General features: G+C 33.0%; 1 protein-coding gene and 1 non-coding gene across 2 annotated transcripts; one reads left to right on the top strand and one right to left on the bottom strand.

Annotated features, from left to right (window-relative positions):
• Window positions 1–20,538: 20,538 nt before the first annotated feature.
• Window positions 20,539–20,661, bottom strand: LOC129225321 (U6atac minor spliceosomal RNA). The gene has a single exon (XR_008580734.1). It is a non-coding gene; the product is annotated as a U6atac minor spliceosomal RNA (small nuclear RNA).
• A 3,553-nt stretch (window positions 20,662–24,214) lies between these two features.
• On the top strand, window positions 24,215–47,095 carry LOC129224752 (dynein regulatory complex subunit 3-like). Its single transcript, XM_054859301.1, has 7 exons — window positions 24,215–24,342; window positions 29,201–29,381; window positions 32,641–32,757; window positions 36,876–37,042; window positions 45,066–45,212; window positions 46,131–46,259; window positions 47,090–47,095. Exons 2-7 carry the CDS (start codon window positions 29,201–29,203, stop codon window positions 47,093–47,095), a joined length of 747 nt encoding a protein of 248 aa, XP_054715276.1. The 5' UTR covers window positions 24,215–24,342.
• The last annotated feature ends 24,994 nt before the right edge of the window (window positions 47,096–72,089 follow it).

Genomic DNA, 72,089 nt, shown 5'->3' with positions numbered 1-72,089 from the left:
ACACCCTAATGCTACAAACTAATTCTGTGCCAAATTTCATGAAAATCAGCAGAAACGGTCTAAGCGCTATGCGCGTCACAGAGATCCAGACATCCTGACAGAGAGAGATCCCGACATCCAGACAGAGAACTTTCAGCTTTATTATTAGTGGTGATAAAAATTAAATAGAAACTGGTGACAGATAAAAATTTTAAATCATTGCGTTTTATTTCTTTGTCGGCAAACAATGAATTCGGTTATCAATAGCGTAAATAAAGGATTAGCCGTTATTAAAATCTGCTTTAAAAAAACGTTATAATTCGAATTCTATGAAACATGGAAGTTTCAAACACATTCTATCAGACGCGGGAAAAAATTCTCTTTATTTTGGTATTAAATTTAAAATTTTTTAACTATGTTTTCACTGCAAAAATCCCAAAAAATCTTTTAGAGACTTTTAATTAATATCTTCGTTAATTAATGTCATCCAAAGATGCAACCTAGCTGAGAACTCTCTCGAATAATTTTTTTTTTCCTTCAAACTCAGTCCATCCGTTTAGGTGCTAGAATGCCACAGACAGACACACAGATACAGACACGTCAAACTTATAGCCCCCTTCCTTTGTGTGTCGGAGGTTAAAAACATGCGGAAAATATACTTTTCTGCATTTAAAAGTTTTAAGCACTTATAACTTAAAAAAAGAGGGGGAGAGGGAAGGGAGAAAAAGGATTTACGGATGACATGATTGATGGTGGTAGAAAGAAGTGGGAAATGTGGTTTCAGGGCCAGATTAATACTTCGTTCGTCCGTGCCCCCGCACGGAGTAAAAGGTTTGAGGGGCGCAAAATTACCAAATACAAAGTGAAAGTAATATATTGCAACCAAATTTCAGAAGAAAAAACCCCTAGAAATTTCTCTTGGAAAAATTCTAGAGATCATAACAATTCAGTTACAATTATGACCAAACATTTTATCACAGCACTTCTCCAGTTTTGGAAACGAGGGAAGAAGGGGGAGGAGGCATTTTTTTTTTTTTTTTTTTATATTTTTTTAATATAGCAAGGCGTTTCATGAAGCAATTTAAGAAACACCTTTTTTGAAAAGTTATTAACCAAAACTACTCTTTCTATCCACAAAAGTTGCCTCTACATCTCTAAAACATTACTTTAACACAGGAATGAATACAAAGACTTGAAAACCATTTTAAAAGAAGAACAATCATCGATAGGATCGTTAGGATGGGGGTAGGGGGGACACCACACCTTTTCAGAAAACTGGCCTCCCAAACACTATTTAACGGAAGAAAAAAATATCAGTGTGTTAAAGAAACCCATGGCAAACTTCAGTTCAAAAAATATTCAAAAATATAATAAACAGGACCGCTTCCGAGGAACTGCTGACAAACTTCTATTTTTCTTTTTCTTTTTTCTGGTTTTTTAATCAAAATATCATTATGAAAATATCACAGCTAAATGACGAAAAATCTGTGAGCCTCCGAAATATGTTCCAAACATAGGAAAAGTTCAAATGAAGAGAGAGATAGGAAGAGTATAAGGTTGAAGGTAATACTCGAAAGCTGAAACAAGAATTCTTCATGAGATTCAGGAGGCGCGATATTTAAATAAAACGAAGTCGAAAAAATGACAATAGGTATTACAGCAAAAAAAAAAAAACTCAGCTCGAAACGATGAAATTTCTTGCTGAGGCGGCAAACGTTTGAATTCAAACAAAAAAAAATGTAAGGTAAAAATTTAAAATGTCAATATTGAAAACTGGACGAGGGTTTACCACAACCTTTTTCATAAGAATAAATAGTAATAGGAGATAGGAATGTAGTCAAAAGGGGAGGAGGGAAAAATTCCGCTATCCATTCCTCTTAAGTCACCTAAGAAAGCATAAAATTGCGCATTTAAAACTTTAGTTTAAGAGAAACCCCGTGGAAAATCCCTGGCCCCCTCTTAACATAATCAAAATTTGTCTAAATTTGAGCTTCTAAACCTCAATTTCGGAAAAATTCCAGAGGAGATCATGGACCTCCTTTCTCTCCTACAGGGCCGACGAGAGATCATGTCAGCCTAGTCGGAAACAAGGGGGCCTTGAGGGGCCTGGCTTGTAATCGGAACTGCGTAATTTTTATATATTTTATGTGGAGAGGGGTGGGCGATGACCTAGCAGCTAAAGGTCCAGCCTAGGCTCTCGACGGCCCTGCTCTCCTAATATCATCAAGAGTAGCCAACAATTTCGTTTTTAGAACAGATTTCGAAAAAGGTGTTCGGAGGAAGACCTGAAAACCTGCTCTCTTTGACATTATTGAAGATTATCTAAAATTGTATGCGTAAAACTTCAATTTTGAAAATTTTCCTGGGGAGCAAGGGCGTATATAAGGGAGGAGCTGAGGGGGTCCGGGCCCCTCCAAAATCTGGGGAAATTTTTTTAGTTATTTTTGGTTTTAGTTGCTCACAAATAATTTCCAAACTTTTAGCTACAAAAAAAAAGAATAGATAAATATGGTAGTGATAATAATAATTATAATACGTTAGGTCAGAGATTTCCGAACTGGGTGCCTCAGGAAGAGGTGAGATGTGCCGCGAAGTCCCCATAGTAACAATAAAATGCATATGAAACTAGACTAGGATGCCGTGAGAAAATTCTAATTCTTCAAAGGGTGCCGAGAATCTTTAAAGTTTCGGAACCCTGCGTTAAGATGGCACTAGGCAATGGTGTTCAGAAGGGGTCAGGGGATCTGTACGTCCCTTACTCATGAAAAGAACGGTATCTTGGGAAAGCGAAGTTATTTTAACAAAAAGAAAAGCAAATAATATTGGGGGGGGGGGGATCTTAATTCTTTCAAAAAAAATTCTTTAAATTAGAAATTTTTTTAACCAATATGCAGCTTATTGCATAGCAAATTAAGTTTCCATCTTTTTCTCCCCCCCCCCCACTTTTTTTTTCTTTCTTCCTAGTTAGTCTGATAAGAAAGATCTTCAAAATGTTTCTCTTCTTCTCTCGTCCCCTGCATGAAATTTAAAATAACTTTTAGTTGTTCGGTTGGAGTAATAATGGAAGTTGTCCTAAAAACGCATTTATATAGTCGTTTTTCGGACATTAATTTCAAAACATTTCTAGAGGAGGATCAACGAACCAACAACCTATTTCACTAAGGTTACTATCAAAAATAGTCTGAAATTGTGCCTTTAAGATTTCATTTTTGAAAGGTTTCGGAAGAAGATCCCTAAAACCGCTACTTACCTCTAAACGTCTAAAAAGATGAACTGAAATTGCGTTTTATCTTTCAGGGGAGGGTTTTTGAACTCTTCCTTTCCAAAGATTGCCTAATGTTGGGAAAAAATCTGAATTGATTTTGAAAAGAACCTTTAAATGAACAATTTGAAAAGTTACTGACTGTTTGTTGATCAGGCAATTACGACCAAGACATCCTATTTCTTTCACCCCCTCCAGCCCCCCCCCCCTTTTTTCTTCTTTTTCCTAGCGGTCTAAAAGTAAGAAAGTCTTAAAAATGCTACACTTCGGAAGCCCCCTCCCCCCACTAAAACCATTAGAGGGCTTCTCCAACCTCGTTTTCAGGACTTCATTGTCGAAAAATTTCCAGGGGACAATAACCAAACGCCATGCCATCGGAAAGCATCGAAAATCGTTTAAGATTTTATGGGATGTTATGGAGCTTCCATTTTGAAAAATGGCTCAAACCCTGAAAAGTTACCAAACACGGTCCGCAGTCGTGCTTTTTAGACTTCAATTACGAAAACATTTCGGACGAAGGTCCGTTTGCTTCCGTATGAAATCTGAAAATTAAAAAACTACAATTTCGAAAATTTAAGGTGGAAAGTATTTAAATCTCTCCACATAGTATCACCAAATGGCTCTTTAAAAATTCGTTTTTTAGGACTTGAATTTCAAAATAGTTTTTGAGCAGAGCACCAGAACTACCCTGCCCGTAACATTTTCATCGAAGTTAGTCTGAAACTGCGTTCTTAGAACTTTAATTTCGAAAAATTGGGCGGAAGGGTGATGAATTTCATTCAACAAATATAGCTTTTAAAATTTCAATTTCTAAAAATTTCTGCAGAAGGCTCCCCGAATTTTTTCCTCCCCGTAGCATCACCAAGCCCGTCTAAAACTGCGTTCATGGGACTCCAATTTCAAAGAATTTCCGGGGGAGAACCACCCTGACCCCCCCCCCCCCTCCTCCACCTACCAAAAGCGGGAATTTTATAAGAGTATCATTCTAAAACTATTTTTTGGATGCGTCTTTGCCCCACGTCGAAAACAACGAGCAGATAAGGGCACTGTTGCTCCCCTTCAAAAATTGATACATAATAAAAAGTGGGGCGGGGGGTGCTAATCTTGGTTGTAAGGGCCCCCTCCAAAATAAAAACATGTATACGCCACTGCTAGGGAGAGTTCCTGAACCTCACCTTTTCCCCCTAACGTTAGGAAAGATGGCTTGCAAACGTGTGGTAATGATTTCAGTTTTAACCCGGGACAACTCGCGGGGGCTCCGTAGGCCCAGAGTGGTTATTTCAGTAAATTGTGTTTGCAAAAATAGAAAAAAAAATGTGTTTTCAACACTGAATTATGAATAGATAAATAAGTTTTTAAAAGTAAGGTTTAAGAAAGTTTTATGATACATGAATCTAAATCTTCTGAGCATGACTGATGATCGCTATACTGTTCTGTGTCAACTTTTTCTTCATAAAGGGAGTCCTCATCAGTTGAAAACTCAACTAACAAGGTCTGCAACCTCTTCATTTCATCTTTGTAGCTTAAATAGCGATGCCTTCCTTTACATTCACAACACAATCTGAAATGAAAAGCTTGAGCGCTTGCTCCGGGCCTCTGAGGCCCGAACCGGAATTTTCTGGGGAAAAGGTGGAATGTACATTCTTGAAAAGCATGTGGTCAATATGTAGGTCACCTTGAACGCAATTACTGTTGACCTCATTCATTTCCGTTGAAGGGATGATTTTTGGCAGCGTAGTTTTGTAATGAAAAAAGGGCTTGAGAGAGCCGATGCGAGTTCTCCCGGGTTAAAAAGTTTCTGGAAGAGCACTTTTGGATCTCCTCATAAAAGATCAACTTTTGTTTCAAGGACATCAATTTTGAAAAATTCTGAGGAAGAGTCCCCAAACTTCCCTTAACATCGTCTTTTCTTTCTTAACATTATTGAAAATCCTCTGCAAATACGTTTTTCAGAATTAAAAATTTCGAAGAATTTCCAGTGAAGAGTTCCGAAATTCCACCGTTTCTCCTCACGTAATCAAAGATGGCCTACAATTACGTATTTAAGGCAAAATTTTTCCATGGGATGGTCCCGAACCCGATCTTTGGCGTTGACGAAGATGGCTTGCAATTGCGTTTTATTTTAATTTTTATTTGTTTAACTTTGTGTTTTTTTTTTTGGGGGGGGGGGAGATTTTACTGGCTAGACTCTTTTTTCTTCTCCATTCAGTTTTTCGTTTTTAGGACTAAAATTCTATTTCGAGCCTTCAATTTCCAAAATGTTTTAAAGAAATGCTCCCTAACACACTTTCTTTTCCTAACATCATCAAAGATGGTCTAAAAAAGCGTTTTTGGAACTACAATTTCGAAAAATTTTCTCGGTTGAGAAAACCCTAAACTCTATCATTAAAACAATCTCTGAACGAAGAATTTGTAGAAAAAATCACCCGAAATATTTTTTCTGATAACCGTATTACAAAATCAAGTATTATAAATCAAACAGTATTATTAATGTTTAATTACCGAGTTTTTACCTTAACATATTTTGTGCTATTGCTAAAGCATGTAAAAGAGCAATTATTTATTTATTAGGGGGGAGGGTGCCTTTATGATATCGTTCAAAAAGGGCGCAATATTTTTTACTTTAGCACTGAATGGTACGAAAGCTAAATCTGGCACTGGTGGTTTCGTTTACTTTTTACCGCGACGAGCCTTGATCGTTTTCCAAAAAAACAACGGTACCCACAAGGGGGGGGGGGAGAATGGCGCAGATTGCACCATTGATATTTTTAGGAGTTTTTATTTTATGAGATATTTGCTCATTTCGAGAGAGTGGAGGGGGTATCTAGTTCTTGAGGGAGGGAAGGGAGCTCTCTGTAGAATCACAATATGTGTTTGCGATCATATACATAATATGTCATAATATGAACATTTTTGGAGCTTGAGGGTATACGCTACGTGTTTAAAAAAAAGTCTGAGAGTATACGACGTATATGGGGTATATATACATTATGGGAACACCAAAGGTTACCGGTAGCAATCGTACACTATATAACCAAAAGTATTGGAAACAGTGGTTGGAAGTAGCTACATTTATTAGTAGTTTGTAGTGTAGCGCACTACTTTTTAAAAAAAATAGTGTAGTGAGTAGCTCGATACAAAAAATAGTAGTTTGTAGCGATTTCTAAAAACTACTTTCAAATAAACTAAAAAGAAACGAGCTGATGTGTGCATCACATGACTTCCTTTTACTCCAATTTAATGTCATTTCCCCATTATTCGCTATTTTAATGTGATTCAATATTTATTCTCTAAATATCACCAACAATGGCCAAATTGAAACCAAAAAACTCCGCCAAATTTGTCGCCAAGTTGGCGACAAAACTTGGCGACCAAAAGATCTGATATATCGCCAAGTGTCCGGCAAATTATAACGCCACTTGAGTTTACATCGAAATTAACAATGATTTCCAAAAGGTGCAAAAGACCCCTTAGGAACATATGAAAGCAACCAAAAGGAGGTGCACAACTAGACCCCACTACGAGTCTATGTACCAAATTTCAACTTTCTAGGACATACCATTTTGAGTTATGGAGATACATACGCACACATACGCACATACGCACATACACACATACGCACATACATACAGACGTCACGAGAAAAGTCGTTGTAATTACCTCGGTGATGGTCAAAATGGATATTTCGCGTGTCTATACATTCTTAGGGACTTTTCCGCATGTGGTCGAATCGAAAAAAAAACTCAACATTCATTTGGGGGTGAGCAAAATGGAAATTAAGGGCGATTTTTGAGTGAAAATTTTTTCGCGAATACAATACTTCCTTTTTTGTAAAAGGAAGTAAAAAAGAGAATCAAGGATCAAACGAATTTGACGGGTGCAAATATTACACAAGTACATCAGCGGGAGCAATAAGACTCATAAAAAACGAGCTGACCTCAGGCATATCATTTTGACGCCATATGTTCTATCTGTGACGCCATTAGTTAGCTTACCATCGTAATTTTCATATTTCGCCAATATTTTTATTGAATAGAGCTTCACTTAAAAAGGAAATAAAATAAATTAGAGATTACCGCCAATTTAGTTTGTTTTTTCTGGCTTCCGAGAATGTCCCGGATTTCAAAGAGATTCTTGTTCAATACAATAAAAGCACTTATTTTTGTTAAAATGAAGATACCGGCGATTTCTCGAGTTGAAAATTCGTGAATTTTATGAAAATCGAACGTTGAAAAAAAAAAATTCCGGAAGTCTAAATTTTCGTGATTACAACGGGCACGCAAAAATCGCGAAACTTAAAAGTCTCGTGAAAATAATTGCTTTTACAGTATTCACCTCATAAAGAAGCTACTGTTATAGAACATGATGATATGAACTGCTATGTTTATTGTAAGCTGGCCGTAGGCCATGGCCAACTTACAATAAATACGAGTATTACAGTGTTATATAAGAGTGTGATAAGGGGCCATTCATTAATTATGAATGGATCCCTAGGGGAAGGGTGAGTTGGAAAACTTTTTACATACCCTTACTTTGGGTGGGGGGGGGAGGTCAATATTATTCTTAAGCAATAATTTCCAAGTCGACATTTTATAGTATCAGAAATCGCGCGGTCAAGTAGTTTGGCGGGGATCATATACGTATTTTATTTGCGTCTGGAAGAATGAGTAGTGTTAAATATAATTAAAGAATAGCACTATGTATGACATGTTATATTTTAAATTAGTATCGCATCATATACAAAAAAAAAAAAAAGTCGGAAAAACATTCAATCTTAATTCCAACTTTTTAATGAATATTTCTTTACACAAAAAGGTTTAATTTAATAATAGTGAATTTAGTAATGAGATTCCAGTGATGTGTCATTCTGATTCCACGATTCCAGTGACCAAAAGTGACCAGTCCAGTGATCAGTCCATCACGATTCCAGTGATTCGTTACTTTATTATTTTGAAGAACGAAATGAAATCTTACATAAGAATGGGGGATGGGGTTTGAAAAATCTTACGTACCCTTACATGGGGGAGGGGGGTCATAAACTGCCAAAATCATCTTTGTAAATGGCCCCTAACGGAAATTTTGGGGAGAAAAAAAGGAAAAAGAAATAATAGAGAATTCTTAGTAATATTCCATGTTCAGATGGTAATTTATCGATCTAAACCTTTTTCCGTTCAATCCTCCTGCGGTGTGTGTGTGTATTAGAGTGTTTCAAAAAAATCGAAAATTGAATTTTGAAGTCGCAAACAATCTAATATTTTTCCTTTACATCAAAACAATTGTAAAAAAAGTTTCATATAATTTGAACAACGGCAACCAGTGCCGACTTCCGTCTGAAAGTGTGACCCAGCAGTTGTAATGCTAGCCCCAAAAAAAAGAAAACTTTTTTTTAGAAACTCGAAATTTCTGTTGATAAAACGTCATCCATAGATCCCACGAAAAAATTTATTCAACATTTAGGTGCCCCACACTTGACCTAAAATTTGTAATTTTCTTCAAAAAAAAAAAAAGATTTTTTTTTTCAATACATATTTAAAAAATGCAAGGTAAATTTTACGAAATTATCAAGCTGAAAAATAAAAACAGTTAAGTAGGAAATTCACGTTAAATAAAAATTTTTGCTCTTCTGCAATATTTCTTCCAACATAGTACTCAAAAATATGGATTTTTTTCAAGGTTAAGTTATATTTTTCATTTTAAATACATTATTTTTTAGTATTCGTTTGCAAATGTTGATTTGAAAATGTGTTCGCTAATAATTTTTGATTTTTATATTTTGTTTATAAATTTTAATTCAATTTTTTAAAAGGCAAACAGAAAAAAATCAATTTTTCGAAGACTTAAGTTTTAGGCCAAGTGTGGGATATCTAAATATTTTTTAATTTGAATAAATGTATTTATGAAACATGTGGGGTATGGGGTGTAGGGGCAACGTTTTATCAACAGAAATTTCGAGTTTCTAAAAAACTTTTCTTTTTGATTTGGCCTAGCATACAAGTGCTCGTTTATACTTTCAGAAGCAAGTCGGTACGGGTTGCCGTTGTTCAAATTATATGAAACTTTTTTTCACAATTGTTTTGACATAATAGGAGAAATATAAGAAGGTACAGTGAAAACCTGTGTAAGTTGACCACTTGCGGTTCACTACTTTAGTGGTCAACTTACAGAAATTGATTTATTTGGTAATGGCTAATTCCGCGTCTAATAAAAGTGGTCAACTTAGACAGGTGGTCAACTTACAAGGGTGGTCAACTTCACAGGTTTTACTGTATGCGACTTGAAGAATCGACTTTCATTTTTTGTGGGACACCCTAGTGTGTATGCTCTTTATTTACTTTTTTTTTTTTTTTTGAAAAGTAGCGAAGTAGCGACTACATTTCAAAAGTAGTTTGTAGTTGCTACATTTTCAAAAAAGTAGTTATAGTTGTAGTTAACTACATTTGTAACAAAGTAATTGTAGTTCGCTACAGATAAAATGTAGTTTTTCCAACCACTGATTGGGAACTTTCAAAAATTCACATTTTTAAAAATTTCTCTAGAAATACGAGACCAATTGTTTGGCAACTTTTGTCACATAAAAGGTATGCTCCAGATGTCGTTTTCCAATAAAAGTTTTTTTTCACCCTTGCGTTTCGGGGTTCAGTAATAAATTGAGGAAAACAAAACTGTTTTTTGATCATCATTCATTGCAAATAGCTGAGAATAAGCTGTAAATTTCAGAAATTAGTAACCTTACTGTGTACAATTATTTTATATACTTTGGAGAAACTATCACTGATATTCGCGAAGAATAAGTATTTCTTTCAAAACGACGAGTTTTATTTGAAGGTTTTTGGCTCCTAATACACAAAGTTTTCCATCCAAGCTTACCAAACTTTCTGAATACGTGACAACATACAAGAGAAGTATAATACTAAAATTTAAAATTAAAATGTTTTGAGACTTTGGTAAAATATGGATAATTAAATCAATTAATTTTCCATTGCGCATACGCAAAAGGTAGCAATTCATAACTTTCATAATCTAAAGCCCAACTAGATTCCTCAACTCATAATAAAATTCCAGTTCAATGTTTGAAATTCGGCTCATTAGATCGCTGATAACTTTCTGAATTTTTAATACATTGAACTGGAATTTTATTTTAAGTTACGGAATCTAGTCGGGTTTTAGATTATGAAATTTATAAATTGCTATCTTTCACGCTTGCGCAGTGAAGATTTAATTGCTCTGCTTAAATGTTTTTATTTTATCAAATCTTCAACATTTTATTTTCAAATTTTAGTATATTACTAGCTGTATTGTCCGACTTTGCACGGTCTACTTCGAAATAAAAGTTATGTCAAGTGATGCGTGTTCAGCAAAACAAAAAATGTTATTCAACTGCGGCAACAAATATTGACAATTCAACTTTTTGCTATTGAAGTGAAGTGAAGCGCTACGTCTTGTCATTGCGTCATGTTACTCGTACCTCACATTTCTACGAATCACGTGTAGATAATCCTTAGAATTTTTACCATTTTCTTTTCCCTTCTTGTATTGTCCAAAAATGTTTGAATAAATGTGTCACTTTTGTGTAACTTCGTTTTCTTCATGAACATAACACGCCAACCTGCCGTAAATTGGTGACCTGAGGACTTATTAAAAAAAAGTGTATGCAGTTAATGTTATCTGGATGCAGCCTTAAGAATGCCGTGTTAATGAAGCATTTGGCGTCATTGTTTTCCTGAGGACTTTGATTAGTAAGTTTTGGCATTTGGAACTGCTACTGTGAATTAGCGATGACTGCTCCCGATCAACAAAATCAGGTTGCGAAAGTTGTTCTTCGCATCCCACCAAGTTTTGCCTCTGGCTCTCAAACTTCTGTTGGACAACCTCATCAATAAATGCCGCAAAGTCAAGCAGTCAGTAGAAATCAACATCATGGGCCTGGTGTTCCACAAAATCTTAGTACAACACCTCACCCTCCTGTTGGTCACTCACCTGGTCCCCAGCAGCAGCAGCAAACAACAACAGCAACAACAGCAGCAACAGCAATCTCCAGTCTCTCAACAAGCTCAACAGCAGCAGGCACAGCAACAGCCCCAGCAACAACAACCACAGGCTCAACAGCAGCAGCAACAAGCATCGCAACAACCACAGCAACAGCCTCAGCAACAACCTGTACCCCAGCAACAAATACAACAGCAGCCGCATCAGCAACAAACCGGGTCCCAGCAGTCTCCCGCTAGCCAACAACAATCGAGCATGCAGTACAACCAGAGTGCTAATCAGCCTCATCAGTCCCAGAGCAATTTCAATATTTCTCAGAGCACCACTCCCCAGCCTCAAGTGTACACTACCCAATCTGCTACATAAACCAAATACCTCACCGAGTGGTTCTTCATTGAAACCTGCAACTCCTTCATCAGAGGATAAAGCAACTGTTCAACCAAGGACTACACGTTCTGGACGTCATGTGCATTTTCCCGCAAGATATCGTTGACACTGGGAGGGGAGTATGCGGCAACAAATATTGACAACTCAACTTTTTGCTATTGAAGTGAAGTGAAGTGCTACGTCTTGTCATTGCGTCATGTTACTCGCGCCTCGCACTTCTACGAATCACGTGTAAATAATCCTTAGAATTTTTACCATTTTCTTTTCCCTTCTTGTATTGTCCAAAAATGTTTGAATAAATGTGTCACTTTTGTGTAACTTCGTTTTCTTCATGAACATAACACGCCAACCTGCCTACAACAAAACGAAATTTTTTTTTGTTTTGTTCAAGCAAAAAGTGTTGCTTGAACAAAACAAAAAATATCAGCAAAATGTCCTGGCAGATTTCGGAAAAATAACCAAAAAAGAAAAATTTTAAATCTCCCAATTACAGGAAAAGCCTCAAATTCGAGAAAAAAAGTGGCAACATATCTTTTTCTCAGTGATTTTTTTCACGCTACAAATTTTAATTCGGAACTCCAGCGCTCGAATACGCTACCTTGCGGTGATTTATAAAACTGCGTCTGAACCTAAAACATTGCCACGTTGCGCATCACGTGTGTCTGTTGACGTAAACACAGGCAGTTTGTTCTGAGTATTTATTAACGCAATCGATGTGTCTTAGTTTGCTTTCAGCTACAGAAATTAATTCGTCCCTTAGTAGTATTCTCGAGCTTCTCAAAATAATGTTAGTTTTTCTTATTTCTTTCAAAAAAGTATTAAATGGTGGAAGCGTAAACAAGAAAAGTCTGGATTAACAAAATTGGATAACGTAATACCAGGTAAAATTTTTTATTGTTTTGTATGAATTTGTAAGAATATGAGTTTTTTTTAATCTTAAATTAATTTAACTAATCATATTTTACAGCAGCATTTAGTTGGAATGGACAGTATGCAAAATATTTTCTTGAATTTATTATCGTAGAACAAAATGAAAAATGTTTAACCGAGAAAGAATTTACTTTATTCCTTTTATTCTCAGCTGAAAGGTTTCGCCAAATTTGTTTAGGGTTATAGTAGTTTTAGTATTGTGCAAGCAAAGTAGCCTTGGCGAGTTTTCGCATTTTTAGTTAAACCATTTTTAATTTTTATCATGAGTGGAATAAAATGATAGTAAGATTACAGAATTCGATAAGCAAAAAGAAATAATGGTCAATCAACTGAAAAGAAAACTACCACCATATATAAACTGTGAGTACACATTTTATTTATTTTGTTCTGAGTGAATTTGAATCAGTTTTTCAATTCGATGGAAAAAAAAACGAACTTAACAACATTGACTGGACACTTTTCCTTAACCTAATTCCACATAAATGATTTAAATAACCTTTGTTACTACAGTATCCTACTGAAATAGACAGTATGCAAATAAATTTTCTTGAAAATATTTATCGCAGAACAGATTGAAAAATCCAGAAAGAACGTTAAGAATTTGAACAATAAAAAATAAAAGTTCGCCAAAAATCTGTTTATAGGCTTATGGTTTTAAAATTATGTGAAAGAATAATGTATCTTGACAAGATTTCGCATATCAGGTAAATCATTTCCATGACGAATGAATTAAATGCATGATTTCTTTAGATATCCAATCATATAGTCATAGAAATAAATTATCTAGTGTTAAACGTTACTCTTGACAGTCTGCCACGTATGTGCACTATGTGACAAAAATGTCAACAAATGCCGGAAATGTCACGAAACTGAACTTAATATGTACTAATGTATAGAAAAACGGTACAAAATGAAAATGCCGTTCGAAGCGAACCAAAAATTTATGAATTCCGAATTCAACATCGTGAAAATGGCTGCTTCAGAACAACTTACTGTGTGTTCTGCATTAATTGTTTACTTTCGTAATACTTTTTGGTTTCTAATCTCTTTCTATATGGGTCAGAATAACCAAAAGACTTTGAAAAATCTTTTCAAATGAATAAAGCGAAAAAATCATACATACGAACAAAAATCACAACACTTTTAGCATTTTCTTCGTTACCACATGCGTTTGTTTTAGTTTTCAATTCCGCCATTAGACAGTGACTGCAGTGCCCCCTATAGTTCGTTGGAGTTGCGAATAAAAGCAGTCGTACGGAAAGTACTGAAATATAAATTAAGCACTAAAAATAATTTTAATAGAGGAGAGCCTTTAAAAAAAAGGGGATTTTATGTCGAAATCCAGGGGTGCCCACCTAGGAAGGGTCATGGCGCAAACTGCGCCATTAAAATTTTTAGCGGGGATGTTTTAATGGGTCTTTTTTTATTTGGGAGGAAAGCTCTTGCTTTAATGGGGTCTTTTTGCTACCTTTAGTTGGGGGGGGGAGAGTGGCTAATTGACACATCCGCTAATTATACTCGGAGGATTATGTTAAATAGCCAAACATAGAGACGGAAAAACTACGAATCTATCGGTACCTGGTTTAATGATCAGTTCACTGCCGTTCGGGAGAAGAAACTCGGACATAGATGCATGCACTCAGTTTTTATTTACATTTAAGATACTTCTCTTGTATGCTGTCAAGTTTTCTGAAAGTTTGGTAAGTACTAATTGGTGCAGTGATTCTCAATCTGTGGTCCACGAGCCATTTTCATGTGATCCGCTAACAGCTAGTAAAAATTCATCTCAATCATTTTATACTTGTATTTATTTATTTATTTAGAAGCTGAACAGCTTCCGCATACATATACGACTTCGTACGAAGCTTTTTACCTCCGGACGCACAGAAAAAGTTAACACAAGGGAGTAAAACAACATCCACGGCACTGTCGAGAATTGAGCCCACGACCTCCGGGTTAAAAGACGAAGGTTCTGCCACAGGAGCCTCATTAAAGTTGTGATTTAGTACATAGCAGATAACTTTTAGATTCATTTCATTATTTCCCCTAACACAATTGTAGAGAAAATATTATTTCTATATGATCCGTTTAAGGTTTGGAAGGAGACCAATAAATGATCCTCAGTAGTGAAAGATTAAGAACCACTACTCTATACAACTCTCCTCGTTAATCTGTGATGAGTCTTATGGAGTCCCTATATAAAAACAGGGATTCTAGTGAGCTCAAGTTAACAGCCCTCGTAGCAAGCAGTGCAGTCCTTTGGTATGAACGAATACAGCACATAAGACTCGCTATAGTTGTAATTTGGTATATAGCTGAGAACTTTTAGATTCATTTCATAGGAGACCAATAAATGATCCTCAGTAGCGAAAGATTGAAAACCACTCCTCTATACAAAGCTTCTCGTTAATCTCTGGTGAGGCTTTGAGTCCTTATATAAAATCAGGGACTCTAGTGTGCGCAAGTTAATTCGTATGTTCGAATACAGCAACCGGCGACTAACACAATGTCCTAAGCACCCAGTTCGTCTACTCGAACATACCTTGGTTGCGTTCGACGAACCTCACCGGTTGACCATTTAAGTTTAAAATTCTAAATCATTTTAATTTTTTCAACAACTGACAACGTGATCCACCGAATATTTGAAGCAATCAACTTTTCTTTTGTGCGTTCTTTTAGAGGAACATATTTGAATACATGTTGAAACTAACGAGATAAAGAGATTTGTTCATCGTGCAGTGATCCTAACAGTAAATGTAGGCACAGAAAATAAAATTTATTTTACTTTTTACACTCGAAGGACTCAGATCTAAGGTAGAATTCAAAGGTGATATACTAGTAAATGTTTTATTTAGCTTGTAACAATGACTGAAAGCTTCGTTATCAACATCATATTTTATGCATGACTGTTTACCCATACATGCCAAAGCTATGCAATGTTACAGTTGATATTTTTGTCAACCCAAAACCACTTCAGATCTGCATTTAAGATTCTGTTGAAATAGTATTTTCAGTGCGTTGGTATTAATGAACAAAATTCAGTTTTATTTGCTTCAAGCTAAATGGAATTTTCATACGTATTTCTTTTTGAATTCTATTCCTTGTACATATTGACAGAAAATTCTGTTTCTTCAACAGTTTCATCAAAGACTACAATGTATTTCCGAATTCCATACTTCAACTGAATAAGTTTTTTATTTTTAAAGTAGCTGTATTTATCCCATGTTGACAAGATATGAAAGTTCTAGCTGTGCTACAGAATACTTTTTAATTTTCATATTTTAATTTAAAATAATTATCTCTTCTTCTCTACAGTTGCCATATAAAAATAAAAAAGGATGTCTTTTAAAGGGGGGAGGGGCTCTACAAAGGTACCGGTAGAAAAGAAGACTGCCTAGATAAATATTACTTTGCACTAATTTTCTGTGTGAAACTTTTCTTAACTTACATATACAAGATAGCAGTATACAATGAGTTCTTAATTTCTACCAGGATAAGTGTGAACATATATTGCACAAGTAGAATGAAAGGGGTATTTTTTGAAGTTGAATACTATTATAGTAGTACCACTTTCCTTCTAGTTGTACGATATAAGTATAAATGCTCTACTGCTTCTCTAGTACACAACAGCTACATTGAAAAAAAGGGGGATATTCTTGTGAATGGGGACACTTCTACTTACCACAGCCTGGGCACCATTTTCGATTGATCGGGCCCTGCCTATTCAACGTTTTTAGGGAAGGGGGTATCAGAGAGATTGACAGCACGGTTGAACTTAGTTAATACAAAGTGTCAAAAATCTGCAATTTTGTTCGTAACAGCTGTGAATGAGTGATACTGTGAAAAAATGAAGAAATGTTTGCATATATTTAAAAAACATTACTACTGACACACACACTGTATTCTAACTATTAGTACATTCAGAAAAAAAAAACCACTTATTTCTTATAAATGAATGTTTTTGAGAAAGAAAAATGATAATCGACAATCGTGGAAAAGGTTTTTAATTCACAAAGGAAGATGAACACTTTCATATCCGAGTTAATTGAAATGTGCACAGGTAAGCAAAAGTACAGGTTTTATTTTCTATGTAAAATATTTAGTATTTTCTTCTCTTTACACAATGGGACTTCTACTATCTAACAAAATGGTAAATACCTAACTTCCAAAAAAGAAAATTACAGAATTGAACAACGAATATTTTAAGTAAAGAGGTCAGGAAATTTTGCTTGCCTTAGCCGAAACCCTCAATTTAATGTATGTATTGTACATGAACTTTTTAGTGTAACTAGATAGCAAACCAAACTTAACGAACAAAATAATCATTTTAGCCATGATTTCTTTATAAACACAGGTCGTGTTAAGAGAGTTTAACTGCATCAAGTATATCTCACACCTAATACAACACTGCCACAAGTAAAAAATTGTCGATTTTGAGTTGTATATACAGTGAAGCACCGTTTATGCGTTTTTGAAGGGACTGTATGAAAAGAGTGTATAAATGAAAAAACGTATAGTAGGAATGCATTAATGTGTATTAGAATCTGCAGGGACCAATTTGAAAAACATATAACTGATAAAAGCGAAACATATAAAATGGTGCTTTACTGTATGTCCTGGTGCATCTTAATTAGTTCTATTAAAATGCAAGACAGTCACAAGTTAAAAACATTTTTAACCTTATTTGTGTCAGTGTGTTACTAAAAGAATTTAAGCTAAGGCGCATTATGTTTAAATTGATTTTTCTCGAAAAGTAGTTTTTGGAAATGTGGCAGTGTTGTACTAGGTGTATAATATATTTATATATGCTAGCATCGTACAGTGCTTATTTAGCAACAAATATCAGCTACTGACAGTTGGTCCAGTTATTCTCATGGTCAAATTTGATTCTATTTTTCATTTTGCCATTACTTAAAGATGAATCTTCGAGCTTTGACAAGTATAATTCTCAAATTAATCCACCCCCCAACCATACATTTACTTATCCTGTCAAAGTATTTTTTGTAGCCCTGCCATAGGCGGCTGGTACGGTGGGGCAACTGCCCCCTCACTTTTAAGATGATTTATTATTTATAGAAAAGTTATTTTTTCGAGGGTGAATAGATTTATTTTGTGAAAGTAAAAACTAAATGCACTAAATGAATGAACTTTTTACATCTTATTTCATAAGAATGGATAAGGGGAAAGTCTGCGTTGGCCATTCGGTTCGATTTTTGATGCCATATTCCACATTTTTGGAAGTTATTAAATCAGTAATATTAAGAGACAGTAATATAGGCCAATTTTCTGGAAGAATAACAACAAATCAGCTTCAGGGACCACGCCCCCTAACACCTCTTCACTTCTTTTGACCCCCACTTTTTTGGTGCAACAGTGGACTATGCAACTTCGGACATTTTCAAAAGAAAGATTTTCGTCACTTAGACGGAGACTGAAGGCTAGCAACCTTAAAAATTTTTTTAGTGTAACGAAGGACACACATCCGTTGGGTAATCAATCCCATAGTTATGCAAGACGCAGTAAACCAATTTCTTCTGTAAAAGTGTACCACCTTTGCATTTTTCAATATTAAATTGAAAACGAGTCATTTTCATTAAAAAAAGATCTGTCTGTTTTGATAATTTGAAACTTTACTGGTAATTAGAAATATGCATCACATAAAATGTTTAATACAAGAATTTAAGGACATATACTTTATTTAGAACAACAAAAAACTTCTAAATTGCACAATTATCCGAATCAACCGGACCCCATTTAAATGGTTAGTTTTTCTGAAAAAGGGGCATATTTTAATCTTTTTACTGCATGAATATGTTGAAGATCAGATAAACTATTTTTAAAGAAAAAGAACTTTGAATTAATCAAGTAGAAAGGTAACGCTTTTCATGCTATGTGTACTAACAAGTGCTGCTGCATAGAGAAGGATAATAGCATGAGTTGACAAAATCAGCATTTTAAAAATCGCAGTAAGTGCAATCGCCTTCATTTTTTTCTCAAATTCTGAAAGCGATTCGGATAGTTGTTGTAGAGTTCTACTGTATGTTTATGTATGGCATAAAAATAAGAAAAGCTTAAACTTTTCAAAAACCATTTTATTAATTCAATTTTTAACAGTACTTATGCCATTTACTTATCATACATATTACAGGTATCTCTTGTATAACATGGTTGTCTAATATGAAACTTTTTTATAAATAGTTTTTTTTACTTATTTTTTGAACTAATTAATTATGTCCTAGATATTATTAACCATGTTATATGAATCTTTAAAATAATGTGAATCAAGAAATGTGTACCGTGTTATATTAAACCATGTCTTAAGGTAAATACAAATACAAATACAAAAGTGACGACCAGCAACAGGCTCTGGGCCCAGCTAGACTGGTCCTAGTCAATTTACAATCCCCAATGAAGATCAATGGCTCTCTTAAAACTATCTACTCCCTTGCTCATTAACACCTCTTCCGGTAAACTGTTCCAAGGTTCCACTACCGTGCTAAAATAATAATTTTTCCTAACATCCATGTTAGCCTGAGATTTAAGTAGCTTAAAATAATGACCCCTTGTCCTGTTTTCAGTGCTAAACTTCAGCCCCGTAACATCTTTCATTTTAATAAATTTAAACAACAGAATCATGTCCCCTCGGTCTCTTCTTTGCTCAAGACTATACATTTTTAGCCTTCTAAGCCTGGAATCGTAGTCTAAATGAGAAAGTCCATTTATTAGCCTTGTAGCTCGCCTTTGCACCCTTTCCAATGCATTAATGTCTTTCTTAAGATAAGGAGACCAAAACTGAACAGCATGCTCCAAATGAGGTCTTACCAAACTTCTATATAAGGGCAGAAGAACTTCTTTAGATTTGTTTGAAATAGATCTATTGATAAACCCAAGCATCTTATTGACCTTGTAACTAGCAATGCTGCATTGTTGGCTAAACTTTAAATCCTGACTTATTAAGACCCCCAGATCAGTAACTTTGTCTGCCTGACTAATGACTGAACCTTGCAAATAATAACTTGTACGCTTATTTCCATGCCCTAAATGTAGCACTTGACATTTCCCAACATTAACAGCCATACCCCATTTATCAGCCCACTCCGTAATATGATCTAGATCCTCTTGCAACTGTTTTGCTTGTACTTCATTTTCTACAGTCCCCATAACTTTGACATCATCAGCAAAACAATTCATGTTCCCAGAAATATTTTTGTGAATATCGTTCATAAAAACAATGAACAAAACAGGCCCTAATACTGATCCTTGAGGAACCCCACTTAAAACCTCACTCCATTTAGAATAATTTCCCCTTAAAAACCCTTTGTTTCCTTCCGGTCAGCCAGTTTTTTACCCAAATGAAAGTTTTCCCTCCTATTCCAATATCAGCTAATTTGCTAAGTAGAGCAACATGCGGTACCTTATCGAAAGCTTTTTGAAAATCAATGTAAACAACATCTACAGGCTTCTTATTGTCCAAAGCCATGGTAACTTTGTCATAGAAATGTAATAAATTAGTTGCACAAGATTTACCTTTCCTGAAACCGTACTGAAAACTAGTCAATAGATTATTAGTCTCTAGAAAATTTACTATCTTAATTTTTATCAATGTTTCAAAAATTTTGCAAATCACCGAAGTTAGACTCACAGGTCTATAATTTCCCGCACTCCCTTTAGAACCTTTCTTGAAGAGCGGTGTAATGTTAGCTAGCTTCCAGTCCTCTGGCACTGTCCCCGAGTTACAAGAAGCATTGAAAATATTTACGATTACATCTGCTAATTCCTCCGCACATTCAACTAAAATTTTTGGATAAATATTATCAGGTCCCGGAGCCTTAGTCTCTTTAATTTTTTTCAAATGAAGTAAAACGTCATCCCTGGAAAATACTAAGTCCTCAAGCTGTACTATAGCTTGTGTCTTGTTGGTGTCAACTGTTGAGATACAGTTATCGTTAAAAACACTCGAAAAAAAGTTATTAAGAACATTAGCAATATCACTATAAAAAATGTGGTTAAGTTGCCGCGAAGTGAGCGGCAGTGCCTTAACCGTATGTGTGTAAGGCCCAGAGGCCGTTCCGTCCTTGTCAAGGGGAGTGCTAAACTTCTCTCCTTTCATATAACACAAATATTTTATGAAAGCTGAAATCTCAACTAAATAGGACATACAAATGAAAACTGGCTGCTAGAACATGTAACAGTTCAAGGAAAAACTTTATCAACTTTCTTTTCTAAGAAAAAACGCATTTTATCAGGAAAAAAAATCGGAGCTTTTCTAGAGCAATAAAGTTTGAGCAGCGACAATGCAGGGGTCGAAGTGGTCCTATATATCCTATATTTCCTATATTTTCAAAAAAAGTATGAAAATCGTCCTATATTTCCTATATTTTTGGAAAATGTCCTATATTTCCTATATTCCTGTTTTTTATCCAATTTATTTCTTTAAAACAACAGTAAACAAACTATCTGACTTCGGATTTTTCGTCGAAAGTACGTGTGCAAACGAATTTCAAATTAAAAAACACAACTCACTAAATCCTGCAACAGGCATCTTCTCTCATTGGCCACAGCAATATGACGTCACTGTAGTGGGTGGAAATTCGAGAACGAATTCTGAAGTTGGTTTTAGAATTTTGCGTTTGGCAACAGCAGTTTGTTTTGTTTTCCAGCGTGGTTTTTTTGGTTTTGTTTTCGTGTTTTTTTTTTTTTTTTTTTTTTTTGGTTTTTGTTTTCGCGGGTATATTTTCGTGTTCAGTGCATTTTCTGATCGGAATGTTATAAGTCTTTTTGCAATCTTTTCTTTTCGTGGAATTTTATAGAACAAAATATCTATGTTTGTGCTACAAAGCATTGGTAATTTCCTGTTAGTTCTCAATACAAAGACGGTTTTTATTTATTTGTATAAGTTATGTTTGAGACACTTCTATCCCTGCAAAAATTGTGAGTTGCTGTGTTAATTATCAATAAATTTCACTTTGTTCTTTTTTTTTTTTTGTCTACAAAGTACACTTTTTTCAAAAATTATTCTTTCAACTACAGGAAAGTCATTTCAGGTGTAAGTTATAATTTTTTTTTTGAAGGTTTTTTTTAAACAAAATCATTGATAAGAATAAATAAATAATATGTATGTATTATTTTATTTTTCATAGCGAAACTATTCATATAATGTGTCCTATATTTGTCCTATATTTTTTGTGGAAAATGTCCTATATGTGACAAGTCGATCACTTCTACCCCTGCGGCGACAACCAAATAAAAGAAAAATTAAAATAAAATTATTCTATTATTTCATTGTACTGTTCATCATAATTACAATACATTTTTTATTTATCGTTTGCAAAATTTAGCTTATGTTTATTCCTAAATGTTATTTTCTTACAATGAATTGGAAACAAAACAATTATTGTGTGTGTGTGTGTTTTTTTTAGAACACCAATGAGAAAATAAAGTATTTAAAAGTTAAAAGTTACTGTTATACGTGGGTTTAGACTAATTGGTATTAAACAAAATGAAATTCTATCTTTTGAAATTCATGTTACATTAAAACTGTGGGGTATTAAATTAAAACTTTGTACCGTGTAATATCAAAACCGTGTTTTAGAAACACCGTGTGATGAAGTATGCCTGCATACAGATATGCTAATCACCACTCAATAAGATTACTTAGACAATAATTTTGATAACTTATTCAATTTTCAGAACATTTTTCAGGAGTCGATCCAAGTTTTATTTTTTGAGTCCCCATTTTGTTAAAAAACAAAATATTTTTCTAAATTTTCTTTATTTTTGAAAATGAAATTATTGTGAACTGCCAGGTTATACATGGGCATGGCAAAATGATGCTTGTGCAACCACAATATGAAGTATAAGAAGGTAATTGTTAATGTCCAAATGATAGAATCACAAAAACCGTTTTTGGGGGTTCGGACTTTGTCACACTGGATCGCCACATGGCAAGGGGAGACCCTAAATCTTGAATTTTATTTCATGATGCGAATTTTTGTGAATGAGCCGCTTTTACGGTGTGGAATTTTGTGAAACGGCCGCATTTACAATGCAGATTTTTGTGAAGGAGCCGCAAAGTGGACCCAATTCAATTCCGAGTCGACCCTATTTTGGCGAGCGCAGGGCCGCATAGAGCTGATGCGGGCCCTTTGTCAGTTTGTTCGCCAGGTCTCCCTCTTCTCATAAAACTTATAATATTTTTATGCTTCAGATTCCAAGCTGGGCCCCTAGTTCCCGAGCAGGGACTAGTCGGGAACTCTCCTCTCGCCCTGACATCGCCTCCGAGCTAGCAACTCATATTGTTCGCTAATTTTGCCAATTAATGCTGAATTAAAGAACAAATGTAATTAAAAAACACATGCTGGTATCATTGTGGTACTCTACTCACCGACATTTTTGCTGTTGGTTTTGATATGACAATCAAGACTCTGGAGAAATACAGTGGTTTTTTGCAGAATTTTTTAAAGATAATTTAACTTCAGTTTTAAATTTCATCAACATCTTGGTTGAGGTTGTACTGCAATGTAAATGTGTAAAGTATTGTTTCTGAATTCAATGAAATCCATCAACTTGAAACAGCAAATCATACGAAAAAAAATCAAGTAACTTCAATTGTTAATGAAGTTTTTTACCATAACAACAAACAATATCAATACATCCTGATTGTTACATTACGCAAGCAAATGAAACGAATGTAAAAATTTGAACATCAAAACACCATAATTGAAATAACATATAATAAGAACTATTCTTACTTACCTGTCAAAAACCAAAAAAACGTAGCATATAGAACAAAAAGTCAGCAATAGAGTATGGTAGATTTTAAAGTATACTAGCACTCTTTTGCTGCCCATTTTGTTATCGATGTTTCCATAATAAAGTTCGTTTGATGTAGTAGCGTATTATATTGACTTCAAAAGAACGATGCGGGAATGACAACAAAAAAGGCTTGTAAACATTTTTTTTTTAACATTCTTTGATTTTAAGCCTATAGTGCACATTCACTAAAGTCAACAATGAAAACTAAATAAAAGACCACAGAATACTTAATACGAATCCGATTGACTTTTTACACGCTTTTTCTTAAGACTATGGATCGAGCAAATGACAGGTATGGAAGCGTCTACATTTTACGCTACAACATGATCTTGATTCACTATTCAGACATTCGAGTGCCAAACAGAAGCGCAGCACAATGTAATCTTTCTCCCAGACCACAAGTATAGCATGAAAACAACAAAAACATAATTTTAATCCTGAATTTTTAAGGCGAACTTTTCCAGTACTTAGCATTGATATTCAAAATGTAAACTCACGGATCACGTGGTTTCTCCTAACCTCGAACCCAAATCGTGAATAGACCCCACTGGACGCTACCGGTCGTATTTGGTTGCGTTCGACGAGCTCGACCGAGAGCGACCGGTTAGTTAATCACGTGACAGCTAACGATCACTAGCTCCAATCAACTGCTTAGAATGGTAACCGCTGTGGTAACCGGTTGAACACAGAGCGCTTCGGTTAGTTACCAGTTACTTGCCGGTAAACCGGTGAGTTTTGTCGAACGCAACCCTTGTATCGTTGCGTATACTCTGCTTGTTATTAATATTAACTTCCACTTTGACTTTTAAAGTTTGTTTATTTTAAATCGAGCTCGTTCTTTTGTAATGTCGTTTTAGAAAACATTTTTCAAATTAGTACTATGTCTTTCACTTCCGTCATGAAACAAATGCGAAGGAACAATGATGAACTCTGTACAACTGTTTAATATTTTGCTCATTTGCAAGTTTTTTACTTTTTAAATCGTAATTCCTACTTTCTCTTCTCTCGGAATCTTCTCTCCTTCCCTAGCTAAAATGCATATTCACATTAAAAAGCTGATATGAAATACAAGTTTAAACTGAGCTTCAACAGTCTTATTTTTTGCGCTTCTGTACAAGATCACATTTCGTTTTATTTACATTAATTTAGATCCGATACCGAGTTGGATGACGGGATTGGATTTTTCATTGATCAATCTAACTTTTTACTCGATAGTCGTACATTAAGCAGCTGTTTTAGACAAATAGAGCTCCTCTGTCATTTTACAGAAAGAAGATGTTAAGACTTAAGATTATTGTACAAAATTTTTATGGTACAAGAAATTTCTACCCCTTGATGTAGTCATGACAAATTAATACCTTATTAACCAGGTTGGGTTTTTAACATCAAAAACCAGTTTTAAACCTGTCCAGGGCCGATCCTAGGGTGTCGGCCACCTGTGTGCAAAGACCTCATGTGCCGCCCCTGAAGAGCAATTTGAATGTTTTGACTAATACTTAACGCCCATATAAATCTTTCTTCAAATTTCTGTATCAAGTTCAAATTTAAAAAAAAAAAAAAACAGAAGAAGGATGAATGGGGGAAGGTTCGTCCCCAGAAAATATTCAAAATTGGCGTATAAAAAATTGATGTAATTAATCTTTGGTTGTGTTTGGTTGCAAGGACAAAAGAGTCGGGAACATTCAAGGTCCATGCAGAAATTTTCAATATTGACGTCAAAAATTGTAATTTTAGGAAATTTTTTGAGACTTGAGGGGAAAGTAATGTTGGAGTTCTTTCCTAAAATTCTTTCAAAATTGATGTCAAACTGCAGCTATTTTTTGTGACCTTAGTTTAAGAAGGATCAGTGCTCTTCCCGAAAATTTTCTGAAACGGTAGTTTTAAACACGCAAACAAAGATAACACAAATTTTGGGTTATCTTTATTGTTGTTGCTGGAGGGAGGGAGATTCAGTCGTCTCCTATCGAAAGTTTTCCAAAATATTAGTTTAAAACTCAGTTAGGCTGCCTTTGGTGACGGTAGAGGTCTGGCATCTTTCCTCCGGGAATTTATCGGTACTATTATTTCAAAAACACATTTTTGGCTAGATTTGGACACGATAGAGGAAATGGGAAAAATTCCGAACTGAAATATTTTTCAGAATTTAAATCAATTTTTAGCTATTTTTGTGAAGGAAGGGTATTGGGGCTATAAAAAGCACAATTCTGTACTATCTTTGGTGATGTTAAGGAAACCAGAAAGCTTCAGCAAATCTTTCTGAATATTTTTTGATATTAATATCTGAAAAATACAATTAAAGACTTTTCTCCGATTGATGGGGGATGCCGGATGCCCTAACGCTATGAAAATTTACATAAGTCATCCGGAATTTTTTAGACTTGGAAGTCCCAAAATCGTATTTTAGGCATTGTTTGATAACGATGGGACAAAGAGCGGTTGGGGGTTCAGTGTGCCCTCAAGAACTGTTTTTTGAAACATAAGTCAATTTCTGACTAGTTTAGGCAGAAAGGGTTTGGTGGCTTCACGGAATCGTCTAAAAATGAAATTTTGAGCTATAGTGATTACATTGGAGAAAAGGGGGATCCACGGTATTTCCCCCTAAGTTCTTTGAAATTGATGATTGAAAAACACAATTTTAGTTTGTTTTTGAATACGTTAAGTGAGAGGGGGTGGGATTGGTGGCCTCTCTACAGACTAATTCAGACTATCTTTGGTAGTAATCTTAGAGAATGGATTTCAAGGCCTTCTACCGCAAAAATTTCGAGAAAGAAATACGAAAAATACCATTGAGCAATTTTTGAGGACGTTAGGAAGGGCTGTTCCCAGAAAAGACATTTTGGATTTTGGAACCATCATTTTTAGGCTATGTTTGATTACATTAAAGTAGAAAGGGTTAATAAGAGACTTAATTGGATCCTTAAAATCGGTGATTCAACCAGCGAAATTTTTTCGAAATTGAAGTTGTAAAAACGCAGTTTGAAGCCTTCTTTTGTCTCGTCAAGGCATCCATTTGGATCTTCGTTTTGGAGCCGCACTTAAAATTTATAACCCAGGGCAAGAGTCCTGTCCTCCTACCTGATCTGAAACCGGGCAGTTCATTCGTGATTTTAATAAGAAAAAATTGCTGTAAAGGGGGAAATTAAAAATTTTAGTTCGTTGATTTTATATGTTTGACTCTGAAGGGAGTCACAATTTTCCATTCTCTCCAGTCTCCACGACTGATGAACACAGAATTTGCTGTTTGAAATACTTGCGAGTGTATCCTATCAGCCAGTGCTGTTACAAATTTTGCAACCAAATGAAGCATGTGTGTAAAGAGTTGATATTAATGGATAATGGAGCAGCACAATGTGCTCTATCATTCTATTTTTCTTAATATGCTATGCTGTTGGAAAATTGGCACTTACTTTGATAATTGAACACTTAAAATTCAGCATATTTATTTTAACTTATTATGTTATCTTGTGAGAAATTCTTGAGGAATTTTGCTTGATTAAAAGAACTATATGATGCGGCCTGCGTCCGCCCCTTGCTTTGGCCGCCCGTGTGTGGTGCACACCTGCTAGGATCGGCTCTGAACCTGTCGAAAATACAAATATAGTCGTTATTGTTATTTTTCATAACATATGAGATCACTCATCCTCAAACATGATTTCATCATAATTTATGTTTTTATCATTTAAGTAAAATAAAAATTAAATAAAAAAAATTATTAAAATGAAATTAATTTCTTAAAATTAATTTGTAAGTATGCCACAAAAATAATTATGACAAACATAAAGCTGAAATCCAGTTTTTAAATTGGTTCTGTTTAAAATTTTTAATAACTGACAATTAATTACAAGTAATTTTATCTACCTAAAAAGCTTTCTATAATTACTTATGTAATATCCTTTTTCTTTTGAGTAAAAGCAAAAATAAATCAATTAGCAGACAATGACTTATAAGTCAGCTAAATATTTTTAATGATTTTTTTCTTTTGTAAATCAAGAAGGGAAAAAATGTATCTTTTGTTGAAGAAAATGAATGTTTTCCATCAAAAGATGCGGGTCTTAAGACAGTTCATCTCCAGCAAAATTATATAGTTAGCTATGTAGTAAAAACTACTCTTACTCTTAACATAAAAAAAAAAGCTTTTTAAGCTGAATTTGCATCATATCCAGGAAATTAGTTCTCGGTTCAGAATGTATCTGCAACAAAATGTTTGGAAAGGTTTAAGAAAACCAATATTTCTGTCAAATTTGTACAACTCATTATGCGTTACATTCAAGCCCATGTTGTTCAGTATTTATTGAGAGAATTTTCTCTGGTTTTGGATTGATCCATTCTAAATTTAGAAATGAACTAAGTAAACAAAAGGCAGTAAAACTGGTGTTTTTCTACCGCATGCTCCAAGGGAAAAAATATTTAGAATGAGACTAAATAAAATAAGTCACAGTTTAATAAAGATATCTATTTTATTAAGTGTCTTTTAGTTCGAAATTATACTAGGTAAATGAGCAATCTTCTTACAGCGTTGGAAAATTAAAGGAATTAATAGTCATTAAGTTTAAGTTTAGCTATTTATAATTACTTTCTATTCTATAATAATTCTTTCATTTATTTCTGTGTTTTACTACAGTCGAGCTGCCTGTTGAATTAAAATTAGGATTGGGATTGTTTACTGCACATCATTTTAGAATTCTAAAACTCTAAAAATGTATTCTAGTGTCTGAAATTAAAAACTTTACAACTTTGATGAATTTTTTAATGTATTTTTGTAATCAAAATCAAATATAGGCAGGTTTTGGATAGAAAATTAAGTTTTTGTCAAAAAGGGGGTTTTGACATGACGGTAAAAACCGGATGAAACCTCGGACTGTCAAAAACTTGTCAACCCTGCTTATTAAGCATTTATAAATACATATGACTTGCAGGGGAGCCCCAAACTCAAAGTTTTTAAGGGGGCTATTGTTACAGAAAATTTCCAAAATTAAGGGCATTTTTTTAGAGGGCACAAGAACCGCCCACTGATTCACTTTTGCTCTCTGATTTCATTTGTGATCAATTTGCTTTGAAAGAGTGTACAGACTATTTTAGATTTACTTCTTTGTTTTGATATTCAACTTATGAAATAATTTGTACTCCATTAAAAAATTACTGCAAATTTGCTAATCTATTTGCCTCACTTTAATATTGTAGATACAAAACTGAAAAAATAAAATTTGCCTTCATATTTTGATTTCTTAAAATTAGCCTACTTCGTACGTTAGTGTAGTGATCATTCAAGAATTTCTTGTTTGTTTATGATTTTTTGTTGGTTTGTTATTGTAATTCAGAGATTGGAAAAAATAGAAAATTATAACTAATCCAAGAATGAAATTATTTGTAATTCAAAATATCTAAGCAAAAGGAATGAAAGGGCCATTTTAAAATTTGGAGATACTTAGTACAAATGGTAGGAGTCCTCTCGTCTGTTTTATGAAAAGAGGTGTTATTGATAATCCTGGTTGGTGCTTCAATACAGCATGATTTGGAAAAAAAATACTATGAAAGCCTACCTTGGATCTGAATCTTAAACGTGTTTCACTCGAAACTTTAAAACGCCTACTTACATCCCTTTGCTTCTCACTGCCTCATATGTTAAGAATGTTCATTGTTACTTTCTATAGGGTACATTTTTATGATGGCTCCATTTTTTTTTTAAACGATGATGCAGTGTTTTGTAATCAAGGTTTCTTCTACATGCTCTCTCTTTTTAATTTAAAAATCATTCATGTACAGATTTTCTTTTAAGTAATTTAAAGTGCTTAAATAACAGTGGTTGTGATGTACCTTATAATTTGATTTTCTCTTAAACAGATGGGAAATAGAATTAGTACAACACCTCAACCTATAATCATGACTTCAAGTTTTTTGAAAGAAAAAGTGATTCATGATATGGTGAAACTTAATAATCTAGATTCTTCTGAACTGAAGAAATTAGTTGGAGATGACAATATCTGTTGGGAACTGATTAACTTATTAGAACTTGAGCATCAAAGTAAGTTTTTGCAGTACATTAATGATAACAAACAAAAATGTTTCTACACTAAACTCCCGATTATCTGCAGGCAAATTGCCCACGACCTTTCAGACTTTCAAAAGAACATTCCGCCGATGATTAACTCATTGTAGATAAATGCACACATTTTTATTTACCAAGTGCAAAATCTATTTTTAGACATTCCTATTTCCTTCTCCCCTCTTCCTCCCCTTCAAATTACATCAAACATAGTTTGCTTTGTATGTGTGTAATCAGTTCGCAACAATGAGTAATCCTTTTTTAGCTTTAATATGCATTTTTTATGTATACACTGTTATCGTTTTAACTATATTTTAAGTGTAGGCAATTGTTATTATATTTTTTAACTAGTGCATACTGTTGCATTGTTTTTACCTAATTTGTTGGTTACCCACGAATTTGCTTATCCGTGGTTACCATGCCACCCTATTCCATGGATAATCAGGTATTTGCTGCACTTTCTTAATATTGCCAACATTCAAGTCCAAGAGTTCTTAGAACTGAAGAGGACAACCAAGAAATAAAACTATGTAGCCGCAGGAACGGTGGTCGTTTCTGGTGGTCGTTCCTCGTCATTCTAGCCATTTCATAAACATGTTTATTATTTTCTTTTTTTTAATGTACTTATATTTATAGTGCTTGCAGGTTCTATTACACTTTTTAAATTTGAGAGCAAATTTTTCCCATGTGTTTTAGCTGAAATCACAGTGGTGGATACAAGGGGAGGATCATGGGGGACCATGGGACTCCCCCTTCCATAAACGGTTAAGGGCAGTTCTCAAAAGGTGGGAGCAAACACAGACGTCAACTTTGAAGCTTCAACACCAAATAACTTTCATTTTGAGTTGAATTATAATACTGTATAGAGACAAGAATTGACATAAATTATGGCAAAAATGCTCTTCAAATGCCCTTAAAAAATATTTTCTTTGCTAAAAGGCACAATTTTGGACATACCAAAATGTTAACTGAGCAAATGTACCATTAAAAAAAATTTTTTTTAAATTATTTCCATAATTTTTCAAAAAAAAAAAATTAAAAGTATGATTCTTACACTGAATAATTTTTCGTTAATAATTTACACAAATAACAAAAGTAAAGACAGATTATTTACTTTGTAAACGATTTTAGAAAAAAGTAAGTTTGAAATTTGATCCCTGTCCAAAAGTTACGATCTTTACAATGCTAATATTTGAGAAAACCAAGTATATGATGTTTTAATTTTAAAGGTATTTATCAATCCTCAGAATCAATTTTTAATTGTTTAAAAGTGTTTTCATAAGCTTTTATGCAGTATCTTAGAAGAATAATTTTTCTTAAACATACATGTGAGATGTCCAAATGGCGTTACGATCTTGACGCCGATAATTCTGTCCCTTTATTCATAATTTTTGATGATCCACTGTCTTCTAACCTCAATAAAAAAGAGTATTATAATGTTATCTTCTTTAATCCATTGGTATTTTGCATAATTAATACGTTACATATTGAACAATACATAGATTACAGTGGAAACATGGCTGATTATGATTGTAACAAAAGCAGCCATTTTGTGCTAAAATTGCCAAGCAAACCTCTGTTGGCGACAACACAGTATACGAAAAACTAAAGGTTGCCGGTAGTTTATCGTCTGCTGCACCAGTTTTGGCGACTTTATCACCTGCGCTAGCATTTTTTTTTCCCGCTTTTATTACTTTAGGAATTTTTTTTTCTCTTCTTTCTTTTGGAAACACAATTTAACGATCTCTAAATAGACATATGAATTTCTTTTTTCAATAATTTTTTTTAGACATCCTTTCAATTCTTATGACATTAGAAAAATTATTAATTATTAAAACTGATGTCACTTTTTACATTCTTTCTTAAAGCATATTTTGTTTATTTTTCCTTTAAAAATGTATATGTCATATTTATTTGTCTCCATTTTTATTCCTTATTTGTCCCAATAAATCAAACTACGAGTTTGTATAGTTATTTCCATGAAGCTTTTTTTTTTACCTTTCATCAACTTCTTCAAAATCATTCCAAAACTTCATTATATGTCAAGAGCAGTATGTATAGCCATTCAAGTACTTCATTAATATCCTCTTTATTATTAAATTGCAAAATTCAAAAAGTACAGTAAATAAAATTTTCATTGGAAAAGTTAAAAATCAGATTAACAATTGCGAAAAATATTGAAACTTACATTATGATGATGTCCAAAATCCGTTACCTACAGGACAACAATGTCCAAAATGTGTTACCTACAGACTGCTGATTTAATTTGCTAATTAACAATTTTTGCAAATACCTGCTGTCTTTTCATGTTCGTATATTGTGTTCTAGGTATGCATACTATAGAATAAAAGCAAAATTGATGTCAAATTTGAAAATTTTTGAAGTTGCTCAAAGTTATCTTTTTGTCCCCACCTTTTGAGAACTGCCCTTAACAATTGTATCCATTCACATTGTGTTCAATCACTTTGGGCGTAAAATGTTAACAATTGCAGTAACTTTTCCATTCATTTTTTTTTTTTTTTGAAAGTGAATATTTGAACTATTCTGTCTATTCATTGTTTATGAAATTAATTTATAACATTTGTACCCTATTAAATGCCTTACTCCTGGCCGATTTGGAGCTTTTTATTGATCCCCAAGCAGTTTCAGAAAGTTTTCGTCATTCTTCAGCATGACCCACCCTAAAATGGTAGTCTGTATCCGCCCCTGGTATGAAATGCAATTTAAATTTAGTGTAATGTTTTAAGGCTGTGTTTTAGAAATTTGTGGCAAACACTTCCCCTGTTGTCATATTATTATGGAAATTTAATTTCAGATTTTGAAACAAAGAAAAGCAACCAGCATTCAGAGAAATATTATTTGAAATACATAAAAACTCTTAAATTTCAAGCCATGCTTAAATTATTTTCTTTACAAGGAATATATGTTAATTGCATCATTAAAAGTGAAATATTGTTTATACATGTTTTCATGCTCCACAAACCAGTGTCTGCAATCTTGCTCATTGGCTTCTGAGCTGTGTGTGCATCAGTTATTGAAAATTCTATTATTCAGCTCAATAATAGATTAATAAAAAAGCTCCTCTGTATTTTTTTTATTTAAAAAAGTAATTAAGGTATTTTAGAAGCAATAATGTTATTTTATAATGGCACACTGTTATTTCTCTTTTTTTGTTTTTTGCATTAAAATACGAATTATTTGTATTAATTCAGCTAAACATATTTCTGATATTTTATAGACCTTGTGAATATTTCTGATTTATGGAGATTTCCATGGCTGACTAAACTAGAGATGCAGAGTAATCTAATCGAAAAGATAGAAGGCTTAGAAACTTTGAAGCATCTGAAAGTTTTGGGTAAAATCTTTTTTTATTATGCATTTTGAAATCATAATTTTTGAGAGGAGATTAACAGCAATAAAATTTTAGGTCCTTAGCCATGGCAAAAAGGAGACGAATCGGCTACTCCTCACATAATCCTTCAACACTGTATGCAATTATGGAGCATTATTGTAAATAAATAATCACCCTCATGCAAGTAGATAAGCGATTTTAGCTGCATTTTTATGCATAAAATTTAAGCGAAACTCTCGTTAAAACTTCGACTTAAAAGGAGTGCATTCAAGATATATAGACTGTATTAAAAACACTGAATTACAGTTGGCTCTCTGTTTAACGACTTTCAAAGGACCACAAAAAATCGTCCTTAAGTAGAAAGCATCCTTAAATAGAATGCTTTTGACACTATAGTGGACCATCTGGGACCGTGAAAAGCCGTCTTTAAATAGAGAAAGTCGTTAAATAGAGCGTCGTTAATCAGAGAACCTACTGTATTTTGGGACTGAATGAAAACTTTGAGATCACAAGAAATGTTTGAGTTATAAAGCTTCGAGTTATCGAGAGTCAAATGTGCATATTTAAATGCTATGTTGTGGACTCTACAATTTCTATCAATTCAATTATGAGCAAAAAATTTGGATTTTGTTAGATATTGAGAACTTGAATAAGTTCTCCCTGTTTTATAACAGCTGGCATAGCTGAAGCTGATTGTGCAAGTGATTTGATAGTAACGCATCTATATGTAAGCACTATAAGAGAGCTGGAAGTGCAGTGTATGTTATTTCGCAGAAGTGCAAACAACTTCATTTTTCAGAGCTTAAATCTGTCAAATTATGTGCCAAAAAAAAAAAAAGAATATTTTCAGGGAATTTTACTGCATTGTTTCAATCAAGAAATATCTGCAGTTAAAGCTCACAGAATTCTTGTAGAGGCTTACGGCGATGATGCTCTGTCAGAAACAACCTGTAGACATTGGTCTAGATCTACGGTCAGCCACCTAAATTGACTGTAGATTTTATTTTCTATATTTGGTGAATACAAAGATCAACTAGTTTGGAAGGGGAGGTGAGGTATACAACACATGATTAAGTTGGCTGTGCTGACTACAAGTTGTAGGTTAACTCTTATCAAAACAGATTTTGATGCTTATTAAACAGTTGTGTTAAATTGCTAAAATAAGTTATGTGAACACCATTAACACACGTAAAAGTATTTTCAGATAACTATATTGCTTACTTTACAATTGATTAAATTATGACTAAAAATTTCAGAGAATATAAAAAATTTCAAACTTTTTAAAATAACTATTGAATTTGATGTTAAACCCGTAGCTGCAGAGTGAGAAGATAAAATAACCCACTCCGACGCCCTGCCTAAACTTAATTTTATTCCATAAAAAAAATGTTTTTACTGGTACTCTGACTGAAAGCAAAGCCCAAAACATTGCTGCAATCGACTGAAAATGGGCTCGAGATAGACCGGTCGATCGCAATCGACGGGCTGCCAACCACTGGTCTAGAAGCTTTAAAAATATTGATTTTAATCTTGATAAAAAATGCTCTAGCCCATCAAAAAAGTTTGAACACGGACAATTGGAAGTATTACTTCACAAGACTCATGTCAAACATTAGCTGAACTTGCAGAATCATTAGGAGTTGATCACACAACAGTTTCAAAATGTTTGAAAATAGAGGGAGGGAGAATGATTCAAAAGTATTTTTATTGCATTTATTTTAAAAACAGACCCCGAATTGTTCACCCATCTTAAGTTCTCACCTGCCAGATGTTGGATTAATCAGCACGTGAAGTAGAACAATTTTCTCTCTTGGCCTTGGCACTGACATTCTCTAATCACTTTTCATTAAATAATCCAAAGAGAACCGATTCAAATTTGGTTTATTTCAGTTGCAACCAATTCTATGTTGTTAAATAATTTTAATTAAGTAGCATTAATTATTATTCATGAAAATTTCACTCATTACCTGTTTGAACATTTTGAAGGACCTTATTAAATCTCTTACTGGTTTAGGAATATTCTCCATTATCTTTTTCCAGTAACAATCTAGCCTTTTTTGTTGGGTTTCTTACTATTCTTAATTTCTAATGAAACAGAGCACAAAATATTACAATGAAATGTTTTATTGTTAAATTAAGACTGAATAAAGGAGCTGAATGACACAGTTTGGGGACCCCTGAAATAAATGAACGAAACTGGTTTTTTCCATTCATCTAAATTTGCTGCAGTTCAAGTTGCAGCTTTTGATTCTGATTTAATCAAAAGACTAGAGAAATACACTCTGTCGCAAAAAAAATACATACACCTAGAAGAATTAGAGCCACAATCATGAATCTCGGCATAAATGCAGTTTGGTAGCCGATATGCAAATGATTAAAATTTCAGCGCCAATGAAACAAGGCTAAGCGCACTATGAGCATGTGAGTTGCACAGGTGGGAGAGTTTAAAAGCGTGAGTACTTGTGCTGTAGGGCTATTCAATCAAATCTGTTGACTTCGGTAGACTGTATTGTGACTTAAGATGCTTCTAAGACGTAATGGACAGCATTACGAACAGCTGACGGAGTTTGATAGGGCCCGTATAATAGGCCTCAGAGAAGCAGGTTGGTCAAACAGGAGTATTGACCGCCACCTCGGTCGGAGTGATATGGTAATTGCTTGGTGTAGGCAACAGTGGATCACGGAAGGGACAGTCTACTGTCGTGGAGGGTCAGGGCGTCCCAGAAACACAAATGAACAAGAGGATCACACAATCAGAAGAGCGGCCACGTCGGCACCGACAACGTCGCTAGCATCGATTTTACGCCACTGACCCCACATCACAGGCAGTGTCAACTGGATTTTTGCCGACTTCGGGCAGCTTGGAGTGTAACAGATTGTAGGCGTGTGATCTTCAGCGATGAATCCCGATTCAGTCTCAGTGCTGATGATCACCGTACACGTGTGTGGAGGCGCACCGGCCAGCGCTCCAATCCAGCATTTGTTGGTAAGCGGTATACAGCCATTTCACAAAGTGTGACAGCGTGGGGAGCGATTTGTTATGACACATGATCAACCTCTAGTTGTTCTTCAAGGCACTTTAACAGCTCGCAGATACGTGGACAGCATTTTAATGCTGATTATTCTACCCATGCTATCAAGTCGCCCAGGTGTCATTTATCAACAGAACAATGCTCGTCCACATACTGCGCGACTCTGTCAACATTGTGTTCAGGGATATGACGTACTCCCATGGCCTGCCATGTCACCAGACCTTTCGCCAATAAAGCATGTCTGTGACGTGCTGGGAAGGCAACTGCAACCATCCCGGGATATAGGGGAATTAACGACGCAGTTGCAAAGATTATGGCATGATCTTCCGTAGGAGGTCTTAAGTGACCCAATTGATTCGATGCCACGTCATGTTTCAGCTTGTATAGCTGCCTGAGGTGGTTTTACTACTTACTGATTTGTAACCTTTTGCATGCTGTAACTGCTTAATAAAATTATTTTTCATTCTGAATTTTTAATCATCTTCTTATCTCCTTATGCACTACATACCTGCCAAGTTTCATGAGTGTAGCTCAATTTCTTCTGTGTGCATATATTTTTATGCGACACAGTGTATTTTAAATTCAATTTTGTATCTTTAAACAAAATTTTTTTGTGAGTACAGAATTTTTTTTATCTTTGCATTAAATAAATAAACACTTCTCATGACCTTGTTTATATTGAGGTTTTGGATATATCATGCTTTTCTGTTATCTCCCGACAACAACAAAGGAGGAGTTGCTGCATAAATTTATGTTTTCATCTTCAATCTGCAACATGCTTCAAAACCCAATGTAATTTTTGAATCAAAAAATCCTCAGGCTAATTGGCTTTCAACATGAAGAGAAAAGATTTTGCTTATTTTTTATAAATTTCAAGAGTAAGTTTATATTAGATTATTTACCTTTTCCTCCCATACATTAAAAAATTCTCCGAAAAGGATTTTGATTTTGTTTCTAAAACATATCAATGATATTGCATTTTATGAATTGACTGTCACCGAAATTTATATTTAAACCAATATCTGTATTAAACTATATTATTTGAAATAATAATGTAATCCTGTTAAACAATAGTGTTATTTTTCTCAGATTTGTCTTTCAATTTTATCAAGCATATTGAAGGTTTAGAAAAGCTTTTCAGTCTTACTCATTTGAATTTGACCTCAAACAAGATTTCTGTCCTGGAAAATTTGCAGCAGCTTCATAGATTGGAAATGCTTTTAGTCAGACATAATAAAATAAGCTCGTTTAGTAGTGTAAGTACAATTCTGACATATATTTTTAAGAAGTTAATCAATAATTACTTTGTTCAAAAACTTAATTAGTTTTATAAGTTCACATTTCAAAGAAAGCTCTGATTCATCTATTGACACATATTTAACACTCAGATGTAGGAGAAATTTAGTGAAACGCTCCCATTAGAATAAGGAAAGCAGTCCCTACAAATCTTCATTGAAGTTACAATGCCTACAAATGTCAGAATTTAACAGGTTATAGATATAACATCAACTGTCCTGAAAAACTTTCTTTAGAATAAAGTACTTATGTGATCACCGCGACTGAAAAATGAAGCAACCATGGAGTCATTTTGAGAGGGTCAGACTGCATGTTGCCTCCAATGGTTTTGCATAGGATTAGGTAGCATTATTGGACTTTTTGTGTAAAATTGGGCTGATTTAATGGTCTAAGATCTGACTTACTGATCGAGTTTCCTCATAAGTTATATGTTAAAAGTTAGATAAAAATATTACAAACACGATGGTATAGGGTTTTCTAAGCAAAAGTATTCCAATCATAGGGTTGTTGGGATTTGAAGTTTTATAAGTAATTCTGCAGATTTTCTGCAGGTGTCTTCAAAATTTTCAGGAATCTGCAAATTTTCAGCAAACAATTTTCAAGTTTTAAATTAGAAGTACTAGAACTAAATTTTTCACAATTGACTCTTAAAACTCAATATTTTTGGAGGAAGAAGATTATGTGACAAAATTCTGCTAGAAATCTGCAGAGATTTTGCAGATTTCTGCAAAAAACTTTCTTTAGTTTGAAGATACCTGCCAAAACTGTGCGGTATCACTCAATTATTAAAATTTTAAATTGGGACAACCCTATGACTTAACCACTTTTGCTTAGATAACCATATACCATCATGTTTGTAATCTTTTAACCTACATTTTATATATGACATTTGAAGAAACTCGATGTCAACCTAAGTTTGATCTTGTACTATGAGTAGCATATCCCCTAGAATTACGGTGGTCTTTATATACCTAGAAATACACGGGTGTCATTTTGACCCACTGAGATGAAATCTGGGTAGTTCCCTACATAATGTTTTTTATTGTAAGAAATAGTTTAAAATAATCATACCTATGTAAATAAAACAAAGAATGTGTGTGTATATATGTGTGTATGTTCCTTGTACAAATCCAGTTTTCTTCGGATCTGGACGAAATTTGGCATAGAAGTACCTTAGCACCCGAGAAAGAACGTAGGGTGTTTTCAAATGCCAAAAAGGAACCGAACCATTTGAATTTAAATTTTAGGGCCCAAAAATGGCATTAAATGGCTCTGTCTATGCGAAATAATTATTCGATCAGTTCAATTTTAACACCATTCGATAGCCCGTGAAAAATACCCTTAAAGTTTGTTCACTTCCTTCAAATTAAAAAAAAAAAGCTGTAAAATCACCGGGAAAAAATAAAAAAGCACTTATAAGCCTAATGGAACTCTATTTTTATATCGGAAACTTGTTTGCGCAATCACATTTTGAATTAGCATTCAGAAAGTTGCCCCTTTTTTACTCAGCTGTGACTAAGTAAAATTTTATTTTTGTTTTGCAGTAAAAATTTCCCCATTTGATTATTATTTGGCGATTTATCTTCTTTTTTTAGGATTTTAGTTGTATTTATGGAGTGTTGCGTTTAATTTATTCGGGAATTTTTAATTGGCCATTACAGTAACACCTCGTTATATCACACTTTTCGGGGGACAAAGAAAAAGAGCGATATATCCAAAAGTGCGATATAATGGAGGTCATTAAAAGTAGTTATAAGTACAATACACAAGTATATCAGCATTTGTTCTTTTTGACATGATTTTCTAATGGTTTTGATGTAGTTCATGAATGTACTATCACACCTACTGAAATTTAAACAAGATTGAAATTCAAGTAAATTTTCACCATCAGAAAGTAAAAAGCATCAAATGGCAAATGAAGATCTTTCTGAGATACCGCAAGATAAGAGTGAGCATTACAGTACCCTCTTATTCCCAATAGACTTTCTAATCTGTTTGACTTGCTGTAGAAAGGATGTGAAAAGTAAAAGTAACCACATTGTTTACAGAAAACTCTTATCCCCGTCCAGATCATTCTTTTTTTCTTTGATGCAATTCCCGGTTTGTGCAACCAAGCACAAATCTTTTCTGTACTAAAAAAGGGGGTATGTTCACTTTTACATGGGCAAGTATGACACCTGTTTGATGTCTCTCGCTCATTGTGAATGCAATGTATCAATACAAAAGAAGATGTCAAATAGTTTACAGACTAGCTTAAACTAAAATATACTGCCCAAGTATGTACATTTGGATGATACGAATTGCTGCTGCTTTTCCAGCAAATTCAGAAGAATAGCTTCCTTTTTTTGTTCATTGACAAAATAAAGAAGGAAGAGACCTCTGAGCAATGCCATATGTTTTCAAAATGGTTTCAAACTTAAAACAAAGTTTTTTTTCCCTTATTTTAGGCTTTAATATTTGGGGAGATGGAAGAAAAGAGCGATATATCCGAATGAGCGATATAGCAAGACGCGATATAACGAGGGGCTACTGTATCTTTAAGAATGATTATTTTGAGGGGAAATTTGCGGTATTTTTTTTTCTCTAATTGAAGCCCGATTGTTGAACATGCTTCACTTGACATAACTCTTATTTTCGAGGTAGACTGTACAAAGCCGGGCAATGCAGCTAGTTTATAATAAATGTGGGTACTAACTGACAAGCCCTATCCAACTACATGACAAGAGATTGCAGTGGCGCTGAAAGCGTCTACGTTGTAGCGAGAGTATCACCACATTGTGCCGGAAAGTGTAGAGAGTGGGATTGACTGCGGTTAAGAGAGGGGACCAGTGTGGTTCGCGCCCTTTGAAAGACTTGACTACAGGTCGAGCACCGCTTCAAGTACCAGTGTTGGAAGGTACCTTGGTACCATGTGCCAGATTGGGACCGGATGCCGTGGTATCCAGTAGTTACAGGACATTCATATTCGCGTGTAAATATATCATCATCCTTGTTTAAGAACCATTTGTAGATAAGCACCAAATAAATAATTACTCTGTTAACTTGGAAGTCTATGTGTCCCCCCACATAAATACAGTTTATTTAAAGCTGGTGTTATACTGTTGTTGAACTATTTAAAAAAAAGTTTAAAATGCCCTTAAAATCGCCAGAGCTGTTTCAGTTGCATAAAGTTGCATTTCAGAAACAATTTGCTAATACTCCGTTTTATGTACAAAAACCTTTCAAGGTCTTGCAGTGATACGTTCCAAGCGGTATTTTTGAGTTTTTGCTCTGTTTCAGCATCAGTAAATGTATTTGCATTTCTTTTTTTCTTAAAATGGTCAAAATGAGGCCTGCTTACACTTCGAGGTATAACCCTTTAGTTTTATTTTCAAAAAAATTCAATTTTGTTGAAAACTAAATTATTAAACAGCACAATGATTTAAGAAAAGTCAAGGGAGGATTTTTTTATGAAGATACAAAGGAGCAGTTAGCAGAAAAAGTTTGCTTGTGGTCAGAAGGATAACTTCTGTAATTCTAATGTTAAATATCATACTTCCATAAGACTGAAAGCATTTAAATTTGATTGACTGCTAAATATCATGAACAAAGTTTGAATATTTCTCCAGGCTTTCAAAACTTCTAAATATGTGTAAAACAATTAATAAAATGTACATAAATCTGTTTTCGTCAGAAGGTTTACCCAGTTTTCTAAAATATAACAGCATAATTTAAAATATAAGAGCTCCTAAAGTAATAGGGTCTGGTGGGGTAAAGTGGTCATAAAATCGTAGGTTTTCAACTTAGGTGGATAATAAATACAAAAAATTCTTTAAATACTTCAACTTTTTTTGTTATTATTTTACATTGCATTATTAAAGAACACGTACATTGAATTTCAGGAAAAAAAATATTGATTTAAGTAGTTTTATAACATTTTCATTTCCCTTTGTATTTATGACCACTTTACCCCATGGGGTGGGGGAAAATGGTCATAGCATGGGGTAAAGTGGTCATAGTTAAAAACAGCTACAAAACTGTTACAAATAACCCTATTATTTGTATATTTTGGTTATTTTTACAGTTACAAGTATATGTACGAGTATATACGTGTCGTTTAAACAAGAGTAAACATGTTCATATATGAATAAATACATGTATACATCAGATACATGCATGCATGTGCCTACTCAAGTATATTCGTGTATACACGAGCGTATAAGCATGTATACGTGATTGCCTACAGGAGTGTATACGTGTCTACACGAGTATATACGAGTCACGTGTATATGCGAGTATATACGCGCAAAACGAACATCATTTGCGTGTTTGCACATGTATCTCGAGTATATATGTGCATATCTGAGTTTCTGAGTATATACGTGTATAGTCGACGTATGTACGTATATACAGTCGACGCTCATTATAACGACCACACATTATAAAGACCGTCCCATTATAACGACCAGTGGTAGAAGTCCCAACTTTGTTCCTATAAACTCTATGTTAATTTGCTTTCGTTATAACGACCGTTCTGTATCGTCTAATCCAATACAGCGACCGAATCAGCGGACGCTATTTCTTGTGTTCTTTCCAATAAAACAAATTTGTAGCTTAAAATGACATTGATTATTGTTTACGGACATCTGCCTGAAGTTTTCAATGTCAAATCCAACTTTAAGGGGGGGGGGGAGATTACCATTCACCACAGCTAGCACTGAAAAAATAATGGGAGGAAAAATCGAGAAAATTCTAGATTCATAAGAAAAGGAAGTTGACTGATGTATTGGTAGTTTGGTGTTTGAATCTAGTATTTTTAAAAATTTGTGGTTCTCGAGGGACTTTTAAATGTTTCTTTGGAAAGCAAGAGAAACACAATTTATCACCTATATCTGAAACAGAAAATAATGTTTTGCAAAAATCACGTCTGCTAAAAAGGCAGACCTCTGTTTCTGGTTTTATCTTCAGGAATTGTTGTGGTAGTAGTAGTAGTAGCAGATCTGAAAGTGTGTAACATTTTCCTCCCTATATTTTCTACTTTAAAACTTGTTTAATATTCTGTCATAATATTTTGCACACTACTTTTCTAAAAATTCCTATGATAAAAAACATTTGGGCATTTACTTGGGCATGCATGATGATGGTGTACATTTTTTAAATTTATACCTCTTATAACGACCACTCGTTATAAAGACCTTTTTCTCTGGGACGGAGATGGTCGTTATATCGAGCGTCGACTGTATAAGTGTACATAGATACACTACTGGCCATTAAAATTGCTACCCCAAGAAGAAATTGCCAGTATGAAGCTAAATTTTACATACGTGATAATAAAATTGACATTAGAAAGTGATTACAAAATTTAAGCAAATTGATCATTTATGATTGGAAAAATCTCGAATAAATGGAGGTTTAAGTCCCCTGTTAAGCCACCCGTGAATGTACGATGTACTTGAAGCGAAACAATCGGGCATTGAGACATAAGAGTCTCCTACGATATCCTGCGTCATCTCGTACCATAGTTGCTGTAAACGTGCCACTCATTCGATCAAACTCATACGTGTTAGCACTCACGACGGGGCTCCCAGGAACCATTTTTTAACATGACAATGCTCGGTCAAACACAGCAAGGGTGTAAAGGGATTTCCTCTTCCGCATTATCACTTTCTCTGGTCTGCGTAATGCTCTGGTCTGCGATTTGTGACTTGTCACAAATTGAGCATATCTGGGATCACTTGAGACGGTAAATTGGACAGCCAGTAAATTTGATCAAATTAGTGGCGCGTTTACAGCAACTGTGGTACTAGAAGATGTAAGACATCGTACGAAACTGCTGTACCTCAATGCTCGACCGTATCGGTTCTTAAATTCCAACTAGAGGTGGCGCAACAGGGTACTTAAACCTCCATTCATGTGAGATTTTTCCAGTAATAAATGATCATTTTGCTTTCATTTTGTAATCGTTTTCTAGTGTCAATGTTGCCATCACGTGTGCAAAATTTTGTTTCATTCAGATTATTCCTTCTTGGTGTAGCAATTTTAACGGCGAGTAGTGTACTTACATACATATACGGGTATACACGAGTTAATTCGTGGATATATCCAGTGCATGTTTGGTACGTGCCTACTCACATATATATATATATGTGGAAGCAAGAATATATAAGTATGCTTACGTGTAAACACGATTATATATTTGTTAGACGTATATACGTATATTTACGTGTAAACATCAGTACATGTATCCACGTATATCTATGAGTATATCCGCTAATATACATGTATGCTTACATAGTGAATCCAAGATCTTGGGCAAAATCTAAGTGGTGTGAAAGGGGAGGATAAGAAGCAAAGAATCGTAAGGAACTTATGGTCGTTGACGCGCTACATGCACACAAAGCCAGAAATCAATGGAATGAAAACAGGTCACAAATTTGTTATACAAAGATGATTTTACCCGACATTTTAGTTCTTAAGAAATATTTAGACAGTTGTTAAAAAGTAAGGCCTGTAGTAGTTCTAATACACGCATCGCAACAAAGGTGCAGCGACTGATGAAAGTTTTTCAAGGGTCTCGTAATTGCAACAGAGTGATTACGACGCATGTATTATAGATGCCGGCCGCAAGTTTCATCAATGACTTTAAAACTTTAAGTCGTTGTGTAAAATTGTCTTTTTTGTAATAAATTTGTGACCTGTTTTTCATTCATTAGTTTCTGGCTTTGCGTGCATGTAGCGCGTCAGCGTTGAGTTTGTGGCCATATGTTTCTTATGATTCTTGCTTCTTATCCTCCTCTCTAACACCTTTTAAAAATTTGCCCAAGAGTTTAAAATCCCCTGCATGCATGTATATCATATGCTAGTATGTAAGTGTCAGCTCGAGTATGTACGTGTATATACGTCGTGTCTACTTGAGTATATAAGTGTTCGTATATGTACGAGTATAAGCGGGTATATACGTGTATAGTCGAATGTATATCTGTATAGATAAAAAATACTACGAGATACCCAAATACGTGTTTATTGGTGCATTTATGTGAATACGTATATATACGTGCCTACACGAGTATATGCGTATGCATGCGCATATACTCATATATTTAACCTTGTTTACTGTAAAAACAATACATATTAAGTGAAATTAATATTTAATTGATACCTGCCTTATACTTAAAGATTAAGTGATTTTAAAAGAACAATATTCGTTATGCCTAATATTATGACCACTTTACCCCATCTTACTAAAATTGTTCTAAAAAATTATTCAAAAGAGATTCAGCTAACTGCTAATGAGTATGAGTTCTTGAGGCATGTAGGAAGCTTCCTGTGCAGTCAATCTGTTCATAATTCTAACAAACAAAATTTCCCAAGGAAGTTAAAAAAGGTGTTTATATTTTTAAAAAATTCATAATCACTCAAAATCTTTTTTCTTACCAAATAAAATTTTGCCAGTTGTAAAATTTTGTATTCAAAATGTAGTTTCTAACTGCACTACTCTAAAATAAAATTTTCACATTCATTCGAACATTTATTTTTAAGGTATAGCCATTTATTTGAATTATGACCACTTTACCCCATTGACCACTTTCCCCCACCAGACCCTACATTTTATACATGTCCATATCGTTCACAGGCATATTTTTATACGAAGTATTTTTCCCGCTCTCCCCACCCCCAGTTTTGAAAAATCAATGTATATCTTGAAAATATGGGTGCACTTTTTGATGTTTTTTGCTATAACATGCATTGAGTATGTACCCTTCACCCTAGAAAACTTTGAAATCACAAGATTTGTTTCATTTTCCCAATAAAGTTGTTTTGAACTATTATGCTATTCAGTATAACATGAGAAATTATTTTGATAACTTAATAACATATAAGTTATAAAATGTAAAATCAAATCACTGAAAGAACAGACTTTATTTTTACTTTAACAAATTTAAAAACTTTTTTGACTGATTTTTTAAAAAGTTATTTTAAAATTGTTAAAAATGTTTCTTTCAGGTGTTACATCTCTCACAGTTGCTGAATTTATATTCATTTGGAATAGAAGGAAATCTTCTGATGAATGAAGATAATTCACACTTACGAGTCCTTTCCATCTTGCCACAACTCAAAATACTGGATTTTAAAGCTGTTACAAAGAAAAATGTAACATATAGTTTTATGCAAGCCAAAAAAATATATAATTATGCCTGAATGGACTTTATGTATTTATTTATTTATTTATTTATTTGGAAAAGTAGTATCGGAACAGCTTTCTGACATCAATACAATTAGAGGATTGTTTGGGATTAACAAAAAGTAAGAATGGGAGAATTGAACATTCAGGTGGCAAAGCATTGTTGTCTTTTTTCAAAAAGTTAAAAAAAAAAAAAAACAGCACCTGGCTTTTATTTGAATTTTGATGTCTTGAATTCAAATAAAGTTTTTTGCAATCTCGAATTGCAATGGACCTTAGTCGTTGGATTTCTTGTTTCTACAAATGGAATGGATTGAAAATGAAGGAGAAATCCCCCTCCCCTCATATTATGACTGGTAATTTTCTAGATTAGGCAATACAAGGCTTATCCATAAAATTAAAAAAAAAAGGTAATTGGAATGAGATTATGGGGACCTAAATCCTAAAAACCAGCCATATCTTTAGGATAAATATATGATTGGTTTTTCATGTCAATCTTGAATGATGGGAATTAGTAATCTGAAAATTTTGTATTTAGATGAAATTTTACTATTTAAGTTCATCTTCATAGGTGTTTTTCCTGAAAAAACCAACTTTGTAATTGAGCAAAGTATTACCAATGTAATATATTTTAAAAATCTTCAACTGAGGTCCATTCAAATATTTTTTAGTCCCCCCCCCCCAGTTATAAAAAAAAAAAAACATTTTTAAATTGTGTTTTAGTCAGCCTCCCCACTTGATGTTTACTACATAAATACAATTTACATAAAATCATAACACAATCTCTATTAAACATGTTCAGCATTTCGTTATTTTACTCTGAATGTGCATCATTAATTGCAATGAAAGTTTCTTTCTGATTATTTGTCTTGATATTTATATTGTAGCTTGAAGAAGCATTTGAAAAATTTCCAATAGCAATAAAGAAACATAATCTAAGTGATTTCACTTCTGCTTTGAATCCTAAATGTGAAAGCAAGATTCCGATACTTTGTGAAGTTAAAGTGTACCCAGAAGTAAGGATCCAGATATTTTGTTTACAACTGTGTTGCAAAGTGATACATTAAGATATTGTTATTGATTATTTACTTATTTTTTTGCTGCCTTTAGTGTGTAGTTTCCATCTTCTGTAGTATTAAATTTATTAGGCTGCACATTGTCAGGCCAAAATTTATTATTTTCCTTTTAAAATGTTATAATAATATTTCATAGGTTCCCCCCCCCCCTCCGTTTTTTAAAATATCAACACTTGTTTATGCTATGCTAATCTTCTTGCCTACTACCCAGAAGTTTTTTCTTTTTGCTTCATACGTTATGCATTCTACTGAAGAGTTAAAGGAAGCTATTTTACAGGATTCGAAAAAATCCTTGGAAATGCTTTATTTTAGTGAATAGTTACAATGGGCCCTTTTAAGTGCTTAATTTTGAACAAGAACTCTTAATTATTTTAACAAGGTGCTTTGTTTTTGGCTTGTTTAAGAAAGTCCTTAAAAGAAGAAACTGTTTTCTCCTCTTTTTTTCTCAGTTATATTTTTCTCCCTTTAATTTCAAAGCAGAAATAAAATAACATGAGGTACAAGAACACCTGTGTCAGGCACAGGTGTGTGTAATGTTGCCGATAACGTCTGCCCGTGTCAGACACAGACAAATGCCTTAAGTGGTTAAAGAAGTCTGGCTCAATCTTTCTCATTAAGTGCAATAAAGAGACTAGTGGAAATTTACCCCCAAGAGTTCTTCGCAAGTACTCAGATTGCTACAAAGAGAATGGTTCAACATTTTCTATGATTATGCTCGTGTGATTTAACTTCAACTGAAATGACTCAATTTTTTAAACCTTTGGTTGCAGGTCTAGTTATTTAGGTAGCTACCATAAAACCCCGCATTAGCTGGCATGCTGCAAAAGTATGAGGTTGACCAGCATGCCTGGAAATTCAAATTTTCTGTCATGCCGGATTGTTAATTTGAGGTTCATTTCGCAATGAAAAATGAAGTAAATTCCCCCAATTTATTCCTATTTAAAACCAAACCATGTAAACCAAACCAAAAAGTAAATAAGAAATTCAAATTGTTAGCAAATGGAGAACAAGTTCACTAAATCCGGCATTTTTTGATTTACATCATATTCTACAATTGCATAATAGGTATAATTTAACTGAGAAAAATGTGCAGTGTGATCTTTCAATTCAAAGAAGGACACTTACACACTTACACGGATGCATATTAAATTGACTTTCGAGGAATATCATTCTTGATGCATGATTGTTGCAATGAAAAAGAGTTGTTTCACATGCAAAAAGAGAAGAAGGCGAAGCAGGAGGAATAATTTTTACCTTTTTCTAAGACAGAAAAAATTTGTTTGTTTAGTCAAAGAAAAAAAAGATCAACAAGAGGTACAGTTAATGTGTGCTTGTTATTATTGTAGGTTTTTTGTTAGATTTAGTTATGTGCCAGTAAACCGTTGAGATTCATTTATAACTTTTTTAAGGAATTATTTTAAATTATTTTATTTTAAATTGAATAAATATATTAATTTCTTTATGTACTTGCAAAATATTTTAGTTTTAGCATTAGAAATATTTGTTTCATATTTGTTTTTTTTTAATAAAATTATATTTAAGATAAATTTAACTTTTATAATCAAAATAAAAATAGTATTGTTAATTAATGTTCAAACAAAATTAAACCATTTATTAATATTTATAAAACTATTTATAGAATTCACTTTAATTTTTAGTTTAAAAACATATCCTTATTGCATTAAGTTTTATAAATCTTCGTATCCTCATTTTTCCTGGTGTGCTAGAAAGGACCCTGGTAATAACTACTGAAAATCTGGTTAACCCCGAATTTTTCGGCATTCTGGCAAATGCAGCGTAACACGTTGGGAGATTTGGTTCTTTGGCCCACACTGAAAAGTTTGTTATATTTAGCTAAACTGGCCTGCCTTCTGATATAATAAGCATGTGATCCTGATTTTAATATTTTTTTGGCTGATGGTATCAAGTCTCTAATTGTTACCTTTTATGGTTGCATGTTTTCATTAAAAGAAATAAATTATCAGTTTACTGTGAAACATGACTGAAACTCCTAACAGATGCTAATTAAAATAATTATTTCAGGATGCTCTTGTTGATGGACTTATCAATGACAGTGGATTTGCAAGTATTATTCAAAGTGACAGAAATTTTGCTTATCTTCATTCTTTTCCCCCTGTATGGAAAATTGCTGAAAAATATCCTTTTTAATATGCATGTGTTAATAAGAAACCAGTTCCCATTTTGCTTCAAATTTATATCTTGGGTTAGAAATTCTTAATGAATATATACTTGTTTATATGAAGTTGCATGCAATACTTTACAACCGTATTTCCTGTCTTATCTGTTAAATAGTGCTTCTCCTGCAAAAGTTTTTAGTTATACATGTTTTTATTGTTATTTATTTATTTATTTATTTTTGTCCGATGTGGCTGAAGATGTCTGATAGGATGCTTTCATTCTTATATCCCCCATTTGTTCATGAAAAATTTTGCTTTTTATAACGCGAAAATGTTGACTACAATTTGTCTCAATCTCTTGCCATCTGCTTTTTGTTTGAGAATAAAAAGTTTGATGTTTTAAAATATTCTTAAGTAAGTTCATGCAGTGCCTGACTGGCAATGCCTTAGGCATAGAGCCAAGGACTATCCACTAAGCCCCCCCCCCCTACAGTTATTGTGTATCATTAAAAAATGAAACTAAATTCTTTCAATGTACTTTATCTAGTACTTCAAACTTTTAAGTACATTTAAAAGGGTGTTTTTTTATGATTTTGTTTTATGTGTAAGTAATCACATTTTAGAATGCAAATACATGTTTTCACCTGCAAAGAACATCCAAGGTGGTTTAAGTAATGTGTTTGAGTCTTTAACCGTACAGTATGCATAGAAATCAAATTAACGCTGTTTTTGATCACTGGCACAGTATTGGTGTCAGAAATTATGAAAAACTGTGTGCAGAAAAGGCTGAATATTTTGAAATGGCAAGAGAAATTGAAGTGCAGACATTGGATATTGCTCGGAACGAAGAACAGCGATTTATTAACCTTAGAGAAGAAGTAATTTTATTTATTATTTTCTTATTACTATCCCCATTGCAGAAAGTAGGGTGATGGGTGACGTACATTGCAGATTGTTCCCTCCCCCCACTGCAGACAATTTTTCAGTAATGTTAGTAAGAACTGATGCAAAAAAATGTTTGATAAATATACATATTAATAGGCCCAAAGCTTTATTTCACTTTTTATACACATATATTTCACTTTTTTATTGCATTTTCTTTTTTATCTCCATATCTGGAATTCGTCCACTCCACTCTTCCGTTTAACGAATTTCATTGTCTTATCAACCTCCTTTTATTTCACTATGGATCTTTGTACAAATAAACGATGAAAAATTTGAAAATTGGATGATCTTGAAGCTAGCGTTAAGTTTAAGGGCTACTTTTGAAAACAACATCACTTCATCTACTGAATCAATTGTCTCACTTGAAATCTCAATTATATAGTCCAAACTAGCAATTCACTTAATTTACGCATCAATAATCATCAACATGATATCCTTGTACTTAAAAATAAAGAAGATAAAGAGCTTCAACACTTTCAAGTTCATAGTTTTGAAAATATATCAATTTCCATTTTAGGTTTTGAATTTTCACTAGGAAAAAGGCTCTCATACGGACTCAACTCTTCACTTAATTACAAAACGTTTAATACTAATCACAACTCTGCAAATAATTCTAGTATTTATTCTATCTTTAGACTTGGAAGAAATACAGGCACTACATGTTTCAAAAGGGGTTCAGGGAACTCTCCCACCCTTTTCTTTTCTCCTATTGAGACTTTCTCCTATTGAGTCTTGCAAACAATTTTTGCAGCTCCTATAATACTGAAGTTGTCAGAACATTTATTTTTCGTCTAAAACTTAAATATTTAAAAAAATTAAGAAATGCTTTACCTCAATACAACTTTAAAATTTCACATTTTGAATTATTATGCTACAATCTTTTAACCTATAAAGTTGGTTTGTTTCAAGATAAGAATTCCTGTTATTGTACTTTCAGCTTCTTACAGAAATCTTTCAACAATTTCCATCTCCCAAAAATACACAATAATCTCTTAAATTTTTTTCAATTCGAGATTCTTGATATTATGTTTAGTTTCAAATTTAATCCCTTTTTTTCCATGAAAATTCTGAATTATCATGATGTGGCTAAAAATTTTGAGAACTACCTTGATTTCAATTGTAATTGTGTTAATTTAGCTGACACTGAATTTTTCAACTCTACTTTTGGTCATGTTTTAACTGGCGATCTAAATTTTCTGCAAAATAATAATCTTAAAAACATTTTTGCACTTGGTACCAAATTCCGTCCCAACTTTAGAATTAATTTTTGGAATGCCTATAATAAACATTCCAGTGAACTAGATAAATTCATTAGAAAAATATCCTACTCTTACAATACTTTACTCGTTGCTTTTCTGGAATACAGACACCATTTTCTGCTTCATTTGAAAGTGATACTTCGTGAAATTATCAATAGGGACTCTTCTTTTTTTTTTTTAAATTTTCTGCAGATGATCTTAATTCACTTAAAAAACTTAAAGAAGCATATGTTTTCACTGTTGTTGACAAAGCCAGCTCCAATTTTTTCTATCTGTTGTAAAAAACTTTATGCCACCGTTATGAAATCTGAATTAGAAAAAACTACTACTTATAAATGTTCTACACTAAATGAATCTTCTGTCATAAAAAAATTCTTTGCTGCCTATAAAATCTTGAAATTACCCTGTCCCAAGACTATCCATTTTCCTTATCTTTATGCAATTTTCATTTTCCACAAAACACTTGTTTCTTTTTGTTTTATCTGTTCTGCTACTAACACAATTGGAAAAAATCTCAGTGTTAAACTTGAATTTTATCTTTAAGATATTAAACCAACTTAAGCTCTGTCAAGAGAAGTGATATTGGATAATTGATAACACTTTGATGGCCAACGTTTCTGGAGCGACGACAAAGTCGCCGCTGAAGGGCTTCCTCAAGTTGGGAGGGCCTCAGGTGTTGGCGGTGGAGTTCTGTGACACTTGATACAGAAGTTAGGGCACCATCAACAATAATGCGTAGGAAAAAATGCCGATTATGTAAATAAATAGTGAAACATTTTTTCTTTCCACCGATTAAATTTCGATGAGTATAGACAGTGCTGTATATTTAAAACTGATGGAAACCTTGCTTTTGGATTGACCCTCCTACATAATTTGTGCATCTAAAAACATTTCTCAAAATCTGTTGTTGTTCAAGTGACTAATCCTTAGGGAAATCTATTACCAAGTTTCTTAATGAGAAGTGGTTAAGATATTTAACATTTCTTGCCCATTATTACCGCTCATATGAGTAATCAAATCTATGACTTACTGTGGAAAATTCAACTTATGCCTGATATTTATGAATCTGTAAAAGCTTTTGAGAAGAAAATCCTATGTTAAAATCAATATCTAAATAGAAATTCTATTTGATTTTTAAAGTTGACTGAATTGTTTAATATAAAACTACTCAGCTATTAATCAGAGAATGTGTCAGAAGACAAGTATCTGGAATATTTAAATATGTGTTGTTTATATCTTCTATCTTTAACAGTTCCCTACTTATGTGAAAAGTAGCTCAGTCAAATGTAGAATGCATTAATCAAAAGCAAGAATGCATCTGACAAGTCATATTTTGAATGGTGCATTGCAAATTATGACACAGATTCTCTGGATTATCAAAACTTTAATAAAGCAAAAGAAAAAAAAAAGGCATAATTTCCCCCTCAAACATTCACCTATAACATAATGTTAAAAATGAATGAGGGGAAGCCCTCTTTCGAACCACTTTCTATGTATCGCACCCCGGCAAGGGAATTGAAACAAATAATTTTAAAAAAGAACAGAATTGGAGAAAATGGAAGTTTTACGCTACAACAGTTTTAAGTAGTTTAGTCTCAAATTTACAATACATGCAAAAAGTTTTTGCAATAATGTTTACTGATTAGTTCTTGTTGTCTAAATTAATAATGCATACTTAAAGTTTGAAATTATTTCTTCTAAATTATGAAAATTTAATGATGACTTTTAGTTATATCATTTTTATGCTACCACAAACCAGTTTTTACAAGATATCTTTCTGTGAGTTTTGTGGTAAAAAAAAACATTAAATTTAGATTTTAAATCAATAGTTAGTACAGTAGAATACTTTTATGATGCCGGCCTATATAACGCAATTCTCTATAAACAACACAACTTTTCAGAAGTAAACAATAGGTTTTGAAGTTTATAAAATTCCTCTGTTTTGCTTTGCATACATAAAAATTGTTAGGTAAATTATATTGTGAAAGTTTTTTATCTTTCCATCTTAATTCAATGCTTTTAAATGAAAATTAGTTCTCATAGTAAACAAAGTTGCAGATGGTTCTTGAAAATGCGGCTGTCATTCAAACCATGAAGCTAGCAGAAGTGCAGGATAATGCACTTTTTTTTTGATTGTGAAACATATTTATTTGTGAATAACTAATTGTAATATTGGTGCTTTAATACTCATTGCAGATAAAACTCATTCTGAAGTGCTAATATATAGATGTATTCTGAATATTAGTTTCAAAATTTGTGAAATGATCTATATAACGCAAAAGCTCTGGTCCCAAGGCGTGCGTTATAACGGTCTTCTACTGTACCTTTTTTTTTTCTTTCAAATTTTGTGTTGTCTCTTTTCTTACCGAGTTGGGATATCTAAACCAATCTGGGTGGATGTGAAAATAAATGAAAACACCCTCTATAAAACTCTATCTGAAACCTTGCCCATTCTTTAAAAAAGTTTTGTCAGTATCAAACAACAATGCAAATCAAATATTAAAATTCAATCGCAAATTGTAGCAACATTGCTTTGTTAATAAGTGTTACTTATATACACTATGTAACCAAGAGAACACTTTCAAAAATTCACAATTTTACGGATTTCTTGAGAAATAAAAGACCAATTGCGCTGTAATTTTTTCCACAAAAAATTTATACTCCAGCTGCCATTTTCCAACAAAAGTTAAGTCTACTATTCATTTAGGGGACGAGTAACAAATTGAGGAAACAAAAAAAAGTTTTTGATCATTTTTCATAGTAAATAGCTGGGAATAAGCTATAAATTTCAGAAATAAGTTTAAAACCTATCTAGAATTTATTTTTATATTTTCCTGAGAGTATCTCTTATACACATGGAGATATAAGCATTTCTTTCAAAAATGCCAATTTTTTTGAAGGTTTTTGGCTCATATCTCGCAGAGTTTTCCTTCAAACGTTACTAAACTTTCAGAATATTTAACAGCATATTAGAAAAACATAATTAAATTTGAAGTTAAAATAATGAAAATTTAATAAAATATGAACGTTTAAAGCAATTAATTATTCACTGTTCATGCGCGAAAGATAGCAATTTATAACCTTCATATTCAAAAGCCCAGATATATCCTACATCTGATTAAAAAAATTCATCTTTGATATCTTTGAAATCTAAAAAGTTATCAGCAAACTAATGAGCCAAATTTTAATAATTCTTTGCTAGATGACAAATCGCTAGGGATTGTTTGCAAATAATCCATTCTTATCATGAATCACTCTACAACAATAGCAGGAAAGTGTTGCCAGTTTGTGAACAACCCCTTACCATTCGTCGCCTATCCTTGAATTATAGAAATTTGGCTCATTAGATAGCTGATAACTTTTTGAATTTTTGAGATATTGAGATGGAATTTTTAATAAATTGTAGGATACATCTAAGCTTAAAATTATGAAGGTTATAAATGTCTATCTTTCGTGCATGCACAGTGAAAAATTAATTGCTTTAAACGTTCATATTTAATTAAATTTTCAATATATTAACTTCAAATTAAAGTATTATGTTTCTCTAATGTGCCATCAAATAATTCTGAAAGTTTAATACCATTTGACAGAAAACTCTGTGCGATATGAGCCGAAAACCTTCAAAAAAATTTTGCATTTTTGAAAGAAATGCTTATATCTCCATGGGTATAAGAGATACTTTCATGAAAGTATAAAAAAAAATTTTAGATAGTTTTCTAACTTATTTCTGAAATGTATAGCTTATTTCCAGCTATTTACAATGAAAAATGATCAAAAATCTTTTTTTTGTTTCCTCAATTTGGTGCTGGTCTTCTAAAGAAATAGTAGACTTAATTTTTGTTGGAAAATGATAGCTGGAGTATACTTTTTATGAGAAAAAAATTACAGAGCTATTGGTATTTTATTTCTCGAGAAATCCATAAAAATGGGAATTTTCGAAAGTGTCCAAAACTTTTGGTCATATAGTGTATTAACTTTGGCAGGCACCAAAACTTTCGGAGAAACATTTCTAGAATACTTAATATAACGTCACGACAACATTTATTTTTTCGCATTAGTTACTAAAACAGGAATAACCTCAGATATTTGTAAAATGACGCAGACTGGTAGTGTTGCCACACCTAAAAAACAATGATAATGATACCAGAAGCAATGTATAATAAAAACAATTTATGGTTTGATTTATTTTTTCAAAAAAGTGGACCTAAACTAGAAAATAAAAGAATTTTAGTAGTGTCCCTAATAATTTGTCCACCCACTGTATATGTATAGAGAGAGATTCCCCCCTCCCCCCAAATAAAGCAAAATAAAATAAAAAATTTGAGTGTTGTACTGAAATTATAACAATTATTTATCAGGAAGTCCATGTTTTAAAATGAAATTTAAAAAATTTTTTAATAATTTTTTTGATGAAAATTTATTTGTTACTTATGAATGTAGGCACCGAAGCAACTTTGTTTGGTTTACCAGAAAAAAGATACAGAACAGGAGGAACGCGAAATCATCATGAAGCGGCACTTTTACCTCATGGAACTTGAAAATTCAGTTGAAAAAATGATGAATGTCCAATGCATGAAAATTGGGCTATTGCTGGTAAGAGGCTATTGCTGGATATCTTATTTGATAATCTGCGAGTAAATTATGAGTTTTGTTGTAGCATCTGTATAAAAGTATGTTAATTATGTATCAACTTGTACTCATGTGTGTACATATTATATATGTATCTCGTGTCAGTACTTCTATGACATTGATCTCCAAGTTGAAACTACCACAGCTATTCCTATATTTATAACTAGTGGTACCCGCACGGCTTTGCCCGTAATAGAAAAATTAAAAGGTCTTTTGGTTTGCCTGTATATTTACAAATAATGTATAGTGAATTTTCTCGCCAATTGGCTTGTACCCATGTTACGGTTCCACGTTATGACAATTTCGTAATTTACTCGTCCATCTTATGATAGTTTTGTTCTTAAAATTGGAATAGAAAAAGAACCACATCGAATTTTCGAACAATCGCTTCGAGGTGCACACCCCCATGCTACAAACTAACTTTGTGCCAAATTTCATGAAAATCGGCCGAACGGTCTAGGCGCTATGCGCGTCACAGAGATCATGACAGACAGAGAGACATTCAGCTTTATTATTAGTAAAGATAAAGATGAAAAACAATAAAATATACAATTCAGAATAAAATTCTTTATGCACTAGTATACTAAAAGTTTTAATTCAGATTAAAATGTACAAGCTAAATAATCTAGCTATAAAATTGAAGTTGTGTATAAAAAGTTATTCTTCTTAATGGGGTATATTTTCAGTATATGCCATTTCATACCTGCCAACTCTCCTGGTTTTTCTGGGAGATTCCTGGATTTTGATCATTTTTGTTGATTGTGTAAATGATGTAAGGAACATTTGATTGCACCAAGAAGGATAATAAGAAATTTCTGTTCTTCCCAAAATAACAATGAAACATCCATCGTAATCATCCACTGGATTTTTTAAACATCTACTGGATTTTTTCCCTGTAGATGTTGGCAGGTATGGACAATTTTGTTACATAGCACTTATAAAGAATTACCGTAAGTCGATTCTTATTAGAAATGAATTTTTAACCAAATAAGAATTTTCAAAAGCATTTGAGCATCGTTTGAATGTCTAAATAAAATCCTGGACTACTTTTTTGTTTTTATTTTCTGTACTAAAGGAAATTTAATACATAAATTTTATTTTTCAGTCATGTATAGAAACAAGTTTTTCTGTGTTTTCTAAAATCTTTTAACTATCCACTTGTATTCATTTTTTTCTTCTGAACAATAATTTTGCGATTTAAAATATTTTTATACTTGTGTTAATAAGTTTAAAAAAAAATATTAGTCTTGTGTGTGGTTGGGTGGGGGGACAATATTTTAAGAGTTCAAAATTTTTAAATTACAAAAATTGCATGTTAAGTAATCCTTTATTTAAAACTATTGTCTTTGTTTCTTGTCCTAAAGCTAAGAAAAAGAGCTTTAAAGTGAATTAAAGATTGCTTCTCTTAACATTTTCTGTTACTGATGAACCAGAGAGTCAGATTTTGAAATTTATTTGAAATTCCTGGGGGGGGGGGGACATTGGCTTTTATTTCTCAAAATGGAGTATTTAATTCTGCATAAGGTACATTCTATTATTCAAAAGTTACTAAAATCTGAAATTGAAGTGAGAGTCAAAAGGTGAGTAGTCAGTACATTTTCCATCCAGTAAATGCCAAATGGGATTTTAGCATTTCTTTACTTAGTTAAAACCAGGTCCTGACAAACTTGACTAGCTCACAACCAATTTTGTTGTTGTCACCAAGGCTTGATTTGCAAGGGAGCTCACAGGATTTCAGCTCCAACATTTCTTTTTATTTTTAATGGTAACTTTTTCAGATGAACAAAATTCAGACTCTTTCCACACTAAAATGAGTTTAAAGGGCTATTCTCGAAAAAATGTCCCATGCATAACGTTAAGTTTTTTTATTTTATTCAAGTAACTATTTATTAAATGTGGGATTACCTGTTATGCTTTGATAGAAAATTAAAGCATGTATTATTCCCTAAAAGCATTATGTTTTAAGGCTTTGGTTAGCTGGAAAAAATGAAAAACTTAACGTTATGCACAGGACATTTTTTCGAGAATCGCCCTAAAAGACTAAAGAGCTTTCAAACTTCTCATTAGAAATGAAGCCCTGAGCACTGCGCCATTGTCCATAGCATGGGTTTATAATGCTTTAAGGTTCTTTTTTCCTTTGAAGTTAAATTCTAATAACTTATTTGCCTAATGTAAGAAATTAAGCACATTTGAATTGGATTTCTTAAATGCAAATTTTTATATGACCCATGTCAGTTTCATTGTGTTTTTAATATTTATTTTTGTGCATAACAATGAGGTTTTCATATGTAATTAAACTATTGTGCATGAAACTCAAATCGGTTATGTTTTATTTTAGATACCTTTTCTTTTCTGTGCAGAAAATCAGTCGTATTTTCAAGAAGACAATGACAGAAATTCATGATAAATATATGAAAGATATAATAGAATGTTGCAACAAGATTATTGTCATTGACAAGGAGTGTATCTCTGAGCTAAAACACTTTTATGAAAACTTACCAAGTGATGCAAAAGAATGGGACACTGTTGAAGATAAAAATGGAGATATGGTAGGAGTAGAATCGACCGTAAAACGGGTAATTATAATTTTTTCAGAGCACCTAGTCTGTCTCTATTGTAATATATATAGGGGAAAGGGGGGGCACTTGTGAACATATTTTTTCATTTCTTAATTTATTAAAAAATATTATCAATTTCTCAAAGCAAAAGTGTCTCAATGGTTGAATAGTCTTTTCCTTGTGCCCTGTATTTTTTTTTTTTTTTTTTTTTTTTCAGATTAAAAAAAAATATTTCTTTACTTAATGGAAATTTTTTAAAAATGTCTTCAATTGTTCACATGTGCCCCTATAGGAGGGCACATGTGAACAAGCCTGGAGCACATATGAACCCGATTGAAAAATGCAGGACATGTATCATATTTCAACGAAAAACTCGTTAATAAGATGCATATACGTGTATATGAATTACATTGAAGAATTTAACCAATGCTGTGTCAGTTTAAATTGTGCAGCAACTGTCCAACAAGAAAATATATTTTCCAAACTATATAACTCTGCTCACTGTCAAATTTTAAAGTTTTGTAGCTTGTTCTAATCACTAAATCAACAAGACTATAAACTTATAAGACTAAACAATACAAAGAATATTTTATTATGTAAAGTTTATTCTTGTTATATACTGTGTTTATGTTCAAGCTTCATACAGAATATAATGATGAAATTTAAAATTATTTTAGGACTTCAGTTTTTAGTTAAAGAAATATATATATATATATATATATATATATATAATTAAGCAAACAGAATTACAAATATTAAACAAATTATAAATAACAAATGATGATAAAAAGGAAAAATGCAAACAGCTATTAAGTAGGAATAGAAAAAGAGTGAATCCAGAGCTCATCAGCCGTGGAGGATTCATTAATTATGGTCAAAAGACCAAAATTTTAACTATAAACTAGAAGAGAATGCTTAAGCTCCAGTACATGTAATATAGAGTAACAATGGGCAAACGCACCACTTGCTAAACTAAAAACAATAAACTAGAGCTCAAACCTAAAACTAAAACCAGGGGGTTTCGCCTCGACTAATTAGGAAAACAAGTTCTGATAATTAGCCTTCCACGGGACAGTACCTGCCAATAACAAAATTGTCTTACCTTGAAATCCAAGTAAACATATCCTGTCCGTTGTTCAGCCTGATAAAAAAGCCTATCCATTCGTCAACAAAACATTAAAAATATAAAAACCATGTCCGGAAAACAGTCCAAAGACGTACCAGGTCGCCTGTTTCGCACGTTGTAAAAATTTATCCACTACGGTGATTCATAAAAAAATGGTTTGTCATGGTTGTATCATACATTTACACAGTTAAACAGTTTCAAAAGAAGCGAAATGTTCATCGAAGGCTATACTTAAGCAGATGTTTTCAACTAGATTTTTAGGGAAGTTATTATGAAAAAGTAAGTTTTTGAGTACTGAAATTTCTTGCTTAAATGCAGAAATGATGTTGCAAATTCTTTTAATTCTGATAGCTTGCGAAACAATAATGCCAATAAAAACCTTTTTACTTAGGCAGGAGGAGAAATCTTGTAAACTGTTAACTGCGAAATTGAATTCACGTCTTTTATCATAGATTGTAGTGGAACAATTTGAGTCAATTTGTATGTTGATATCCAAGAAATTAAAGCTATTATGATTAGAATTGGTCTTTTTGAGCGTTAATGAACTATGATAAATAGTTTTGCTGAGTTCAGAAAAATTAGGAAAATTTATACACAAAAGGTCATCAATGTATCTACAACAAAGAGGTGTAGAGGAAGGATTGTCAATTAAATATTTTCGTTCATAATATAACAGAAAAAGGTTGGCTAATGTATAGCTAAAATTAGCTCCCATTGCTATGCCATTAATTTGAAGAAAACATGAATTACCATTTTTGAAAAAATTATTGAAAATACAAAATTTAAAAAGACCAAGAAAAAACAAATCATTAAAATCAAGGGAATCCTTGACTGAATTAAAAAGTACTGAAACAGAGGAAAAAAGTTCAACGAGTGGGATATTGGTGAAGAGGTTTTCAAAATCAAAAGTTTCTAAGTGGTTTATGTCAAGCATATTAAGTAAATTGATGACTTCAACACTATTATTAACAATCCAGAACCAATTCATTTGTTGAAGTTTAAGTTGTTCAAGATTTCTTTTGAGAAATTGTTCAAGCTTTTACACTCAGATTTTTTCCAATGGTGTTGGTGGCAGAGCAAATAAATCGAAATCCAACAGGTGTTTTATGAAATTTTGGAATTGCATATAAGTAAGGTAAGTTAACAGAATCGGGACGTGGCAATTTAAAAAGTTTGTAAGCAGCAGCAAATTTTTTGATGATGGAGGATTCATTAAGTTTGGAGGAAACATAAGTGGTGGTTTTTTCTAGTTCATTTTTCAAAATATTAGCATATAATTTTTTGCATATATATATATATATATATATATATATATATATATATATATATATATATACACATACATACAGTAAAACCCCTCTAATGCAGACACTAATGGGACCAATTTTTTTGTCCGCAGTAAAGGGGTGTCCGCAGGCGAATTGGTGCCAAAATCGAATCAGCTCTTCTATCCTCTACCTGTTGATCAATTTTTGTTTGTTTCCTTCCATTCATTACTTCTCAAGATATAGTAATCATAAGTAACAAGAACAATGTTTGATTGCCAACCTCTTTTTGAGCAATGGGGACCAAAATTGAATCACCACCTGTGCTCTTTAGGGTCAACTTATGAAACAAATTTTGATTAATTCTGTCTGTTACTTCCTGAGGTATAGCAAGCACACCTAACAGAGAAAACTTTTGATTGCTTTATTACCTTTGGAGGAATTAGCACCAAATACTAATGTGCACCCACTCATAAGGGGATACATATGTGTTTTTCATTTTGTTTGATTGCATGCAGTAGTTTTTACTTTAGAGCCGCCGCAAAAACACTGGTCAAACACACACACAGATAGATAGGGATGTGCTGGCTGCTCCAATCCCGGAACCAGCACCAAACTGCTACAAAAGACCGGTAAATGTGCTTTTCTGCACCAAACTGAACGAACTTGCTACCAAAAGTACAGTTTTGCATTGAATATTGCATATTTGGCAGCTTCTGCAGTTTTGCTTAAAGTTTGCAAATAGAGCTGCTTTTAACGATTTTTTGAGTTAGTCCCAATTTGCTTTTTGAAATCTGATTGCATCTGCTCCTGCAAAACCCGATTGCTGTAGTTTATTATGTGATTCTGCCACTCTGACATCAATAATTTTGTATTGCCTATTACTTTCAATTATTTTCTTATTTTATTTTCGTTACGGGACCATTTATGAGCTCCTTTTTTGCCACGCCCACTTGAAATGTCAGTCTAGTCGCATCCAAAATAATTTATGTCAAGGCCATCTGTAAAAATTGATATTTTTTACCACAGTTTATCTTGGGTTTCTTAAGATTTTAGAAAATGAAATTGATCTGTAATTTGGATTGAAGACATTGAAGATGGCAAAAGAAGGCAAAAATCGGGAATTCTAACGCTCTGGTAATGACTATGCAGACATTACAAGTTTATCGAATTCAGGCATTTTTTTCTATTTTGATAGACTTTCTTAAAATTCTTGCAATCATGTTAGTTATTTGTATTATTAAATATTATCGTCTCAGAATAAGTGTTCGATATCTTACTGTTGTTTCTAGGTTTTGATGTCTTACTATTGCTCTGCGGCGGCGATATATCCTCATTATCTATCTCAAAAAATATTTTTGTTGTGAATTTTTTTTAAATTTAGTTTTATTTATTTATTTATTTTATTTAGTATTTATTTATTTTTTAATTTTTTTTTTTCATTTTTCATTTTCTTTTCACAAATATTTTAAAATTCCTTTCTTTTGACATAATTGCTTAAAATCAAATTTTTTTCATTGTAATGTTATTATTTGTTTATTATATGATCAAATATGAAATAGATAAAAATAAAAGGTTTTAATAGCACTTATTTGGATCTTCAGATTTGTTAAACAAGTCGTTCACTAAAGCATATCTGCCTATAAATAAGCTCAAATGAGTAAATTACTTACATATACTAATAAAAACAACTAGATAAATTACTAGCTTTTTATGTAGCTATATTTTATGCAGTTAATGTGTAAAAATAAACTACATAAAAGCAAACATTTTTTAAAAATAGATAGAAGAACAGTAATCTAAATGTGCACAACAACAGCAATATATGAAGCAAAGTAAATGTACAAACTAAATGTAAATCAGAAAAACTAGAACTGCTCAGGACTTGTCAGTTGGGAAAAGTATTAGACAACTAAAAGTGAAACTAGCATAATTTCAATTATTAGTTAGAATTACGGCATACTTGCACCCTTAATCTACTTTTTTTCAAATTATTTTATCATTCCTCACACATGTGTGAAATTCTGTGTGTAAGATAAAGTTGCTCCAAGTTGATGCAAAACACATGTTTTTACTGCTGCAATTTGCTCCAAATTTACAATTTTACTGCTCCAGGTTGTTCCAAAGTCACCATATCCCTGCTCTCAAGATTACTCCAAAAGCGAGTTTTTGTCGGCACATCCCTACGAGACGGACATTTTCCAAAAATTGTCAACATAGACTCAGCACTCCTCAAAATGTAAAATATCTATCAAAACTCAAAATTAGGAAATTTTTGTAAACTTATTACTTTCTTCTATTTATTAGATATAGAAGAAAATACCGTATTACCCCGCATTATCCATCATGCCGGAAAAAAGCAAAGTTGAGGATCAAAGCACCAATTTTTTTTTCCGAACCTCGATTTTTCCTATATGCCGGAAAGGACCAGGCAAGTGTTCTTGAAAATCTGTTGACCCTCGAATTTTGCGACATACCGGATAATGTGGGGGTAACGGTAATTAATATGACAATGTTCAAAATAATTTGGTATTGCTATCGTCTGGACTTCTTTCTTTATTTTAATTTATTTTGTAGTTACTTCAAAAAAGAGAACTTATTGAAGTCGTCTTGGAGCTTTCTCCTAGAATTCATTCTACTCTGTTAGAGCAAAAAACAAAAGATTTAAGAATTAAACTTAATGAAGAGGTAAAAAAAATTTTGGAAGAAGTTACTGAAAAAAGAGGATACAGAAGTCAAGATGCTGAAACAAGGAACATCGTCATGTTTTATAATGCTCAAAAACGATTTCTTAATATGCTTTTTGATAAGAGCAATTCTTTTAGACATTTTTTAGGGTATAAATAAGTACTACAGATATTAATGCCCAGATTCTGGATATTGTTGCTTTCAACTTTTTAACATTTTTGTTTCACAAGATTTTTGTTTTAAAATTACATAAATACATTTGAACGATGTTATTTTTAGGTTGTTATTAAAAACTTTGCATACAATAAACTATAGATGTTAATTTGTCTGCTTTGACCAAATTTTTCCAGTTTGACATCATATTAGTAATGGCATGGGCAGATAAAAAACTGGAACTGCATTTTTTTTTTTTTTTTTTTTTTTTTTTGCCATTTATTGTGCATGAGCTTTATTGAACAAGCTTGCTTATTTGTTTCTGCTGGAAAAAAAGTGCTAAAAAACGTCCAATTCTAACAAGTCCTAATTATATATTATCCTGTGTATTGAATCCAAAACTCACTTTTTTAAATATCTCAAAAACGCAATTCTGCAGTCCTGTTCACCACACAGTAGTAGCTGACAGTTTTATTAGTTTTAAGTACAATAATCACTGCTATGAAAATAAATTTAAGTTCATTTTTAGTCTCAGTGAACTAGATCATACTTTTTGATGCAATTTTAAACTTTTATTTTAACCTATATTACAGTAGAAGCTCGATTATCCGAGCTAATTGGGACCGCTAGTGCCTTGCATATCGGAAATCTCGGTTAATAGCAATTTTGTAAAAAATCTTCTCAGGAGCACAACATTTTTAAATGTATAAAATAAAAATACAATAGAATATTTTTAAAAGATGAAAATAAATTCATAAAAAATGTTTATCACAGTTAAAAACTAAAATAGAAAATAACTTGTATCAAGTTTTTAAAAGTCAATTGATTTTTTTACCATGTCAAGTTAAAATATTGAAAAATGCATGTAAATAAACACAAATTTATAAAAAATATGTTTATTTTCAAATTGAAAATTTCTCATTTTATTGAATTTACATTATTTTTTGGGAAAAAAAAGACTTCATTACTGGCTCAGTTAACAGAAACCTTGGTTAATCAAAGTTCTACTGTATATGCATTGAAATGGAGCAAAATTTTTTAAATTATAATTGCTCATTTGCAGCATGAGATATTTTCTAAACAACCATTTTATTCTTAAGTGACAGTGATTTTTCAGTCACATTATTATTGCTTTAAAAAAAATTTCAATATTTTTTGGATGACTGATGTATACAAGCAAAGTGTAAGGTGGCAGGGTGGCGACAGATCAGGGAAATCAGGGAAAAGTCTGGGAACTTTATTAATCGGGGAAATGTCAGGGAATTTTGAAAAAAAATAGCAAAAAATCAGGGAAAATTTATTTTATGAAAAAAAATGTTTTTGCTGTACAAAATTAAGTACTTTAATTCCCTATGCATTTTCCACCAATTATCTGTTCAAAAAGAAAGTAAAATTAATGAGGTGCGATTATACACTGCCGCATATTTGTTCATCTTTTTTCCTCAACGTCAAAGTATTGAATCTTACTTATTAACCACAGGATGAACTTCCTAAGATTGCTTCTGTGTCTGTTAGGTTGTTTATTTTACCTAGCTTGAAATTTTCTTTTATGCTTTCAATGCTACGTAAAATAAACAGCCATACAGGCAAAGAGGAAGCCTTCATTAATGCCTTAGCTCCTTTGCCTTTATTCCATTGTCTTGAAGTAATTAGCGTACTGTAATCACAATTTCAAAAAGAAATCTTTGGCTTTTGAATTAATACTATCAAAGCTTAAAAGTTATTACTTATTCACGTTTTTAATTTAATTGCTAAAATTGAACTTTCAATGAAAAAAAACTTTGTTTTTTGCGGTTATACTATTTGTTGTCACCACAGATTATAAAGGTTTTCTTTTCTTCAGACTTAAGTGATTCTGTAATTTTATAACCAAGTTGTATTCTTCTTTTATGTATTTTGAAATTAACTAATTGTTTTTTTCTTTCTTTTTTTTTTCTTGCATTTCAAAGTTGTTACAAAAGCAATCTAAGATTTTTTTTTCATTACATACTGAAATCATTTGAAATAGAGTTAACTTGTGTACTTACGTAGATATCTTAATTTTTTATTGTTAAAATGTTGTATTCATTCATTAAAACCTATGTTCTTGATTAGAGAAAAGCTCCCTATGAATGGATGTCAAATGGTTTCATCTGTTTTGCATAAATATGTCAGTTAGTTATATAAGAATAACTACATTTTTTCTATTCTTTCACTATTACTTGTTATTCTTGCAACAATTATTATACTGTTTGAAAACTTAGTTCAAAATAATTTCAATTACTTTTTAGTTCTATCATAAATATACATATGTTTTTAAGAGTAATATTAATAATTTCTTAAAATTCTTATGCTAAGTGGTTTCTTGAAGTAAAGTTTTTTTTTTTTAATTTTCTATAATCTTTCCAAGTAGAAAAATTTAATATACTGTTTTATAGGGACTTTTTTCCCAAAATAATTGACTTGATATGTTTTTTTTAATCATTTTATTAAAAAAGTAGCATCTTCTTAAAATGTATCTCTAGTTAAACAACTTTACACAACTTAAAACATTTAAAATACTGCATTTTACACAAACTTACAATGGATTTCAAGTAGAGCAAAAAAAGAAAACCATTATCATTGTTAACGTTAATCAGGGAAAAGTCAGGGAACTTTTTTTCCACAGTTCTTGTCGCCACCCTGAGGTGGGGCATTTTAAATATTGTGTTAATGTACATTTTTTTTTTTTTTTTTTTTTGCATGTGCAGAACAACCTTACATTTAGCTAAAGTTTCTATTTTTTTGCAATTTATTGTTAAATTAGTAATACCAGACTTTATTGTATTTATTGTATGTTAAATTAGTAATATTTGTTTAATATGTTTTAAAAATGGCGTTTTATTACATAACTGCACATTTAGAAAACGAAGTATCAATGACGATAGAAATGAAAAGAAAGCTTAGGCAATAGAAAGCTTTGGCCCTCTGAAAGCTTTCTACCCCCTTGCTCATTACAGCCTCTTCTGGTGAGATATTCCAAGAGCCCACAACTGTACGAAAGTAGTAATTTTTCTAGTTTCCAAGTTATACTATGAACAATATGAATAGCTTAAAACAATGATCCTTTGTCATGCTTTCCGGGCAAAATTGTAACCCATTGACGTCTTTCATTTTGATTAATTTAAACAACTGAATTATGCCTCCTCTGACTCTCCTTTTCTCTAGGCTATACGCATTAAGCTTTTTATCGCTGGTATCATAATTTAAATCTAAACGTCACCTTACAAGTCTAGTACCCTTTCCAATAAAAAAATATCTTTCCTGAGATAAGGAGACGAGAACTGAATAGCGTACTCCAAATGAGGTCTTAAAAAACTTCTATATAATGGTAGGAAAACATTCTTAGATTTCAGTAAGTATTCTGTAAGCTACCGCCCTATAGCCAGGACTAAGGCAGAAATACATGAAATACACCACCAGCTCAGTCAATTCCAGTCGAAGACTGCTGTTTCGTGTTTATTAGCACTCATCAGCCCGGCATAGGACTAACTGAGCTGGAGGTGAAAAACCTCTTAAGGAAGCCAAGAGTGCCAAACAAACTGGTAGCTAATATAGAATTAGCACTGACCAGACGAGTGACCGAAACAATGGTTCGGTTCAACTCGAATATTGCAGGCAAGGCAGGTATAATTTGTAAGTTACTGCCCTATAGCCAGGGCTAAGGCAGAAATACATGAAATACACCGCCAGCTTAGTTAATTCCAGCCAAGGACTGCAGTTTCGTGCTTATTAGCACTCATCAGCCCGGCATAGGACTAACTGAACTGGAGGTGAAAAACCTCTTAAGGAAGCCAAGAGTGCCAAACAAACTGGTAGCTAATATAGAATTAGCACTGACCAGACGAGTGACCGAAACAATGGTTCTGTTCAACTCGAATATTGCAGGCAAGGCAGGTACATTCAGTAAGTTACCACCCTATAGCCAGGGCTAAGGCAGAAATACATGAAATACACCGCCAGCTCAGTCAATTCCAGCTGAGGACTGCAGTTTCGTGCTTATTAGCACTCATCAGCCCGGCATAGGACTAACTGAGCTGGAGGTGAAAAACCTCAAAGAAAGCCAAGAGTGCCAAACAAACTGGTAGCTAATATAGAATTAGCACTGACCAGATGAGTGACTGAAACAATTGTTCGGTTCAACTCAAATATTGCAGGCAAGGCAGGTATATTCAGTGTTACCGCCCATAGCCAGAACATAAGGCAGAAATACATGAAATGAGCATGAGGATTTTCACTTCCAGCTCAGTTAGTCCTGCCGGGCTGATGAGTGCTAATAAGCACGAAACTGCAGTCCTCGGCTGGAATTAACTGAGATGGCGGTGTATTTCATGTATTCTTAAATTTGTTTGAAATAGATCTATTGATAAACCCAAGTATTCTGTTGGCTTTGTTACTTGCAATGCTGCACTGTTGACTAAACTTGAAGTCCTGATTTATTGAGACACCAAGATCCTAGGGCGGATACAGGGGGGGGGGCGAGAGGAATAGCCGGGCACCTACCGAAATAAACCAAAAAAAAAAAACAACTAAAGAATATTTGCAAAACAAAATATTCTTCAGAGGCAAAATATTCTTTCTTGCCTTTATTGGAATAAGAATTTATAACATTTTTTTCTTCTTTGTTGGGATTGAGTTTTTGCTTGAAAATATGATGAAACAGAAACCTCAAGATCTTCACCGAGAAAGAAAAAGTCTAACGGGCTAAAATGCAAATCATAAAGGGTAAAGGGGGAAACATAACCTTCGCAATCAGACATTCAGAGCCGCCAATTTTTTTAATATGCCAGTCATTCTGTAGAGCATCACTCTAGGAAACAGAGGGAAATGTTCAGTCATTGTCTCCCTTGAATACTGGTTACATCTAACTTCCAAAAGTTGACTATGTCCAAAAGAAAACAAATCAATTTATTAGGATTTTTCAAGAAGAAAGAAGATGAAGAAAAAACCTATGAAACTGGTGAGCTACCAGATGTTACGTTTATATATTTTGTATTTTCTTTTTGTTTTTTCTTTTTCTGATTCGACAAGTTTTGGTCTGTATGTGAGTGTGTGTGCATAAATATTTTTAACGCCTCATAAACACATGCATTAAAAATCAAAAAGACGGCTCAAAAATATTGTGAACTGTAATTGACAGTTTGCGTTTTAAGCCTTTAAAAACATTGTTGTAGCTTTTGTAGCCCTTGCTGTTGCCTTTTAGGCTTGTTGTAGCCTTTTAAAACACAAAACGTAAGTTCCAGGATGATAACATTTATCAAAAATTTATTAAATTAGAAAAAACAAAATTGAATAAATTTACTAGGGCCACTCTAGCTGGGGTCAGTTATATATATATATATATAATTGTGTATGCACGAGCTAATCAGGATAAGACGCTAACTAGTAAGGGATAAATAATAAAAATCTATCGCCCCCCCCCCCCCCCCCGAGATGTTTCTGGATCCGCCTTTGCCAAGATCAAGTATATTTTCTGCCTGACTAATGACCAAACCCTGTAAGTAATAACTTGTATGCTTATTTCCATTATCTAAATGTAACACTTGACATTTCCCAACATAAACTACCATATCCCACCTATCTGCCCACTTAGTAATATGATCTAAATCCTCTTGAAGCTGTTTTACATATTTTTCAATTTCTACCATTTCCATAACTTTGACGTTGGCAGCAAAACAATTCATGTTTCGAGAGATATTATTATGGATTTCCTTCATAAAAATAATAAACAAAAGAGACCCTAAAACAGAACCTTGAGGATTCTCACCTAAAACATCACTCCGTTTAGAATGATTTTTCCTTACAACTATTTATTTCCTTCTAGTCAGCCAATCTCTAACCCCCAAAAAAATTTTCCCTGCTATTCCTATTCAGCTAGTTTTGATCAGAAGAGCAACTTGTGGTACCTTATCAAAAGCTTTTTAAAAATTAATATAAATAACATATACACACTTTTTGTGATCTAAAACCATGGTAACCTTGTCATAGAAATGCAATAAATTAGGAGCACACGATTTACCTTTATTGAAACCATTCTGCAAACTATTCAACAGACTATTAGTCTCCAAGAGATTGATTACCTGATTTTCATCAAAGTTCCAAAAACTTTACAAACCACTGAAGTCACTTTCAGATCTTTTATTCCCTGCATTACCTTTAGACCCTTTCTTGAAGAGTTGCATTATGTCAGTCAGCTTCCAGTCCTCTGGCACTGTCCCTGAGTTACAAGAGGCATTGAAAATGTAAAAAATAACATAATTCCTCTGCACATTCAACTAAAACTTTTGGATAAATGTTATCAGGCTATGAATTAGCTCCATAAAATGAGATAGTAAGTAATAAAAGGTTTACCACAAATAATTTCAAAATCAATAGGTTTTATTTTTAAACACTTGCATAAACTTGTACTTGAATGTAAGCCTATTTACTACTTCATTTTTGTGAGGTGCTAATTTGTTTTTCATCTAGAGTCAAATCTCCTTATCACGGCACCTTTGAGACTGTCAACAAAATGTCGTCATAAACGGAATAGTTCAAAAATTTACAATTAAACATTAGTTTATGATAAAATTACAGATTTAGTAAAGAAATTAATAGTTTTGATTTTTTTAATTGGGTTAAATTAATGAAAATTTGAAATATTGTTGGATAAAACTAAAATACTTTACTTTTTTTTTCAGCTCTAAAATACTTTCGAGTGAGAGTTTGCTTAGGGGATATCATTTTTAACGCTCCTCCTTTCGACGAAGTTTATTATTCAGTGACTAAAAAAGGGTTTCTTGTAATTATCAGAAAGAAACCAGTTAAAGATTCTTCACTTTTGCCCACAATTTGATTAGATTTTGACAGCTAAACCCACCTTTCGAAAGTGAAAAAACGCTTTCTTATTCTTTTACGACGGACAAGCGAACGTTGTCTGTTGCCAGACTTTGTATTCCATCGGGTTTTTTTTGACTGATGAAGAGGTTTGGTTCTATAACCCCTAAACAGCTGTTTTGCAGAGTTTTTTTAAACTCTTTTTAAGAGCTTTTATTTATATGTGTATACATGTTGTCATATTTTACTCAATTTATCTTTCGTTGAGCTGAGGCCGAAATTCACTTTGTTTAGTGGAGAGAAGACTCTTCTCCAAGTATTACATTAGGAGGTATCAAATATTTTGGTGGAAATGAAAGCTCCAATATTGTTTCATCATTACAGCCTTTTGCATATTCACATGGTATAACACTTTGTACTTGAGATTTGCTGTGTTTTTTTTTCATAACTTTGTTCAAATTTTTAACATGTTTTTGTTTTAATGGAAGATATTCTCGTGTTCTCTGTGCAGGTAGTCTCTCACTTTGACTATTTTCAAGGAGGGTATCTGCGAAATGTTGGCAGAATTTCTGCTATCCTGCAGTGAGTTGATTCTTTTTTCATCATGAAAAATTAGAATTAGTTATAAAGCTTAATTGCATTCAAAATTATTTTAGCTAGACCATGTAATACATCAGACAATTACTTGTTAACGTATTGATATTTACGGTTCATATCATTTGAATTATATCGAGCAGCTGTGACTGTTGTCATGAGACAAATGCAAGAGGTACGGTGAAAAATTCAAATGAAGCCAAAAGCATGTAGCACAGCCGGGAAGCATCTTTGGCTTGCCCTACACAAAGGATGTTCTTGCAGCAGTTGGAGTGGATTTGGAAGAGGGTCAAGAATGTGATTGAACAGATGACTTGAATCCAGCAGAACTGATTATTTGGTGCCATGGATAGTTACTTCCATGCAGAAATGGAAAGTGAAAGAGGGTAATAGTTGTTTTATTTCTATTCTCTCTGACACCTTTTCTTTTTCTGCTGCCTTAGCAACAATCAACCTACAAAATTGTGCTTGTGTGCAATACAGCCACTGATCTCAATAGAAATGCTGGGTCATTTACTTCCTTTAGGCCAGGTAAAGTCTTCGCCGCCTTCATAGAGAGGATTTTGGATTTAGTTCCAGCTCCCAGTTTGGTTACTTTATCGCCGGTTTGACAAAAATGACTTTTGGCGGACGCTAAAATTATCTTTTTTGTTATTCACTGTTGCTTTGTTAAATTTAGTTGAAGCATTGGATTTCAAATGGAATACTAAGATTTTATGTAAAAATACCATACAATGTCAACTTGTACTGCTTATAATTTTTCTTACAATCATCAGAATGTCAAAACCTCATTCAAAACGGTTTGTGTGTTCATGTGTAAGTATGATATATATTTATTAGATTTTCTACTAAATTTTCAGAAGCAATACTTTTAACTTTTTAAAAAGAGTTAGATTTCATGTCCATTTATTCATTAAATGTATTGAATGCTGTTTGATGAAAAACTGATGTGTATATAGATGCATAGATATTAATTCATATGCATATAAAGATCAAATTACATGATATTTTCCATTTATTCTATTGATATATATATTTATAATTTTGGTTTCATACAAATGTATATAAATATTATTCATGCAAACAGCTTTTGTAAAAAAGCCATAACCCAGTACTTGTAATCTATCTACATAGTTACCTGCAAAATGTATGTATGCAGGACCCAATTTAGTTTCCCTCCCTGAAGAAGATTGTTTTTCAATTTTGCTTTGTATTTCAAAGTTTTTGAATAATATTTTCTGTTACCGTAAAAGCGGGTGATTATGATACAGTTTTAGTACATTTCTGTCTGTAATTACTCAACATTCATTCGAAAAAAATGAAGTTGCCTTATTATTATAGTTTAGCACCTAGGCTTTCGATTCCGACCCTGAAATAATTTGGAACTTTACCCTCACCCCTCCACAGCAGTTTTTTTTTTTTTTTTTTTGTACTATTCTCACCCTCTCATTGCGTGTTAGAATGGTACAGCACATGTTACAGAGTTTTTCTATATGTTTAGGTGGTTTGTACCATACTCTACCTCTCTTTTATTTTAATGGGAGAGTTGTAAGTTAGGCTGAAAACTGAACTTTGGAGGGT

This window comes from Uloborus diversus, chromosome 6, assembly GCF_026930045.1.
Source record: "Uloborus diversus isolate 005 chromosome 6, Udiv.v.3.1, whole genome shotgun sequence".
NCBI classification, from domain to species: Eukaryota; Metazoa; Arthropoda; class Arachnida; order Araneae; family Uloboridae; genus Uloborus; species Uloborus diversus.
This window is presented reverse-complemented; position numbering and strand designations above follow the sequence as displayed.

Excerpts from the sequence above, each read along its gene's own strand:
- LOC129224752 (XM_054859301.1), top strand. The coding sequence starts at position 29,201 with ATGGGAAATAGAATTAGTACAACACCTCAACCTATAATCATGACTTCA. Across the intron at positions 29,382-32,640 it reads ATTAGAACTTGAGCATCAAA|ACCTTGTGAATATTTCTGAT; the intron begins GTAAGTTTTTGC and ends GATATTTTATAG. Across the intron at positions 32,758-36,875 it reads GAAGCATCTGAAAGTTTTGG|ATTTGTCTTTCAATTTTATC; the intron begins GTAAAATCTTTT and ends TATTTTTCTCAG.